The following is a 55,505-nucleotide window of genomic DNA, read 5'->3' as shown; positions in this document are numbered from 1 at the left end:
GCCAGCCAAGAGGGTGTCCTGGGTTGTCCCTGGTGCATCCTCTTGGTGGGACATGCCCGGAACATCCCTAGGGAGGCATCCACGGGGCATCCTGAACAGATGCCCGAGCCACCTCAGCTCAGAGGAGCTCCTCTTGTGTGACTGAGGAAACTCATTTTGGCCACTTGTATCTGCGCTCTTATCCTTTCGGTCATTACCCAGAGCTCATGACCATAGGTGAGAGTAGGAACATAGATTAACTGGTCACTGGCGACCGCGTCACCTCGAGATACTTGAACTCCTCCACTTGAGGCAAGGACTCCCCACCCACCTGCAGAGGGAAAACCACCTTTTTCTGGTCGAGAACCATGGCCTTGGGTTTGGAGGAGCTGATTCTCATCCCAGCTGCTTCACACTCGGCTGCAAACTGCCCCAGTGCCTGCTGCAGGTCCTGATTCATTGAAGCCATCAGGCCTGGCTCTAGGGTGGGGCCCTGGTCCGGGTGACATAGCTTGGTTTTCCTCTCATCATAAAGGGCTTCTGAACCTCTCCTGGTCTGACCCGTACCCCTGGACCTGTTTGCCATGGGTGACCCTACCAGGGACATGAAGTCCCCAACAATATAGCTCACAGGATCATTCGGGTGCTCAACTCCTCCACCACGTTAAGGTGGTGGTTCAGGGAGGGGCATTTTGGTTTAGTCCTTGTTTAGTCCTGGTATAGTTCTGGTTTAGTCCTGTTTTAGTTCTTGTGGTTTAGTCCTGTTTTAGTCCTAGTTTTTACCATAATGTGACAGAGAAATGTAACTATGAGGGTCAGAGGAGCAAAGAAGAGGGGCCGAGGAGCAGAGGAGTAGAGGAGTGGGGCAGAGGAACAGAGGAACGGGGCAGAGGAGCAGAGGAGAGGGTCAGAGGAGCAGAGGAGAGGGTCAGAGGAGCAGAAGAGAGGGTCAGAGGAGCAGAAGAGAGGGTCAGAGGAGCAGAAGAGAGGATCAGAGGAGCAGAAGAGAGGATCAGAGGAGTCCCTGTGGTCTCTTGTTGTTATGGACTGCAGTGTGGAGTTCATTATAAAGAGGCTAAATGAGACAAACACTTGAGAAGAGAAAGGCCCCGGTTTACTCACATGCACGCTCACACACATTCACATGCATGCTCACACACATGCACATGCACATGCACACTTACATGCACAGACACAGAGTGGGGAGGGAGCGGGTCATGTGACATGAGCAAACACCATCACCTAGAGACCACTGTTTGTTTAGAGATGAGAGAGAGGAGACAAAGAGGAGGGAAAGAGGAGGGAGGATAGAGGGAGAAAGAGAGAGACGAAAGGAGAGGGATGAGAGAGTTAGAGGGAGAAAGAGAGAGGAATGAGAGAAGGGTAAAGAGAGAAGAGAAGGAGAAGACAGAGGGGCGAAAGAGAGGATAAGAGAGGAGGAGATGTGAGGGATAGGTTCTAACCAGGACCAAGCTCCACAGATCTACTTCATCTTGAGAAAAAATCTAAACTCCTCTCCTCTCTTCTCCTCATCTACTCTTCCTTCTGCTCTCCTCCTCTTTTCCCTTCATCTCCTTTGCTCCTCTCTGGTCACATCTCCTCCTCTTATGCTCCTCTGCTCCTCCATTTTCCTCCTCCTCACCCCACCTCTCCTCTTTCTCGTCCCCTTCTTTGCTCATCTCTGATCATGTCTCCTCCTCCTTTCTCCTCCTCCTCTTCCTCCTCTCCACCTCACCCTGTCCTCTTTCTCGTCCTCTCCTATGCTCCCCCTTTTTCCTCCTCCTCTCCACCTCACCTCTCCTCTTTCTCCTCCTCTCCCCTACTCTTCTCTCCTCTCCTCCGCAGTCCACATCTTATCACTGAGACGTGTGGCCTTTCCGAGTGTTCACAGGGACAGTGAAAAGCTGCTCGTCTCTTGTTTGAATGTCGTCAGAAATGTCACAGATGGATGTCTTTCAGAACAAAATACAGACAGAAGAAGCATTAAACCCAGAGCCGCATGGTCCTTCTCCACACCTCCGTCTGAGGAGCGCGACATTTCCTGCATAATTATTAGAATTTCAAAACTACCATTTCATTGAAGTCCTTTAATCAGCAACATGTCTGACCCTGACCTCACATGACCTTTTAGAACAGCTCTGCTCTTTGTACAGTCACAAGATGAACACCACATGTGCCACGGCAGGTAGGCACGAAGCCTTCAGTGTTTTATAACTCAACATTACTACTACTGCAGCTACTACTACTACTATTACTACTAACAATACTACCACTAGTACTACTACTAATATTATCACTACTGTTGTTAAAACTACTACTACTACTGCTACCACTGCTGCTGCCATTGTTACTAATGATACTACTACTGCTGTTGCTTGTACTACAAATAGTACTACTGTTAGTGCTGCTATTACTTATACTACTACTATAGCTACAACCACTGCCACTACTACTTCCAAAACATCCAAATACCCCTCGTTTTATTTGAAGAGGTTGAAGATTGAATTCCCAGCTGTAATTCTGTCTTTACATCAGCCCCAAACCCCGATACACAAATATATCAAAGACAAGAGTCCAGCTTTTGCATGTCTTTATTGAATCTGCTCATATTACTACTGCTACGTTGCTGCTGCTGCTGCTACTAATACTGCTAGTGCTGCTATTAGTATTGCTGCTACTACTACTGCATCAAGAACAAGAGGACATGTGATTAGCTTTTACACATCTTTATTGAAGCTCCTGATTTCTTCACAAACACAAAGATTGGACAGTCCTTTTACAGTGCAGTATATGCAGTACATTCAGCCTCTCTCACTGTGACAAATACACCCACTTCAGGCTTAAAATGACACACTCTCTACATATGCAGCTGGACTGTTTACAATGACTTTATTTATTGTTTATGCCACTACCAAGTTTGGACTTGGCCCTGGTTTACTCAAGAAACAAATAGGCCTACGGAAACCAGTCAAAAATGTCCTAAAAATGGTTAAAGAGGGAGTATTTTGCTTCTATGGGGTATTAAAGAGGGGGTATTTTAAGTCACTCCCTCTTCAGAGCACTATCACAACACAATCAGTTGCATCCCACTAATGAAACTACTGCACATCACATCAGGTTTGTCAAGTTGTAGTGCACAGTTTTGTATCATGTTTTTATATATTTATGGAGAATTGTGACGTGGGAGCATGAGTGATGTAGACATGTGGGTGATGAAGTACTGCTAACCGTAAGGAGTTTATGAATGGGGCCTGGGGAAAGATCGCTAAATTAATCAAACCTGCATGGATGACATCTAAAACCTCTTCAGGCATGTTTTTGATGAGGGAACATTACTGTATAACATGGTAGAAAGCTCCATGAAATCGATTTTGCAGAATACCCCCTCTTTAAAAATAATATTGCCGTTATGAATAAACAGTTCTATTAAAAATTTGTTACATTTCAACTAGAATTCAGAGCTGATGTCATTTTAAGTCATGCAGATTTTGCGTTGCTCTGTTATCTCTGCTACTGGTCTGGACTTGTGACTAAACAAAAGAAAATAAAAGGTGATATTTTGAAAAGGGTTTGTGAATCTTTGCGTTGGTAAAATCAGATGTAAACTGTACACTTTCATGGAAAATTGCACACAAGTTCATTCATCACTCATCCCAAAGGCACTGGACCACACTGGACTCTTATAGTGTCAAAACTCCAAACCAAATCTGCCCAAAACATTTGACATTTTGTACACAATTCTTTTTTTTTCCCCCTTAATCATTCCACCCCCAGCATGTCTATGGCACCTGTGTTTAACATTTGTTTCATAAACTCTTAAAGCTTTGACTCAAATCCAAGCTGCACTGCAAAAAAGGAATATTTGAGATTTGAATTTGAAACATTTTAAAGTGCTCATATTAGTCTATTTTCTAATCTGGGTTATAATACTATTACCTCCTCAAAAACAGACCTGGAATTGTGTTTTGTTTCATTCACACATGTTTGAGTAACACTTTATTATTAGTCTGTCTACATCTCCAAAGCTCTGTTCCACCTTGTGATGTCATATGGCCAAACAGGAAGTGGTCCGCTGTGTTTTTAAACTCCATACACCTTCACTAGAATCATTTGGATGATTTCAGCTGTGGAATTGTCAATCTCTACTGAACTAAAGGTAAAAGGAGCTGTTAACTTGAAAACTACCACTTCATGACATCACAAGGTGGAACAGAGCATGTTGAGGTTTGGAGATGTAGACAGACTAATAATAAATGTGTGAATGAAACAAAACACAACTCCAGGTCTGTTTTTGAAGAGGTAACATTATATCATGGCTTAAACGTCGCAAGAGTGAACTTTGTGTAATATAGGTCCTTTAAAAGATGCAGTGAGTAACTTTTCACCTGTCTCCATGGAGAAGTAATTCCTCTGCCTAAAATGTTCCACAGTATGCTTTGAATATATCCACTTACATTTATTCAATTACAGATGATATTGCTTAAAAAAATAACTTGAACGACATACATTCGTTCTGTGTGTGGGCTTGCCTCTCCATAGATCTGACCTGAAACCCGTTGATGTCTTGTGCTCGTCTCCATGGAGATATGCGTTTGAAATTTAATGCTGTACGTGGCACATTCCAGGGTGAAACAATAATAATAACAACATCTCCATCAAGACAAGGTTCATTTGAGGTTTAGTTTTATCTCTCTTGTTTTTTTGTACATCTTTGTTTATTTCTAGCTTCATTCAGGAAATTTCCTTCTCCAATGGTAAATATTATAATTTTTTATCAGTTTTAAATCATATTTCAAAAAACTTCATAAACACAATGACTCAAAAACACCCAAATTTAATTTTTCAATATACCTTTTTTGCAGTCTTTCTACCATTCTACCCCCACCCTCTCTTTCTTTCTATCTTCCTCTCTTCCGTCTGAAACACATCTGTTAATTTTTACATAATTCACTCTTTCCTGGTTCGTCGACCCCATAAAACTGCAGAGACTTGTGCAAAAGATTGTTATTAATTCATATCTACATCTGAAACTCAAACATTGTCAACATTAGAAAAATACATTTACTTTTTATTAATTCATCCAGAGTCGCTGGTCCACACACCTGCAGGAAAGACAGAGAGTTCAAAATGAGACAGAAGCATCATTAGATTTAATATTTGACTCAGGGAATATTGCCTACTCTTTTCTAGTTTTGCAATTTTGTTGAAGTTTAAAATTTCACTTCCTGGTTGGACACATGCAACAGATGAGGTAATTACAAAACTGTTACCTAGCAACTATAATTTAAACAAGAGCCAACACTTTCAGTATTTTCCAACTTTTTGTTTTCTACTTTTCTTCACAAACTGCCACTGATGTGAAACTGATAAATATCGAGCACAGGTACTATCCACCAAACCAAGTCACAATTAGACCAATATATGAATCTGTCTGATCCATTTTCACTGAAGGCATCAGCTGCAGTGGTTCTACTCATAGAGCCGGTTCTGGGCTGGTTTGTTGACTGGTGCTGGCTCTCTGGCCCTGCTGTGACTCCTGCACAGCACAGAACCAGCCCTGGTTTGGTAGATAAGGTAATAGTTGCAGTAGTGGTAGTAGTGCCATTTCTGGTGCTGACAGTGACATAGACTGTATGTCAGCCTCTCTTCTGTCAGTCTGTCCCAGGGCATCTGTAGCTAATGGAGTAGTTCACCACCACCAGTGTGGAGTGAAAGAAGAATCCAGTAGAGGGTCTGTGATTATTACTGCTGCTTTCAGCAAAAACAAAACACTAAAACTCATGCAGGTAGGCCTACTTATGTAACAGAAGAAATACACAGGTGCAGTGACGGGTGCAGTGACGGGTGCAGTGACGGATGCAGTGATGGGTGCAGTACCTAGCTCTTCTTTGTGGATGTGGGCACTATGTCAGAGCTGTGCTGAGAGGAGGGCAGGCCCTCTGCCTGAGGCTTCTGCAACAACAACAAACAAAAGTGTATTTTAATATTTCTGAAAATAATGCACATTGTGCTTTTCACTGTTTGAAAGAACAACTACATCAAAATAAATACATGAATAAATCCCATGCAACAGGTGAGGAGACTCCGCCCAAAACTAGTCCCAGATCATTCCTCTCAAAAACACAACTTAAAACAAATGTAGCATTCAGTGTGTGCTGGATTACTGTGCTGTGCCAACATCTGGTCTGTGACAGCAAATCAAATAATACATCAAAATGAATACAATATTATATAAAAATTAAATTATCAATAAAATAATATACAAAATAATACTAAAAATGCAGGTGATTTAAAACACTTGGCCCAAAAGTAAAAATGACAAGACATGCAGCATCAGTCTCCCTCTGTCCACAGTAGAGGAGTCGCCGTGACGAGATCAAAACATAAAACACATATAAACACATATAAACACATATAAACACATATAAACACATATAAACACATATAAACACATATAAACACATATAAACACATATAAACACATATAAACACATATAAACACATATAAACACATACTTATATTTACACACATATGCCCACATGATATTAAAGACATATTAGAGACATGCAGCATCAGTCTCCCTCTGTCCACAGTAGAGGAGTCGCCGTGACGAGATCAAAACATAAAACACATATAAACACATATAAACACATACTTATATTTACACACATATGCCCACATGATATTAAAGACATATTAGAGACAGAGTCCACTCCATGCAGGCGGGTCTTACTTTAGACCGGGACCTGGACTTGGACTTAGCCTGAAACAGAGTCAGGGTTAGTTCTGGTCTCTACACCAGGGGGCGCTACAACAGGGCCACTCCTTTTATACCGAATATTACACACCATTTTAAGTGGACAGATGAACCCGGATATTTTATTATACTAAAGTCCATACTGAGGAATTATCTGTGTATTATTATTTGAGTAAGCATCAGGTTTAAATGTGTCTGTATTTTTATTTTTTGTATTTATATTTGTATATTTTTGTATTTATATTTTGACATCAGTCATCCTCCATGTTTCTCCATCCCCTGTGAGATTTTTGTCCTTTATTTTTTCCTTGTAATCAGCCATGTTTGTTTTGATACAGATGGACCATGCATGTCCCTGATTGACTAATCCACCTGTCAATCACACTCATTTGAACTCGGTCAGACTCAGCAGTGCCCAGACTCACTCTTCACAAAGTCTTAGAGGAGAGTGGAGTCTGGATCCAGGCAACAACCCTACAGTGATGTCAAGTTTTAATGAGAGCACATTTGTACCTTGGGTTTCTCGTTCTTTGACTCGGGCTTATCGGGCAGCAGTGTGTCAGACAGAGAGTCCAGAACTTTGCTCGCCATTGGCTGAAAACAAAACAATAAACAAATAATTAAATAAACAAACACATAAATTATCAATAATATCCTAATAAAGAATGTCCTCTACATCTGACCCAGCCTCATGTAAACCCAAGGACCAGATCTGAGCCTTACCCCGCACAGCCGGACACTTTTCTACAGAACTTTGGTTTATTGATATTTTGCAGCTAATGTCATACACATTCCCAAGAGGTGTGAAGCTAACTGTAGGCACTGCTCTGTCTGAAGCTCTGTTACTCAAGTTAGACTTTAATCTGAGGTTTATACTGACAGAATCTGACCATAAAGAACTGACTGAGCTGAACTACAACAGGTGATTTGTGCTGTTAAACAAGTCCCTCTCAAATAACATCACAGACACAAGCTAGCTAGCATTAGCCAACAGGTTTTCAGTCACTCTCGCCGTTTTGTGTAAAATTTACAAAATTTTTACCTTCCCATTTTCTTTAAATTTGTTTTGTCTTTTTTCTATAGTTTTCAGTTCTTAAAACTTATCAGCCTGTGTTTGCATTGTGTCACCATGGAAACTGCTGAACATTCCATCATAAACCTACATGTAGAACACCCACAGCGTGATGTCACTGCAAAGTATCAATAGGTCATTAAATGTGACAATTGTAGGGCTGCAACTAACAACTATTTCAATATTTGACTTGTCAAACTTGTTAACACTCTCGCCTCACAGCAAGAAGGTCCCTGGTTTGACTGTGTTTGAGTTTAGTCCAGTATAAGTGATTATTCTGATTCATATTTGCAGCTACTAACAATTCTAAAAAAAATATAGTTTAGTTTCACAATAAAAAAAACTCTGGCATCGGCCCTGCTGTGAGGTGTGAGGGCTAACCACTCTGCCACTGACCTTCTTTGCGTCTGTGGGGGCAGAGCAGACAGGAGCAGAGGCCACGGAGCTGACAGGAGCAGAGGGGGCAGCAGGAGCAGAGGGAGCGACAGGTGTAGAGAAGTCTCCTGCCAAAAGGTCCAGAGCTTTTGCATCGTCCATCGCCTTTTAAAAAAAAATCAAAATTGGGTGAATTTTACAAATTTAAACTGGACTCATTTGCGCCGCGGTGAAGCCTCATCTCTCACCTCTTTGGGAGACTCGGGAACTTTACTTTTCTCCTTCATTTTCTGAAAATCACAAAACAGAAATGTATTCAAAATTAATTTCAGTTCGATTGGTCCAAAATCACAAGTACCTTGAGGTCCTCCTCTGTGGGCCTGTACTCTGGAGGCAGGGTGTCGTCTCTCTCTCCCATTTTTATCAGACGCTCCTCCTCTATCTTTTTCTCCTGAAAATATACACAAATAAACTAGATGTCCTCCCATCCTCCTGTATCCCAGTGTCACATGCTTTCCCCATGTGACAGATGCCCTCCCTGAGAGTCAGATGCCCTCCCTGTTACCTTGACGACTTTCGTGGGCATGGGGGGCTCTGGTTGGGGCGTGGGGTTGATGTCTTTCAAAGAGTCTGACAGGGCATCCAGGGCAAAGTCTGCTTCTGCATCCAACTGAACACACAAATGTTGTACCTTCTCATTATTTGTTTGGGACTGATTTCACAAAATACAAATATGTTCAAAATAAACCCTCAGCCTTTTCAGCTCAAATGTAGTAAAGTAAAAGTTAACGTATCCACTTTAAAATTTACTTTAGTAAAGTACAAATACCTCAAATACATACTTGTACTAAGTACAGTACTTAGTACTTTTTCTTTGTTACATTCCAGCACTGCCAGGTTGCTTTTACCACCACAGTCTCCTGTATTCACGGAAACACTGATCTATTGTTATAACTGTGACAGAAAGTGCACGAAGGAGGCTGAGGTAAGAGACTAGGCTAAGCTAGCGTTAGCAGGGAGCAGCAGTTAGTGAGGACATACTGGTAATCCTGTTAGACTAGATTATTACTACATTATTTACATGTTCAATATGGTTTGTGGTTAAACACATTTGTTTGATGAATAAGGAACAAAAACAAAGCAAAAATCAGCTGTGAAGTTTCTGGTTTGACCCAGGAGTGACATCATCACTCATTTCTTTTATTATGTTTGTGTTGTAGTTCTCACCGCAGCCTGTGGGGGGCAGGCGGAGGACTGCACTGTGGGGGCAGCAGAAGCCGCAAGGAAGTCTCCAGAGAGAGCATCAAGGCCAGTCTGAGGAGGAGAAGAGGAGGGTTAAAGGAGTAACAGAGTGGTGCAGATGAGGAGGAGAGGGGTGCAGAGAGGAGAAGGAGAGAAGGAGGAGACAAGGAGGAGAGAAGGAGGAGAGAAGGAGGAGAGAAGGAGAGAGGAACAGAGGAGGAGCTGAGAGGTGCAGAGAGGAGGAGGAGGACAAGAAAGAGAGGATGAGTGGAAGGTGGTGTGGTTTTATTACTTCACCTGAGTGGAAGGTGCAGAGGAGGAGGACATAAAGTCTCCAGAAAGAGCGTCCAGAGCAGCATCTGCATCAGCCTGAGGAGAAGAGGAAGAGCAGAGTTAGAGAAAAAACAAAGAGGTGTAGAGGAGGACTTGGGGTGCAGAGGAGTTACCTGTACAGGAGCTACAGGAGCAGGAGCAGCACTCTGTGTGGAGGGAGCAGATGACAGGCTAAAGTCTCCTGAGAGGAAATCCAGGGCCTCGGTTGTGTCCAGAGAGGGCTGAGGAGCAGAGGAGGAGAGAGGAGGAGCAGTGGAGAGAGCAGGAACAGAGAAGGAGAGAGCAGGAACAGAGGAGGAGAGGAGGAAGAGAGGAGGAGCAGAGGAGAGAGGAGGAACAGAGGAGGAAGAGGAGGGGAGAAGCAGAGGAAGAAAGGAGGAACATAGGAAAGAGGAGGAGAGGAAGGGCAGAAGAGGAGGAGGAGAGAGGATTTGTATTAATCAATGGTTCTCAAGACTTTTTACACCAACTGCCAAAAAGAATACATTTTTCTTGCCAAAGGCACAACAACAATACAGACTGTAGAGAGGGATTTGAACCTGAAACCTCCTGGTCATGGGGCAGACATGAGCCATACCTCAGGTTTGGGAGGGGGCAGGTTTTTGTCCTCTGCTTTGAATCTGTACTCTGGAGGCAGTGTGTCCTCTCTCTCTCCCACTCTCACCCCCTCCTCCTCCTCCACTGTGGCCTCCTGAAACACACAAGAACAAACCAGGACTGAACCGGGTCTGAACCAGGACTGAACCGAGACTAAAGCCAGGACTGAACCTGCTCCGCCCTCACCCCAGCCCCTCCTCCTTGTTTTCTGTCTAATGGCATTGTTCCTGCTAAAATTAATGAATAAATCCTCACCTTCACTATCTGGTCTGGTCTGAGTGGAGCCTCAGGTTTGGGAGGTTCTGCTGTAGGGAGGAGGTCTTCAAGAGCACTCAGGGCATCAAGGGACATGGATCCTCCCTGAAAGAGAAGAAACATCAGACAGGAGCAAACAGGAGCAGAGCCAGAGGAGCAGAGCCAGAGGAGCAGAGCCAGAGGAGCAGAGCCAGAGGAGCAGAGCCAGAGGAGCAGAGCCAGAGGAGCAGAGCCAGAGGAGCAGAGCCAGAGGAGCAGACAGGAGCATCTCACCTGGTCTAGCGCAGGTCTAGAGTCTGTGACGTCTTTAGGTTTTTCCTTTGATTTTGTTGGTTTTGTTTCAGATTTCTTTGGCGGAAGAACAGCAGCAGACTCCACTTTCTATAAAACAGACAAGAATCAGACTAAACCATGTCTCAACCAGGAATAAAGCAGGAATAAAGCAGGACTAAAGTAGGATTTAAGCAGAACTAAACATGGACTAAACCTTGACTAAACCTGGACTAAACCTGGACTAAACCAGAACTGAACCAGGACTAAACCAGGACTGAACAGGACTGAACCAGGACTAAACCAGCACTAAACCAGGGCTAAAGAAGGACTAAACTATCATTGAACCAGGCCTAAACCAGGACTAAACCAGGACTGAACAGGACTGAACCAGGACCTGTGTGGAGGAGGAAGTGAGTCCAGCTTCCAGAGAGAATCCGTCTGGCTCCATCCGAGGTTTTTTATCCAGAGGAGCAGACACAGGCTTCTACATGAGACAAGACCATGTGATTCAACTGTGCAAAGAAGGAGAGAAGAAAGAAGGAGAGAAGGAGTTACCTGTGCAGGAGCAGGTGCAGCGCTCTGTGTGGTGGGTGCAGTGGAAAGACTGAAGTCTCCTGACAAGAAGTCCAGGGCGTCAGCTGTGTCCAGAGAGGGCTGAGGAACAGAGGAGGAGGAGGGGGAGCAGAGATCATGTTACCTCCAGGTTCTGTACATTATATATTTTGAATGTTTGTCTAAAAGTTTAAACAATAAAAGTTCCATGTAGTCTGCATTTGAGCCTCAGGGTTAAACCAGGTCTGGTTAGGATCCTGGTCTGGACTCTGGAGGACCTCTGGAGGACCTCTGGAGGACCTCTGGAGGACCTCTGGAGGACCTCTGGAGGACCTCTGGAGGACCTCTGGAGGACCTCTGGAGGACCTCTGGACCTTCTTCTCACCTCAGGTTTGGGAGGGGGCAGGTTTTTGTCCTCTGCTTTGAATCTGTACTCTGGAGGCAGTGTGTCCTCTCTCTCTCCCACTCTCACACCCTCCTCCTCCTCCACTGTGGCCTCCTGAAACACATAACGACATATATTGATGCAGCTGACGTCATAAACATTCCCTGAAGGTGTGACGCTAACTGCAGGCACTGTTCTGTCTCAAATTAGACTTTAAACTGAGCTTTGTTTTAACACAGTCTGACCACAATGAACTGATTTAGCTGAACTACAACAAATGAGCTGATTTGTGCTGTTAAACAAGTCCCTCTCAAATAACATTAGAGTGACAAGCTAGCATTAGCATTAGCCAACAGTTTTTCAGTGAGTCACTCTCACCTTTTTGTTGAAAATCAAACTCCTAAACAGGACCATGAACGCTCGGACTGATCACAGGCTCCTAAAAATGTGCCCTTTAAATCCATTTTGTATTTTTCTCGAGTTTTTAGACTACTGAAAAACTGTTTTGTGTTTGCTAATGTGTGCATTGTGTCTCTATGGTAACTGCTGAACATTCCGCAATAGAGATACATGTAAACCCCCCCCCCCCATATGATGTCACTGCAAAGTATCAATAAGGTCTGAATGTCTCCCTCGAATCCTGATGAATTTCAAACCCATCACTGTACATCTGAAGAGAACAAAACTAAATGTTTTTAAGATAAAGAGAATCCTTTCACTGTCCACCAAATGTATCCTGGGACGGAGGGTCACATGACATCACAGCAACATGAGTCAAAACAAACATCCACCACTGAACATAAATAAACAAGAGCCCAAGAATAACCATGACAACGCACCATCAGGGGACATTATTTATAAGGGACTACTTGATAGACTGTCTGAATATCTCACTTGTTTGTTGAACTTTGATACGGGAATTTTTAATACAAAATCTCATGATTGTCTACATCAAAAAACTGGCAGCACTAGAACTGAAATGAGAAAAAAGCTCTTTTTTGCTTCCCAAAAATGGGAAGAACATGTGAAACTGGATAGAGTGGTGCCACTAATGCACTTTAATAATCTGGTGATAAACATTTATAATCACATCTGCTCCTACAGACTCTGTCCCATGGCCTACAGACTCTGTCCCATGGCCTACAGACTCTGTCCCATGGCCTACAGACTCTGTCCCATGGCCTACAGACTCTGTCCCATGGCCTACAGACTCTGTCCCATGGCCTACAGACTCTATCCCATGGCCTAAAGACACTGACCCATGTCCTAAAGACTGTCCCATGACCTAAAGAGGACACTGTGGTCCAATTTCTGCGTATATGGATCCTAGCTGAGGCGTGAGACCAAAGTTTTCACAGGTCCTCGTTAGAACGCTCCTCCATCCAAACTAACTTCTGCACTCATTGAATGCTCTCATTCACTGATCAGTTTTGGGCAGAAATAATGCTCACACTTTCCAATGATAAGTAAAGGAGAACTGAGGACCTTCCTGTTTCACATGGACCTATGCAGTTCTGTTTTGTCTGAACAGGGCACTCATGAAAAAGAGTCTCTTTGGGCTCTCACTGTATAAATAAATAGAAATGAGAAGAATGAAATGTCATGAGAACATAACAGGAACGTCGCAATAAATCATTCGGCTGCATCTGAATGTTCACGCCGCCCCTACCCCCTCACCACACACCCCCTCCCTCACCACACACCCCCTAGCCCCTCCCTCACCACACAGCCATTAGCAAAGTCTAAAAACTCTGATAAAACTACATTTCCATCATGAATGACCAAATCTAACACAGGTATTTATGGTTTGATTTAACCTGGATCTCACATTCAAAAGATCTGAAACACTCCTCACCTTCACTATCTGGTCTGGTCTGAGTGGAGCTTCAGGTTTGGGAGGTTCTGCTGTAGGGAGGAGGTCTTCAAGAGCACCGAGGGCATCTGCATCCATCTGAGGAGCACATTAGACTTTCAGGATTCAAGGGTTTATCAACAACAACATGACAAATGACATTCTGAGCATTAAAAAGTGGACAGATGTACTTATAGCAGTAACAACATGACACGAGGCAGAGGCAGATCCAGCAGTAGATGAGCTTGGTGTAGATGAGTTTGGTGTTTATGAGGTGTAGATGAGTTTGTTGCATAAAAGTGTAGATGAGTCCATGATTGTGTTTAAATGTGTGTACTCTATGGGTTCTCTCTAAACTCGAACCGAATTGAATCCAGTTCACATGGACAGAGGGAGGAGGAGAGGGTGTTGTGAGTCCTTTTCTCCACAAAACTCAAAAAGTTAGATAGACAGACAGATGGATAGATAGAAAAATAGATAGATGAGATTTAAACGGGACATACTGAGGGAGCTTTCACTGGAGGGGCCTGAGCTTTAGACGAGGGCGCCATCTTGGGAGGAGCTGCAGCGGAGGGTTTGCCCTGAGACAGAAAATGTATTTATTTGACTCAGTTGCTCTAAACAAATATCCAGTCATTGCAAAATCTCCATCTGAACAGTGGACCTCAAACACATGTTGTATCACACACATAGAACTTGTGGATATGGTCAGGTCTTTGGCCACAGTGAGGAGAGGCTGTCAGTACTACACCTAAAGTGAGTCATCTGTTCTTCTCATATAAAAATAAAGCCTTAAAGTCAAACTCACCGCTGGGACGGCGGCGCTGAGAGAGAAACTGTCTGAGGCCACGTCCAGTTTGGCCTTTTTATCAGCAGGGGGCGCTGAAGACTCAGACTTCTAAAGCACACACACACACAAGAGGGTTTATTTACTCAGTTGTTTTGTTACATTATTGTAGTTGGTCAGACTTTTGTGAGCTTCACCTGTTTTAAAGCCCCAATATGTAACTTTTTGGCCAAAAAATAGACTAAGACACAAATGATGTTTTTGTTTTGTTTTTTTTCATTACGGATGTTTTTATTGTTACTATTGTCCTCACTGTGAATGGGCTCGCATCTCCATAAACCCGACTCTTATTTGTTCTGGAGTAGGGCTTTCTACTTTTTTCTATGGAAATGTTGTTCCTTTGGCTAGAAAATTCCACAGTATGACATTAAACTTATCTATCTCCAGAGGGAATATTCCAAACTATAATTTTAATTTTCTATTTCTATGAACACATGCAGATGACTTTCCACCTCCAGAAAGTTTCATACTGTAGCTTTAAATAAAAAGTGATATATTTAAATAACTGAGATAAGGAGGTGTTCTGGACTGTGGTGAGCTCTGCCACTTTTAAATAAAGTTATAATTTTCAAACTCTGACCTTAGGTGGGGGAGCGGCAGCAAAGTTGGTCTGAGCTGTGGACGCGGCGCCGATCGTCTCCACTTTCTTCTGAGAATAAAAAACTCACATGAGACAAACAGAGACAGGACGCAACAAGACAAATCTCACCAGACCAGATTATGACATCATTATAATCTATAATCTGAGGAGTTAAATCACAGTTTTGGTCTATGTCTGTTTTATTTCATGTTTTTGCTGCTCAGCCAATCATGAATCAGTGCTAGTGCAGCCTCTGGAGCTCAGTGAGTGAAATCTGGAGGTTTTTTTCACATGACGCCTGTGCATAAAATGAGAATGAGACAAACGTGTGTCTGTATCTGCACACTCAGGCTCTGGACACACAGGCTCAGATGGGATAGTAGAACCTTTTTAAGACCGTAAAAGTAACACATGCAGTTTCTTTAACACTTTTTAGTCCAATATAAAAGTAAAAATGGAAAATAAAAAGTCACAAAATAATTTTCCTCCTGTGAGTTTTATCTTATGAGCTCTTGTTCCATCTCTGATAATAAAACATCTGCTCGTGTCGTTTGAAGCTCTCACCTCTGGAGTGCTCTGTGAGAGGAATCCAGAAGACAGAACATCCAGAGCATCGTCTGTGCTCATCGGCTTCTGTCAAACACAGTATGGATTTACAATGAGCATTTTAGACTTTGATTATATATTTCAACAGACTAAAAGATGAACGCTTTAGAATCTTTTACCAAGAGATGACTTACAACGATTTGATTTAAGAACATGAAACTATTCTTTATTATTCAGTTTAGCTCAAATGTGGGTGCAGCTCTAGCCCAGCAGAGGGCACACTTCCCCAAGTAAAATCCAAACAGTGAGTCAACACAGAGACACCCTGCACATTCCAACTACTAAAAAAGTACTGCAAAGAATACTTCACACTGAAGAGCTAAACCTGATACAGGTAGTACAAATACTGTAGTACTTTGCCCCACTCACACAGGAGTTAAATCTGATCAAAACAAACATATTTAAGGAAATGCAGAGAGAGAGAGAGAGGGGAGAGGCGTGGCAGAGGCTGGGACAACAAATAGCCAGGAGCAGTACTTCAAATATATCTGCACTTGCAGTATAAATAGCAGAGTCTATAGCAGTAGTAATAATATTTGTAGAATTATTACTGTGAAAAGTAGCACTTACCGGGACTTCTGCAGGTTTGGTGTCTGCAGGGACTGGACCCTGAAATGTAAAATACATTTATATATTATATTTTAGTTTTAAATCATGTTCTGTTCAAAGAGTAATTATGCAGTATTAGTAGAGGTAGTAGTACAAACAAAAGTAATGTCAGTAGTAGTGGAAGGAGTTTGTTGTGATTTTTAAAACAACCAATTTGTCACAGGAAAACCAGTTCATCAAGAGCATTCTTTTGTGTACGTTAAGAGATTCTGCATTTTTGAAAATATTTTGAGAATCAAACAGGAGCGGACAGGAGTAGAGCCAGAGGAGCAGACAGGAGCAGACAGGAGTAGAGCAAGAGGAGCAGAGAGGAGCAAAGCCAGAGGAGCAGACAGGAGCAGACAGGAGCAGAGCAAGAGGAGCAGAGAGGAGCAGAGCCAGAGGAGCAGACAGGAGCAGACAGGAGTAGAGCCAGAGGAGCAGACAGGAGTAGAGCAAGAGGAGCAGAGAGGAGCAAAGCCAGAGGAGCAGACAGGAGCAGACAGGAGCAGAGCAAGAGGAGCAGAGAGGAGCAGAGCCAGAGGAGCAGACAGGAGCAGACAGGAGTAGAGCCAGAGGAGCAGACAGGAGTAGAGCAAGAGGAGCAGAGAGGAGCAAAGCCAGAGGAGCAGACAGGAGCAGACAGGAGCAGAGCAAGAGGAGCAGAGAGGAGCAGAGCCAGAGGAGCAGACAGGAGCAGACAGGAGCAGAGCCAGAGGAGCAGAGCCAGAGGAGCAGACAGGAGCAGAGCCAGAGGAGCAGACAGGAGCAGAGCCAGAGGAGCAGACAGGAGGATTCCTTGTGGTGTCCTCAGAAGGTGCAGAAGAGGACTGTCCCTTTAGATGCTGCAGTGAACTGCATATCGTACAGAGGAGGACAGGTTCTTCAGAATGTGCAGAGGAGGATAGACTCCATAGGAGGAGGATATAGAGGAGGACAGTCTCAGACGGTGCAGAGGAGGAGGGTGTAGAGGAGGTTACACTGACCATGTCCTCGAGTCTGTATCCTGGAGGCAATGTGTCCTCTCTCTCTCCCACTCGAACGCCCTTCTCTGACGTCACGCCCTGCTCAACGGCACAAAGTCAGGACATGCACATGCATGGTCTCACATGCACACTCACATGCACTCACGAGCACACTCTCATGTGAACACTATCACGTGCACACACACACACACACACACACGCAAAAACTGTACTCAAGTAAGAGTAATGTTACTTCAAAATAATATGACTTGAGTAAGAATAAAAAGTCCTCCATTCCCTCTGTGTAGTAGTAGTAGCAGTAGCAGTGGTAGTAGCAGTAGTAGTAGCAGTAGTAGTAGTAGTAGTAGTAGTAGCAGTAGTAGTAGCAGTAGTAGTAGCAGTAGTAGTAGCAGTAGTAGTAGTGTTACCTCTTTGACCTCAGGACCTGTGTATTTGGGCTCAGGGCGTTTTGGAGCTTCAGATGGAAGAGAAGAGGCCAAGGCATCCAGAGGGTCCAGAGGAGGACAGACCTAGAGGAGGACAGAAACAACAACATTATCAAGAAGAGAAAAGAGAAGGAGAGGAAAGAGGAGGAGAGAAACAACAACATTATTGAGAGGAGGAGAGAGGAGAAGAGGGGAGAGGAGAAGAGAGGAGAGAGGAGAAAAAGAGAGAGGAGGAGAGAAACAAGATTATCGAGAGGAGGAGAGACGAGGAGAGGAGGAGAGTGGAGGGGAGAAACAACATTATCGGGGAGCGGAGAGGAGCAGACAGGAAAGATGAGTAGAGGAGAGAGGAGGAGAGAAACAACAACATTATTGAGAGGAAGAGAGACATGGAGAGGAGAAGAGGAGAAGAGAGGAGGAGAAGATGGTGCAGAGGAGTCTGTACCTGTTTTGTCGCTGGAACTTTGGAAGGAACCTCCACCTGAACCTGGAGAACAGAAGACAAGAACATGAGGACTAAACCAGGACTGAAGCAGGACTAAACCAGGACTGAAGCAGGACTAAACCAGGACTGAAGTAGGACTAAACCAGGACTGAACTAGGACTTAAGCAGGACTAAACCAGGACTGAACCAGGACTAAACCAGGACTGAACTAGGACTGAAGCAGGACTGAACCAGGACTGAACCAGGACTGAACCAGGACTGAACCAGGACTGAACTAGGACTGAACTAGGACTGAAGCAGGACTAAACCAGGACTGAACCAGGACTGAAGCAGGACTAAACCAGGACTGAACCAGGACTAAACCAGGAGTAAAGCAGGACTAAACCAGGACTGAACCAGGACTGAAGCAGGACTAAACCAGGACTGAAGCAGCACTGAAGCAGCACTGAAGCAGGACTAAACCAGGACTGAACCAGGACTGAACTAGGATTGAAGCAGGACTAAACCAGGACTGAACCAGGACTGAACCAGGACTGAACCAGGACTGAAGCAGGACTGAAGCAGGACTAAACCAGGACTGAACCAGGACTGAACCAGGACTGAACCAGGACTGAACCAGGACTGAATCAGGACTGAATCAGGACTGAATCAGGACTAAACCAGGATTAAACCCAGGTCTAAACCAAAACATCTTCCATCTGTGGACATGAACTTCTACCTTGGTCGTCTGAGCTTTGGTCGCTGGGGTTTTTGACGCAGTAGTAGTGGTAGTGGTAGTAGTTGTAGTACTAGTTGGTCTAGCAGTAGTAGTAGTAGTTGTAGTACTTGGTTTAGTTGTTTCTGCCTCTCCAGCTTTTACAGTTGTGGCCAGAGTGGTCGTCTAAAAACGCAAATACTTCAAATGAAAAATTAACATTTTTCATATCAACAAATCCACCAGACCCAGAAAGTTTATGAGTCAAGCACAGCAACGAGAAGAAGATGGTGAAGCAGATCAGTCAGAGAATGGAGTTACGTAAGCTCAAAAGAAGTCAACCAAAACTGAAACATGCAAGTTCAAAATGTCCAAACTCAAAGCAAGAAAAATACCAGAAGAATGTGTTCAAGTTGTGCAAAAAGAAACTAAATGAATCCTGACTTGGGCTGTCAAAATAATCAAAAATCAAACTAAAACTAGTATCGAAACTAGATACACATTGTTCATAAGTATTGGTACTAAAAAATTCCCATTGACAGGACAGAAATGAACCTTTCCTGAATTGCAAAAGGTAAAATTGAAATCTGTCAACTGGTCAGATAAGGCACTGTCCTCTAACAATTTGACAGAACTGAAGAAGCGGCTTGAATGAGCAGTAAAACATCTTCCCTCCTACAACAATTTATCCAGTTGACAGATTTAAATTTCATCTTTTTCTATGGATCAGACCTGGACAACTGAGGGATTACACAGACATCTTTCTTGAATACCTTTAGAATGATCTTGAGCTGTGTTAGAACTAGTATAAGACACATAGACTAGTATACACCCACGGACCACTATGGAGAGTGTTTTTTATCATCATCGTGGCATCAGATTTGGTATCGTGTATCGAGTCTATCCTTTTGTATCGAGATGGAGTTTGAAAACACCAGCGCTGATGAGCAATGCAGAGAAGCAGATATGAAATCCACATGCAGAAAACCGAACAAAGACTATGTCAGGTTTTTATCCCAAACAAGATGGAGGACAGTGTTTAAAGTTACGGCTGTGAGCAGATTAACACGGCTAAAGTGTGAAGTAGCTCAACAGCGCCACCACCAGGCTGTGACAAAGCGCAGTGCACAGAGGTTCCACATGTACAAACAACTATGGTTCCTCTTCGGTTCTTTGGTACCTTTGGGGCGACTTTAGTTTCTGAAGCTGAGGAGGAGGAGGACTTGGCTTGAGCAGATGCACCGCTCTAAAAACATACAAACATCATGGAAACAGCCAAACACAAGTATTTTACAGAGTCTGGTGTGAGCAGACACGATAATAAGACCATTAGAAGTCTGCCGTTTCAAAACCAACACAGAAACACAAACCATGTTATAAAGTTGTTACCTCCTCAAAAACAGACCTGAAGTTGTGTTTTGTTTCATTCACACATGTTTGAGTAACACTATTATTAGTCTGTCTATATCTACAAAGCTCAAGATGCTCTGTTCCACCTTGTGATGTCATGAAGTGGTAGTTTAAGTGAACAGCTCCTTTTACCTTTAGTTTAGTAGTAGATTGACAGTTCCAGGGCTGAAATGATCCAAATGATTATAGTGAAGGTGTATTACCATATGATGACATCACAAGGTGGAACAGAGTGTTTTCTGTTTGAGAAAAGAACTCAGGTTTTGTGTGTTAAACATGTGTGAATGCAACAAAACACAACTCCAGGTCCGTTTGTGACGAGGAAACAACATTAAAGGAACAGTTATCAGAGAATGCATTTTTCTCCCAATTCTCTCTAGAAAATGTGTAGTGCCAATAATAATACGTAAAAAATATTAATACTACAAAAAAAAATACTTATACTACTACATATTTCCTCAAAAACACTGACAAAAGACAAAGATGTGAAGGAGGTTAGAAATTTTTAAAACACAGACAGAGCCAAATGTCAGAATGTTTAGAGGCTAATGTTTCCGCAATGTTCAAAAATGCAGATTAAAAGATCAAATATATTGGTACTTTGCAGTGACGTCACACTGGGGGTGTTCTAGATGTATGTCTATGGTGGAATGATTAACAGTTTCTATGGAGACAAATGCTGCCAAACATTTTTAAGATTATCTGAAAACTCAAGGGAAAATAAAACATGGATTTAGGACTAAACCAGGACTAAACCAGGACTAAACCAGGGCTAAACCAGGACTAAACCAGGACTAAACCAGGACTAAACCAGGTCTAAACCAGGACTAAACCAGGACTAAACCAGGACTAAACCAGGACTGAACCAGGACTAAACCAGGACTAAACCAGGACTAAGCCAGGACTGAACCAGGACTGTCGTTCAAAAATCGATTCAATCAGCACATTTTCAGGAGCCTGTGATCAATCCAAGCGTCCTGTTAAGGAGTTTAACTTTAAAAGATGAGAGTGACTAACTGAAAAACTGTTGGCTAATGCTAATGCTAGCTCATGACTGTAATGTTATTTGAGAGGGACTTGTTTAACAGCACAAACCAGCTCGCCTGATCTTTATGGTCAGATTGTGTTTAAACAAAGCTCAGACTAAATCTAAATTGAGTAACGGAACTTCAGACAGAGCTGTGCCTCCAGTTAGCTTCACACCAGAGAATGTTGATGACATCAGCTACAGAGTATCAGTAGATTAATAGTAGATGTAGTCTCCTTGCAGAGTTACCTTGGACCAGCCTTTAGGAGAGAACAGTGTCACGTCTGGACCAGGGTTAGTCTGAGGATTAGTCACAAACAAAAAGTCAAGAAATGTGGACTCACAAATGTTTATGTCACACGTTTGTCCAAATGTGTCTACAGGCCTGTCCTCCACTACACAAACTCTTATAGGACTAAAGACACATGCTGCCGATCAATTGGTCGACTCAACAGAGGGCGTGGCAAAAGCTCTTGACACTATTCTGTATTAGTGTGTATTTGACCCAAACTGCCCTCACTAGACTACACCTGCAGGGGGAGCTCATGCAAAAACGATTATTTATACAGAAAAAAGTACAAGGAAACATGAGTTTAATCTGACTTTTTACAGAGAAACACCACAAAATACTAAATCTTCAGCTCACTCCTCTCCTTCAACTCTAAAATGATTATCTGAGTGACGCACATTTTGGTCGGCTCCATTGACCCATTCATCGATTAATCGGCTAAGGGCCTACAGCACTCACATCTACTTTACTTTAAAGATGAACTATGTAACTTTTCTGGTTGGCCACCTCGTCTCCATGGAAATTTTATTGGTTTGCCTGGAATGTTCTGCAGTATCACCGTGAACTTAAGGTACAATGAGGCCAAGTTACAGGTCAGATCTGTGGAGACACAGATTTTAAAAAAGGCGAGCCCATTAAGAAAGAAAATAATTAATTTTTTTTTTTTTTTGTGATTGTGAAAATAATCCATGTTTGATTTGAACCTTCACTGCCCAGGTTTATGAAATATTTAAAGCTGCACTGTGCACTGTGTATCTGAATTGGTTTCCAGTATCGATTTCATTAGTATGGAGTTCCTTATTATCGAAATCCAGTTTGAATTTTAGTATCATGATAACACTTATTCAGCCCCGCCCACTTTTGTCTCTAAATTCTCTAAACTGCACTTTCTTTGTAGTAGCACTTCTGGTTAAAGTGTAATGCCATACTATGGAACATTCTAAAGTCTCTACGGCGATAAGGACGCAGAGACAGCCCATCTGAAAAGTTACATCGTGCAACTTTATGAAAAATCATGAACTGCCTTTAACACAAAATATTTAGACCAAAAATTATGACATAATACATTTGTTTAAAGTCAACATTTGTTGCAAAAGCTTGAATTTAATGCGACCAAAAAGAAGACAGGAGCAGGCTTTAGAAAAAAAGAGGATGGAGGAGAGACAGAGGAGGAGACAGGAGAAGAGAGAGGAGGAGAAGAAAGGGGAGAAAGAGGACGTAGAGAAAGGGAAGAGGAAGAGAAGAGAGGGAGGAGGAGAAGCCATAGTCCACAAAAGACATGTCCGCCAACAGTGATAGACGGATGAGGAGGACAAGAAGGATGGGAAGAGTCACCAAACAGATCCACTAATGCCCTGTCAGCCCAGAAACACCGGCCACGCCCACTCTGACCCTCTGACCTTAGAGACACTTCCTGTGGCTGTGACATCACTTCTTGCTGCTGTGGGCTTGGACGCCATGTTGGATCCAGCCGAAGGTTTCTGCTGCACATGACACAAAACATTTACAGCTCAAGAAGTTTAGGTTTAGCTCAAGAGAAGGACTGAACAGAGAAGGAGGGAGGAGGAGGAGAGGAAAAGCGGAGGAGAGCAGGAGAGACAAGGAGAAAGGAGGAGGACTGAGGAAGAGGAAGGGTTTAATAACAGCATCCAACAAGGGCATGACAAGACCGGGATTGTATTTAGGACCAGTATTTTTTAAACTTCTCACATCTAAGATACTTTTGGGCTCATTGACCCATTCTTCTGGTCTCTGGGTTAAACCTGCATTTGACCCATCCTTCAGTGTCTCTGGGTTAAACCTGCATTTGACCCATCCTTCAGTGTCTCTGGGTTCATCTGGATAGGCCCAGTCACAGAGATATTTAGCACAAACAAGATCAACAAATCTGTAATTTGATCTTTAGCAGCAGATTCTGTCCTCCTCATGAAAACTGGTGATGTGACAAAAACTTGTCTTTTTATTACATTTTTTTTCTAATTAAATTCAAATAAAAATTTGTTCCAATATTGATTTCCTAAACATAAACAACAGAGTTTTCATCAGAGCTGCCCTGACACCGGGTCACAGCTGCTGCAGCGATAACATTAACCTGGCTATTTATAACACAACAGAAACAAGAGAGATCAGGAGTCTAACCCACAACCTGCAGGATAACCACTCTGCCACAGCACACACTCCACTCAGAGAGACCACAAGTCTAACCCACAACCTCCTGGTGAGAGGGAGGAGACAGGATAACCACTCTGCCACACATTATAGTACACATACTACTGCTACTGAAGCACAGGGAGAACAGGTTAACTTCACACTCCCTGACTCGAACCAGGGACCACCTGGTGAGAGGGTCATGACTAACCACTCTGCCGCTCTTTTTTGATCTTGTTAGAGTCAATATGATTTTTCCCCACAGAATATATTGTAAAAGTAACACTTTGTGACAGAATCAGGGCTGAGTACCTTCAAAATACTTCTAGTTCTTGACCAATACCTGGTTAGTCCTGTGAAAACTACTCGTGCAAACTTGAAGAGCCGAGTGAGTCACTGTTACAGGCCACAGCCTATGTCGCTCTATTATTCCACCCAGGTCCACCCATCAGCTGAAGAGCCGCACCCAAACACTATATACACTGTATACATAGATGGACAGAGCTGCCACGTTACACACAGAGTGAGGATGGGTGTGATTCGGCTCCATTGACTCTGGCTCCAATTCACTTTCTATTGAAAAAGCATGTCCCCTCTCTTTGTAACCGCTGCTGTCAGACTCATCATTCTGACCTTGAGATGTTGTTTTTAACCCGCTCTACATGATCCTGGGTTTTTTTCTTTGACTATTTTGTCCATAAAGGTATGAACATTAATAACAGGCCAATCAGGTGCTCTCTTTCCCTGAGGTCCCTCTCGCTCACATTAGCAACAGGTTGGAGCCGCCACCAGACCAGTGACCACCGGGCCCTTCACTGAGGTATTTTTGTATTCATCAATAAATGAAAGTTTCTTGAACATATTCACATTAATTATTTTTGTAACATCACCTTAGACCTCCTGTCACGGACTCTTTAGGATGAGAGCTGATTGACTGAGAGGCTTTTGTGCTCAGAGCTGATTAGTTATGAGGGGTTTATGCTGAGACTGGCTCTGATGGGTTTGTGCTGGGAGCTGTTTGGCTGTCAAAGTCATACTAGAGAAATAACAAAGGCTTTGGGAGAGACGGGGATGGATCAGACCGATTTATACTTCCTCCTTTTACTGTGTGACAATTTGGTATGGCACATTTAACAAAATATCACACTACATTTGAAAAAAAACACATTAAAACAAACCTAAAATTAAACAAATTCTTTGTGTCTCAGTAAGAAATTCTTCTCTGAAGCCAAGTCTAGACTGAAGCCTCTACACAACGTCACACTGTTTTTTAGTATGTGCAGGTTAGAACTGGCTTGGTCTAATTCCTCGAAGCCAATCTGTAATTATGAGTTAAGTAAATACATGAAAACTCCAGGAACTGTTTTACAAAGTACAAATACCACAAAGTTCTTCACAGCAGCACCACAAGCTGCTCAGGAGACTAACACAAACCCCAGAGGACTCTCTCTGATCTGAATGATCGCTACCTAAACCGCAGCACCTGCAGCCATGAGCGCTAGTGCAGCCTCTGCAGCTCAGGGAGTGAACTTTGGATGTTCTGAGCCTTCACATGAGGCCTGTGCATACACTGAGAATGACAAAAACTTGTATATGTCGTCTATCTGCAGGTTATAGGTCCTACTAGTGCTTTCCTTGTTGATTATGTTGTACTTTACAATGAAATATCCAAAACATAAATTTACAAATGTTGAAACTGATAATTTCTACTTTCACTAAACCCAATAACTCACTGAATACATCCAGAATCTGCATTTTTGGAATATTAATTTTATCTGCCCCCGTCTGTATTAAATATGACTGGCCTGTAGAACGTTGTGTCTGAAACACAGAGATAATGCATTATCCCAAGCTGAGCAAAATGTGTCTCCCTCAGTACAGATATATCATATAAGCAGCTCTTGAGGTCAAAACAAGTCCACTGTGTACTGTCTGTATCTAATTATAAAGCTCCTTATTGTCTGGTGATCAGGAAGTGAGCTGTTAGCATGCCAGTCATTGTTAGCAACACCATCACAGCAAAACTCTGCTCTGGTCTCTGAAAGTGCTTATAAACTCATTTTAGTGAATAATTAAGATGCTCTGTTCTAAACCAGGACTAAACCAGAACTAAACCAGGACTAAATCAAGACTAAACCAGGGTTAAGCCAAGGACTGAACCAGGTCTACATCAGGTCTAAACCAGGATTAAACCAAAGACTAAACCAGGTCTAAAACAAGTAAAAACAGGACTAAACCAGGACTAAACCAGGTCTAAACCAGGTCTAAACCAGGTCTAAACCAGGTCTAAACCAGGTCTAAACCAGGTCTAAACACAGATGGAGCAGCTCAAATGAATCTTGTTCAAACACAGGTTTATGTTGTAACACACTGAGTTTTTGGGTCTAGTCTCAAATAGAAATGATCTGGTTCAACATTTGTGAATTTACCTTTTCGGTATTTCATGGTAAAGTACAGTATAATCTATAGAACTGTGTCTGACCCTTGACCCCTGACCCCATCTGGAATATGACATCATCACTAAAGCTCAGATAAACCCCATAAATGAACCCAAATATTTAACCCAATGAAGCGCGAGGCTCAGCCCGGTTCTGTTTCAGGAAAAAGGAGAGTTATAAAATAACATAATAATCATTAAGTCGTTAAGACTCAGAGACAAAGAAAGGAAGAGAAAGTTCACCAAAGTACACAAACTACTGCACATACTGTGGGGTCAGAGGTTCAGTACACTCAGGAGTACTGCATATAGGAGACGCGTGCAGTACAAGAAAACAGAACAGTAGTGCATAAGATAAGAAGAAGTACAAGCATATAGAAGAGTACTGCGAAAGGACAGGAGTGTAGTACGTGTGAGAACAAGTACACAGAAGAGTGCTGTGTCAGAGAGGAGTGTAGTACATGTGAGTACAAGTACACAGAAGAGTGCTGTGTCAGAGAGGAGTGCAGTACGCATCAGAACAAGTACACAGAAGAGTACTGCAAAGTACAGTAGTGCTCTAGTACATGCGAGTACAAGTACAGACTAGAGTACTGCAAGAGAGGAGTGGAGTACATGTCAGTACAAGTACACAGAAGAGTACTGCACAGGACAGCAGGAGTATTCTTTTATTTACTGCATATCTGTCAATAAAATATGTAATATATTTGTTATATTTTATTTAAGATGAGAGAACCTGAGTTTGTCCAACAATGGGGAACATTTCAGTGTTGCAATGACAAAGACAGCAGCAAAATAAAAAGTATAAAAATGTCCAAGATAAATAAAGAGTATTTGGACAAAAGGAAGTAGTGGTTACAGTATTAGTTGCAGTAGTAGTAGTACTAGTGGTAGTCGTACCTGCAGTAGGTGTAGTAATGGTCGCAGTATTAGTTGTTGTAGTAGTAGTTGGGGTAGTAGAACTTGCAAGAGTTGTAGTAATAACAATTATTCTAGTAGTAGTGGTAGTAGCTGCATTATTAGTTGCTGTAATAGTAGTAGTGGTAGCATTACTTGCACAGATTATAGTAATAACAATTAATGTAGTAGTAGTTGTAGTAGTAGTAGCAGTAGTTGGGATAGGAGTGGTAGCAGTAGCAGTAGTATTAGTTTCTGTAGTAGTATTGGTAGTGTAGTTGTTGCAGTAGTTGTAGCAATGGTTACAGTATTAGTTGCTGTAACTGTAGTTGAGGTAGTACTATTTGCAGTAGTTATAGTAATAACAATTGCTGTAGTACTAGTAGTGGGAGTATTAGTTGCAGTGTTAATTGTTGGAGTAGGACTACATAAGTAGTTCTAGTAATAACAATTGCTGTAGTAGTACTTGAAGTACTTGGAGTAATGGTCCCAGTATTAGTTGCTGTAGTAGTAGTAGTAGTGGTAGTAGTACTTGTAGTAGTAATAGCAGTTGCTTTAGTAGTAATGGTAGTAGTAGTATAGTTGCTGTAGTAGTTGGGGTAGTAGTAGTTGCATTACTAATACACAGTATTGTTACCTCAAAGTGAGAGACTGGAGCTGTAGGTTTAGGTGTGGTCCCCGACTCAGACTGAAACACACACAAAAACAACACATGGACATGAGCAAAGTACATGGTAAAAGTACACAAATAAAGTACATGGTAAAGGTACACGATAAAAGTACCAGGAATAAACCAGGTCTAAATCAGGTCTCAACCAGGATTAAACAAGGACCAAAACCAGGACTAAAACAAAGATTAAACCAGGTTTAAACCAGGACTAAACCAGGACTAAACCAGGACTAAACCAGGACTAAACCAGGACTAAACCAGGACTAAACCAGGACTAAACCAGGACTAAACCGATTATTATAACAAACAGCAAGTAAAAGTTCTGCAGTTATTCAGTCTTTCACACACTGGGACAGACTATAGAGGAACATTCAGTGTCTTGCCCAAGGACACATCAGAACATGAGAACAGGGGTTGAAACTGGTGATCTTCTGGTGAGAGGGCGCTGCTCTACCTCCTGGGCCACAGCCCTGAGACATTCCTGATGTAGGTGTGATTGTGCACAGGGAGGGGCCAGTCTCACTACACAAACACACTTCCATTACATACTGCATACTGTACATCATATACTTTATACAATACTTCATGTGCATCTGACACACAGGGAGGGCTTCTGAAAATACTTTGAAAATGCATGTAGTTACAGAATACAGTACTGAACACATGCATTATGTATTTTGTGATATATTATCGGAGTGCTGTCTTCTGAATACTTAAAACACCTTTACACAGAGTTGCATTATATTTTAGTGTACAAACATGACAAAGGATTTAAAAAACAAGTTAGTCAGTCTTTGCTCTGTATTTATTTATCCTCATTTGTGTAATCAAGTACCAGCATGTACAAAGTACCAAAGTAACTATTCTGAATGCCTCCAAATAAAAAGAGTAACTGCACCAGAATAAAGTACAGGGAGGGCATCTGACACACAGGGAGGGCATCTGACACACAGGGAGAGTCTGAGGTGAGGCAGATCATTAGAATCACACAATACAATACAGCTCCACCCACTCTTCTGTCCAACGCCCTTCTACTGCAGGGCTCAACCAGGTACTTCACTCACACGTTTAAGTAATCCTGGTCTGATGTTAAAGTTCATATCTTGATTTACAGACACAATAGTGAAATAAAAACACCAGGATCATGTAGAGCGGGTTAACACGAACATTTAAGACCAAAATGACAAGTCTGACAGCAGCAATTACAGAGAGAGGACACAGATTTTCAATGTAAAGTGAATTAGAGCCAGAGTCAATGGAACCAGAAGCACCCTTGATCAATTCTTGTTTGGATTGCAGGGGCTAGCAGGTTAGCTATGTCCATTTATATATACAGTATATGCTAAGACTCTGTTACAACTGGTGACATCACAAAGTGGTAGTCCAAAAGCGCTCTTGTATGTTTTAATATGATCAGCTGTTATGGGTTACCTGGGATACTTTTCCGATATGACACATACACCAATTGTGCAAGTTCTCCCACTTAAAAAGACGAGAGAAGTCTGTAATTTTCATCATAAATACTTTGCTCCACTGTAATACACCGGGACATGTTAGACCTTATAAGCATAGACTCTCTAGCATCATAGTCTTTATAAAGAAGTGGACTAAAAGAGTGTGGCTCCAAATGAAGCTTGTCGAAGCTAGCAGTTACAGCAGCTAATCCTGAGCCAAAATCTACATTTGTAAATCTGAGTATCATAGCAATGAAAGAGCCAATCAGGAGCGAGGCTATAGATTCTATAGCCTCACTCCTGATTGGCTCTTTCGTGGGAAGGGGCGTTACCTTCTATAATATAGAAGGTAACGCCCCTTCCTGCCCGCACCGCTGTTCCTAACACTAGCAGGAGCGACCTCGGGTAAAGAAGGTGCCAGATTAGTCTGCTATTAATGTTCATGCCTTGATTTAGGGACAAAATGGTGAAGTAAAAACACCAGGATCATGTAGAGCGGGTTAATATGAACATTTTAAGGTCAGAATGATGAGACTGACAGTAGTAGTTACAGAGAGAGGGGCCACGCTTTTTCAATAGAAAGTGAACTGGAGTCAGATTTGATGGAGCTGGAAGCACGCCTAAGCTCATTTCTTGTTTGGAACATGGCAGTAAGCAGATTAGCTATGTTCATTTATATATACAGCCTATGGTTAGTATACTATTTAACTATTTATTCCAGTTTACAGATAATAAATGCCCTCGTACAGACACATACTGCAGGGCTGATCTACGTGTGACTTCGTAGTGCTATTGAACAAAGAAACGAGGTGTCAGAAACCATCTGTAGATCAACATTAACATGGTAATGGAAACTAATAAAGCTGATCAGGGAAACATTAGTGGCTGCTGTGATTGGAGCAAAGCATCATGGTCCTTGTAGTCCTGTGGTGTAGTCACAGATAGAACAGGTTAAACCGCCTCAGTCTGATCCTCCTTCAGGGCCAACTATGTCACAGGAGAATGGCCCCACCCACACTCACACGTGCACACACACACACACACACCCACAGCTGACCACGTGCACACCGTCACATGCACACTCACATGCACACCCGCAACCCACAGCTGACCACGTCCACGCTGCCACATGCACACTCACATGCACTGTCACAAACAGCTGACTGCAGGATGTTTCAGATCACATCCAAAACACTTCCATCACACCATCATCATCATCACAGCTCAAAATTCTGAAATGATCAAGTTCAACATTTGTGGGTTTTCCTTTTGGAGATTTTTTATGGGCAAAGAGAGTGGATCATGAACACTACTGTACTGTACTGACGACAGGACACAAACATAAGTCTACTCCAAACCACATGTTTGATTGATCAGTGGCAAAGCACGGAGTTTCCTGCACATGTCCATGATGTTCACTTTAAAAACTTATTATTAAAATCCCACATGTTTACTAACCTGTGAGCTGGTTTGAACTAGAACTGCACCAGAACAAACCAGAACTAAACGAGGAAAACTGGGACTGACCTTCATCCAGCCTAAATCAGGACTAAACGAGACTAAACAGGACTCTAGCAGCCTTCTCTTAGGCTCATACTGAGCAGAAAGAAGCAGCAGACACAGGGAAAAACAGGTTTCAAAAGGTTAAATCACATTTTAGTCCTATATTTGACTGTAGACATTGGAAAAATAATTAAATTTGACATTATTTTGACTTATACTAAATCTACTGTAGTATTCATCCAGTGTGGAGCTGCTTTGGTCTGGATATTTAAAAGGTTAAATAAACAGCCATTTGGGAGTCAAAAAAACCTTATTATATTTTTGAGTCATTAAAGGCAGTGAAATGTACATCCCTCTCTCTCTGTAAAGGTAAAGATGGAGAGAAGGAGGAGGGGTGTGTGACATAAGATAAACCCTGACTGTGCACATGCCCATCATGCACCTATCACACACCTATCACACACCTATCACACACCTATCACACACCTAGCACACACATATCACACACCTATCACACACCTAGCACACACATATCACACACATATCACACACCTATCACACACCTAGCACACACCTAGCACACACCTATCATACACCTATCACACATATCACACATATCACACACCTATCACACACATATCACACATCAAAAAAGTGTGTGCATCAGCTGCTCTGAGAAGCCGGCATGTTTGTTTACACTCCAACAGACCACAGGCTTTTCCGATTCGTTTATCTACAATCACACCCATTAAAACTTCAACAAGAACAGGCATCTGCATAACTTTAACATGACTTTGTGCTAAAATTCGTTCTGCACCTGCTCAGAATCAGCAAATATGGCTCTGACTCAAACTGGTGAATCATACAGCTGTTAGCCTGTGCTAGCCTGTGTTAGCCTGTGCTAGCCTGTGTTAGCCTGTGTTGGCCTGTGTTACCCTGTGTTACCCTGTGTTGGCCTGTGTTACCCTGTGTTGGCCTGTGTTGGCCTGTGTTGGCCTGTGTTGGCCTGTGTTGGCCTGTGTTGGCCTGTGTTGGCCTGTGTTGGCCTGTGTTGGCCTGTGTTAGCTTGTTTCGATCAGAACATAATGCGCACAGATTCAGGCGTTGTGTGATCTGAACCGATTATGAAACTGATGAGTAATCCACTTCACCCAAAGCCACAATTACCCGGAGCTATTCTCTCTACAACAAAACAGAGATAAAGGTGCATTCTGTCACTTTTGTGCTGGTCTCCATGGAGATGTCATGCTTTGTCCTGGAATGTTCCACAATATGGTATGGCACTAAACATATCTATCTCCATGGAGACAAACAGGAGGGACCGGTCAGCCATATTACAGGTCAGATCTGTAGAGAGGCAAGTTTGCTCACAGTCTAAAACAGTTTAATACCATATTGTGGAACATTATAGGCAGATTACAGGATACAGGCAGATGCCCTCCCTTCCTCCTGTATCCCTGTAGCATTAGACTGACATGGGGGCAGGTCAAATGTCTCTTGTTAATCTGCAGATGTTTGGGTGAGATTGGAGAAATACAGAGGGAGAGTGGAGCTCGTCACGGATAGAAATGATCAGGAACATTTTGGATTTTTGGAGATTTTTTTGTAGATTTTTGATTAGTGAGATTACTGACTTGGGCCAATTGTTTAAAATCACTCAAACTCTGAGTCCTCTTCCCTCCACCCTCAATCACACGGATGACAACATACAAGTGGGGAAAGGGTCTTGCTGAAGGACACAACAGTAGTACACAATGTGCAGTGCAGGTGGTGAGAATCCAGCTGCAGAAAATGAACAGGGATTGATTGCAAAGGATACTACTACTACTACTACTACTACTACTACTACTACTACTACTACTACTACTACTACTACTACTACTACTACTACTACTACTACTACTACTACTACTACTACTACTACTACTACTACTAATAATAATAATAATAATAATAATAATAATAATAATAATAATAATAATAATGTCTTGACTCCTCCCCCTCCTGGATACAAAATGGCAGAATACATGCAACAAAATACACATAAGAACTACAGAAAGTGAATCCCCTCCTGACTGGATGACCCAATAGCAGGCTAACCTCGGTCTAAGGACAGGGGGCGCTCTGGGACAGTTATACATTTGCTTGTTTTCTGTTGATTAATTTGCTCATCTGTTTCTCTTTCATTTCAGTTCTCATGTTCAGCCCTAAAAGGCGACTGCTGTTGTGATTTGGGACTTTACAAAAATAAAATAAATTGAATAAAACTGAATCATTCATTATTGGGTATTGATACGTTGCAGTGACTTCACGCTGGTGGTGTTCTGCCTGTATGTCTATGGTGGAATGGTGACACAAAGCACACATTAACAAACACAGCCAAAAAAGTTTTTAAAAAGTCTGACAACTCCGGAAAAAATATGAAATGTATTAAAATAGCACATTTTCAGGAGCCTGTGATCAATCTGAACATTCATGGTCCTGTTTACGAGTTTGATTTTCAACAAAAAGTTAAGAGTGACTCACTGAAAAACTGTTGGCTAATGCTAGCTAGTGTGTGACTACAATGTTATTTGAGTCTGATCATCTGTTGTAGTTCCAGCTAAATCAGTTTTTTATGGTCAGATGTTGTTAAAATAACTCTCAGACTAAAGTCTAACAAAGCCTCAGACAGAGCAGTGCCTACAGTTAGCATCACACCCCCAGGGAATGTGGATGACATCAGCTGTAACAGATGAACTGACTGAGCTGTGAGGATCTGGTCAAACCTCATATTAAGATTCAAAATTCACTCTTGTCCATGATCACACACCCCTCACTGTTTGTTTACTCATATTTACCTCTGACCTGTTTCCACAGCAACAGATCAGGTCATGAGAGCCTTATGGAAACAACCTAAACCTACCCTCCATATCTGAAGATACACACTCGCTCATCAAGTATTTACTAATGACACTTCACAAACTAGCAAAACTAGGACCCCACCAAACACATGAGTTACTGCTGCTATTACAAGTACTAATACTTTATACATAAAAAGACCTACAAATACTTCTACTAGGGCTGCACAATATATCAGTATTGAATCAAACTGGGACTTGTTAGACCTGTAGCTCTTAACTTTACACAAAACATACAATACATAAGCTACTTCTGCAACTACTACAACTAGTAGTACTAAGCTTTACTACTTCAGCTGGATAGCAAAGCCAAAATTTCACAGCAAACTGCAAACTATTACTACTTCTACTACAGTTGCACAATAAATGACAATTGCAACTACCTCTACTGCTAGTACTTCAGCTACTGCTGCTGTTACTGATACTTTTACTAGTGTTTGCAGTCATCAACCTTTAGTTTTGTTACAAAGTACTACTTCTACTGCTAATACTGCAGCAACAACAACGACAACAACAACTACTCCTAATACTACTACGCAACTACTCAACTACTTCACTTGCCTGTGGAAAATGTAGATAAGACACTACTGCTACTGCTACTACTACTTACATAGCAAAGTAATGCAAACCCTGACTATTTGCGTTACTACTACTGCTACTACCACCAGTACACTCTAAGAAGTACTTGTTTGTTGCAGTGCATACTTTCGTGCTTGCTAGCACATGTTAGCTTCACCACTAAAAGCAGAACAACTCTGACCCAAATGTCACAGGAGTTATTAAAGCTAACGTTGTGAAGTGACCTAATTTAACCCAGCGACGTGTTCAAACAGGAAGAGAGGAGAGAGGAAGACTGACAGAAATGAGAGAAAGAGAGAGAGGAGAGGAAGAGAGGAGGGAGCACGTACCATCGGCTTCAGCAAACGTTTTTCGAGTGTTGAGAGAAGATTAGTCCAAAAATCTGTGACGGAGTTTGAGCTTGAGACGAGAGAGAGAGGAGCAGTCAGACACGCCAGACACGCACGACAACATTCAAACGCATGTAAACAGAAGACACGCCCAAATAAAGGAGGGGATGAGAGAAAGAAGGGAAAGAACAGAGTGGAGGAGAGAGAGGGAGGTGATGAGAGACAGGGACGACAGGGAGAAGGAAAAAAGAGGGAGAGAGGGGGGAAGGCAGAGGAGAAATAGAGCAAGAGAGAAAGGGAGTAAAAGGAGAAGGAAAGAGAGGGGAGAAAGAAGGAGAGAACGATGCAGGGAGGGGCTCAGAGATAGAGGAAATAAAGAGAGAGAGTGGGAGGGAAGGAAGGAGGGAGGGAGACAGGGAGGGGAGAGAGAAAATAGAGAGGGAGGAAAGGGGCAAGGGAAAAGAGGTGAGGGAGAGGAGACGTCCATATAAAGACACGGCCCACAGAGAAGAGACACGCCCACAGAGAAGAGACACGCCCACAGAGAAGAGACACGCCCACAGGAAGAAGCTGAAGTTATGCAAATGAAACAGACCTATACTGCAAAAACCCCTGACACAACTCTCAGAATAGATTTAATTAAAGAAACCATAACGTGCACATAAACTAAACTCTTACTTCCTGGTTGGACACGGGCTGCACATGTGACATACGTAGAGGTAATACCATAACTGTTACCTAGCAACCGTAATGTATACAAGGGCTAGAACTTGTCTAAATGGCACAATAGTTTTGAAATACAAATGACATGGCCTTTATTTAGTTAAATTAAGGTTTAAAGTGTCAGAAAAATGTCTTAAACTACTCACCCATTCACACACACATCCATCACTGTGAAAATGCTCTCCACATACACAATGATGTTTATATCGAGAGCGGGATTTGAACCGCCAACCTTCAGATCAGTGAACAAACGCTCTACGAACTCTAAAATCCTCTACCCATAAAGCACTTGGACCAAGATTATAATTCCGAGGTTTAGATGTGTATTTTTGCAGTGCATGCTGTACCAAACCAGCCGGACATGCCCCACACTGCTTCTGATTGGTTTGACAGACTCTAAGCCCCGCCCCTTCACCACGACAGGAAAGATATACAGACTTAAATGCACACACACTAACACACACACAGAGCTGGACAAATACTCAAACAAGATAATATTTGGACAAAAAGGTTTGAGTAAAGCCAAAGTGAATTGGAGGGAGGTGATGGGAGGATGGTTTTATGATTTTTTGGAGAGAGGTGTGAAAAAGGAGGAGGAAAAAAGAGGAGAAAAAAGAGAGGAAATGGTTAATGTGAAGAAGTTTTGGGCGTGACACGAAACAGTCACTGCTCTGGAATCTACAGACAACCGGAGAGGGGAGGAAAGGAGAGGGAGGGAAAGAAGAGAGGGAGGGAAAGAGGGGAGGGAGGGGAAGAGGAGAGGGAGGGAAAGAGAATAGAGAGGGAAAGAGGAGAGAGAGGGGAAGAGCAGAGGGAGGGAAAGAGGATAGGCAGGGATTGAGGAGAGAGGAAGAGTGAGAGAAGAGAGGGAGGGAGGAGAGAGAGGGAAAGAGAAAAGAGGGAGGGAGGGGAGACAGAGGGAAGGAGGAGAGGATGAGAGAATGGGGGGCAAAACAGGAGAGAAGGAGGGAGGGAGGAAGAGACAAGAAAGGACAGAAGTTCAGCAAAAAGTGTAAGAATTAATATCTGTGTGTGAGTTGTTTGAGGTAGTTTAGACCTCTACAAACATCTATGAAATGTCTCTGTGTGTCAGATGCCCTCCCTGTGTGTCAGATGCCCTCCCTGTGTCTCCATGGGGTCTTATTCTGTGTAAAACCTGCTAACCCTGTAGATCTGTACACACAGCAGACGAGGAGAGGACACACAAGGAGCTGTGTACAGACACTTGTAGAAGTGATTCTAATGTGAGGTTTTGACATGTCCTCGTGTGTCAGATGCCCTCCCTGTGTGACTCTAATGAGAAGTTCGACACTGGAGCTGAACATGTTTCACTGAGCCGAGACATATGACAAGTCTCCAACAAAAAAACAACAACACCACATTGTTTTGCAGAACTGTGACTGACAAACAGCACACAGTCTGTATCAGTGCTGTCCTCAGGCTAACTCCAACGCAGCTCCACTGTGTGTGAGAGAGGAGCGCCCCCAAGTGGACACTCACACACACTGTATTCAACTCAAACAGAGAAAGAAGGGTGCAAGAGCATAGGATGCAAACTGCTAACACTGGCTGCAGTTCCATGCTCACTCAAAATCAGATTCATATCACTTTTTTATCAGGTTATTAAAATTATGTCAAAAGCAAAATCTCTCAGATTTTTTTTCTACCATATTTATTACTCAAGAGTTTTTAGATGTCACCCATGCCACATTTGAGCAATGTAGTGATCTCTTCTGGGCCCTATTCAAACCCTCCTTACAGTCAGCAGTACAATCCTGTACAAGACGCTGCCACTACAATTCTCCATAAATCTACAAGAACATGATACAAAACTGTACACAGCAACTTGACAAACCTGATGTGATGAGCAGTAGTTTGATCAGTGGGATGCAGCTGATTGTGTTGTGTGACTTAGTGCAAAGAGCAAAGGGAGGGGAGACTCAGATTTGGTGTGCATGTACTTTAGCCAAAACAAAACTATCACATGACCTCACACACAGGTTTGAAAAAAAAAATCTATATATAAAAAAAATATATCTACATAATTTAACAATATATATGAAAAAAGCAGAAACAAGAGCGATTATGAAGGAGGCAGAATCTCACAGCTTACAAATCAGAGTCAAGGTTGTGAGTATGTAACAGCTTTACTACTGAAAAAGGGAGGGCAAAGAGAGAGAGAGATGGGGCAGGTCAAATGTCTCCTCTCATCCTCCTGTGTCCCTGTGTGTCAGATACCCTCCCATCCTCCTGTATCCCTGTAGTGTTAGACTGACATGAAGGCAGATCAAATGTCTCTAGTGAATCTGCAGATGTAGTGATGTGTCAGATGCCCTCCCGTGTCTCTAGTGAATGTGTTTCTTCTAGTTGTGACTTGTCTGTTTTCAAATCCTAGAAATCTCAGGGTATATTTATTTGACTTCCCCGAACAGCTTTGTACAGAAGTCCTGCCCACAGTCCTGAGATCTGTCTGAACCTGCGGATTTAATGTTGAGGGAAAAATTTATTCTCAGGGTTAAATTCATCACGCTAACTGCAAAACACTCACTAAAAGTGGAGCCAATCAGATTAGCATTTCTTATAGAAGCTAAAAAGACGATGATGCAAATTCTGCATTATGTAACATGAACAGTGTTGGGAAGTAACTGAATACTTGTACTGAGAATAGGTATTCTGAACACTCATTTTAAGTACCTGTATTCTGGTACAGTTACTCTTTCATTTGGTGATATTCACAATACACAGCCTCCACAGTCTGCATTTAACCTGCTCTGGGTGTTAGCGTTAGCATTAGCCACAGGCGTCAACAGGCAGAGCTCATTATCTATGGGTCCTCATCCTGGAAAAGACAGTGATTGGTCTCGTCAATATAGATATCTAAAAAATGTGCTGTATCGGGGCTTTTGCCGTTACCAGCATCGATATCAGAACAACCCTAATAAAAAGTCAGATTAAACTCATGATTTTATTTAAATACAGTTTCCTAGTAGTTTTTGCATGAATTCTGCAGGTGCAGTCAGGTGAGTGCAGTTTGGGTCAGATACAGAGATACAGAACAGCTTTGAGAGTTTTTGCCACGGCCCCTTTTTTAGTCAACGATCGATCGGCAGCACACGTCCTCCTCCCGTCAAACCCGTGGTGTGGGTAGGAAGGGGCATTACCTTCAGCAGCCTCTCTCCTGATTGGCTCTTTGGTTGCTATGATAGATACACACAGTCAGAGTTCCAAATATGGAATTGGGATCGATTTCCTGCTATAAATGCTAGCCTTAAAGAGCTTCAACCGAACATTGTGGATGATGTCACACTCCCTCAGCCTCAGTCCACAAAAAATATGCAGATTATGATCCAGAGGAGCAAAGAGAGAGGTGCAAAAGATAGAGAAAGGTGGAGGAGGAGCTGAGGTGATATTACAGTCCTATATATGTGTGTCACATGTCGGACATTTCAGTCTATTTCTGTCCCTCTGAGTCTTTAGGAGTGAGTTTGTGATCACACAACTGTTTAAATGAGCTGTGCTAGATTTTTGAAGCATTTGGGTCTGACCAAATGAGTCAAAATGTGTCTCGCCCCAGTACAGATATAATGCACAAGCAGCTCTTGAGGTCAAAATAAGTCCGCTGTGTGTTATTTGTATCTAAAGTGGTTTATTGTCCAATAATAAGCAAGTGCACTGTTGGCATGCGAGTTGTTGTTAACATTATCGTAACTCCAAAATTTCCCTCTGGCCTCTGAGAGATGTGAAAAGCTCTTAAACTCATCATGGTGAATATCAGGATGCTCTGAATGCATAAGGTAAGTGAGGAATAACTTTGGACCAACACACATAGATGTGCACGTCACCTGCCCCCATCTATAACTCCATCCTCAGACCCAAAGCAAACAAAGGAGAACAAAGAGAACAACAGAGCTAGCCAGAATACCAATAGGTGTGAAAGCATCCACTAAGAGCTGAATGAATATGCTAATTATGACTCAGGCACAGTTCACACTACAGCCTACATACAGAAACTGTAAACAATAACTGTTGCCAGTTTCAGTGTATTTAGTGCCTCCCTGCAGACAGATATAAGGCAGTGTCCACCAGCAATCTGACCAGAACTGAAGAAGCAGCTTGGATGAGCAGCAAAACGTCTTCACTCCTACAACGTTTTGTCCAGTTGACAGATTTTACTTTTGGATTTTACTATGTTTGTACAGATCTAAACTACAGGGTTTGTAGTTTTGATGCACAATAACACAGGAGATTTAGTTTGTGGAGCAAATTATTGAACTTCAAAATTGCGTCTGTTCAAATAGTGATTTAATTTTGATTTTGCTAGACCTTGCAGCCCTGGAAATGTATGTGTCCTTATATTCTGTACACGAGGCTTTACAGCAGCTGATATTTGAGTGTGTCACATGGCCCACTCTCAGGTCTATTCCTGTCACAAATTTCACCCTCAGACCTCCAGGTACTGACCAGGATCCTAACCAGACCATTTATTTATCCTAATGGAGATAAAAAGGTAGTGCCAAGTTACAGGTTTGATTTATGGAGAGTTTTTTTTGAGCATTAAAACACCTAAAGGAGAAAATGCAAGAAAAGTTCACCGCCGTACAGTGAAGATGATCAGGTGACGCCAGGAAAGTTCCACAGTGTAGCTTTAGATTCCACATGTGGTCATGTTGTGTCCAGAACTTTAACTCAGGCCTCAAACCCACAGAGGCCAGTTTCCTGAAGCCATTTCCTGTGATTATCCTCCAGTACAAATACTACACAGGGGGTGTGTAACAGTAAGAGTACTGTGAATACTGCCATTACACAGAGTACTACAGTAATCCTTGCTATCCTATCCTATTCTATTGATATTAGCACCTTAATATTTCCAGCTACTTAATCTTGTGTGTTTATTTCAGTGTCAGCGTGTGATCTGTAGTGATGTAATGTCTATAGTTTGTTTATGGGGTGTTTTTTCTTCCCATGATGCACTGAGAGCTTCCAGCATGTTTTCCAAAGTGGGACTAACATGGAATGGCAAATATAGTAAACTAAACATATACACTGAGCACTGTAAAAGTAAGAGTACCTCAGACTATACAGACTAATGTAACCCCTCTAAAACTGACATTATTCTGAGTATGGGTGTACTACACCAATACTTCCCAGAGTGCACCAGTACTGTATAACTGCTGCTCTCAGAGACAGTCCAAAGTTCAACCTCTGTGACTTGTGATACGCTCAGTAACTCACAGCAAACACACTGATAACACACAACTACACAAATACACAACTGCACAACTGCATACACCAGAGCAGATTACTAAAACATGAAATACAATATACAGGAATAAGTACACACACTGACCAGAGCAGGGAAACATATGAAGTATGAAGTATTGTATGCAGAACCTATACACAGTACACACACACAACTGATAACACAAGACTCACACAACACATAAATACACAGCTACAGACACCAGAGAAACATGAAGTAAATACATGCAGTGTGAAGTACTGCATGAAGTACACACAGAGCTGAAAACATCCAACACAACTATAGACACCAGAGCAAGGGAATATGAAGTATGAAGTACAATATGCAGTGAAGAACTGTACTGTTGATGTGCACACCAAAATCTGATTATAATCTGATTTCTGGATGTGATTTAATTGACCTGTAAAGCACAGTCTAATGTGAGTGTCAGAGGGATTCTGTGATCACAGAGACATTAGATGATTTGGCTCTTTACATGTTGTTTTAATAATAATGAGATTTTGAGTGAGCGCGTAACCACAGACACTGTCACAAATACAAATAACACACTGCAGTATTTTTTATTTTTATTTTAAGATACCTGTCTGAAGGCTCCAGAGAAAGTGATCAATCATCACTTAAAGTACGAGGTCAAGTGTGGCTTAATATGAGTATTACTGCATTAACACAGCAGAAAGAGTAGTAGTAGTTGTAGCAGTAGTAGTAGTAGTAGCAGTAGTAGTAGTAGTAGTAGTAGTAATAGCAGTAGTAGTAGTTGTAGCAGCAGTAGTAATAGCAGTAGTAGTAATAGCAGTAGTAACAGAATATGTAGCAGTAGTAGCTGTAGCAGTAATAGCACTTGCAGTAGTAGTTGTAGCAGTAGCAATAATAGTAGTAGTAGTATCAGTAGTAGTAGTAGTAGTAGTAGTAGTAGTAGTAGTAGTAGTAGTAGTAGTAGTAGTAGTAGTAGTAGTAGTAGTAGTAGTAGTAGTAGTAGTAGTAGTAGTAGTAGTAGTAGTAGTAGTAGTAGTAGTAGTAGTAGTAGTAGTAGTAGTAGTAGTAGTAGTAGTAGTAGTAGTAGTAATATACAGCAAACATAGTAAATATAGTACAGGACTAGTAAAAATGTTCAAAACAGACATATTCATGTGGCTCAGCTTCCTGTCATATGCAACATTTGAGGACCATTTCCTCATTCAAAACATGCAGTATTTTGTTGATAATTGCTATGGCAACAGTCTGAAATTGTCATCATTCTGAATCCTACATAATGAAGTCAGTCAGACTGTATCCATATCCCCACAGATACAGCACAGCATAAGGGAAGTAGTACTTGTACTTCTCCTGTACTTATTGTGCTTTTACTTTATGTACTTTAATACTACTTCATGGACTTTAATACTACTTCATGGACTTAGATACTAGTTTGTGTACTTGAATACTGCTTCAAGTACTTGTATCGTGCACATTCTTGCAGGGCAGAGCTATAACCTCTGGCTGCCCCACGCCCTGCTGTATTGCCTCATAATGACAACGGAACAAAGACTCTTTAAACTCTTGTAACTCAAACACAGTACAAGCATTACTTGAAAGTACTCTGATTGTAGTACTACTGTAGTATTACTGTAGAACTACTGCAGGACTCTATGTACAACCAGAGCAGAGAGAGAAAATGGGAGGACGGGACACAACATTCCAGCAGCAGAGAGCTGGAGACAAGCCAAGAATCAAGTCAACGAAAAACATCCAAAACTGGGCAAGCCAAGACTGGGTTTAGTCATGCTAAAGTAATGGTTTAGTCCTGGTTTAGTCCTGGTTCAGTCCTGGTTTAGTCCTGGTTTAGTCCTGGTTTAGTCCTGGTTTAGTCCTGGTTTAGTCCTGGTTTAGTCCTGGTTTAGTCCTGGTTCAGTCCTGGTTTAGTCCTGGTTTAGTCCTGGTTTAGTCCTGGTTTAGTCCTGGTTCAGTCCTGGTTCAGTCCTGGTTTAGTCCTGGTTTAGTCCTGGTTCAGTCCTGGTTCAGTCCTGGTTCAGTCCTGGTTTAGTCCTGGTCAAATTGCTAGATTAGGCTAAATCCTGTTGAATCAAAACATCTGTCGACAGATGTTCCAGTGAAGTCCCAGTTTGGATTTAAACCTGACGTAGTACTTGTTGAGCTCAGGAGGAGTTCCAAGTTTAGATTAAGTCCTGCTTAAGTCCTGGTTTAGTCCCTAGTTTTATTCATCATCTGAAAAGCAAAGCATGTGCAACTTAAGTCCAGATTTACTTCAAGTTAAGACCCGGTTTAGACTTGATATGGACCTGGTATAGTTCATGGTTTAGACTCTACTTTAGTCCTGGTTTCATCATTGCTTAGTCCTGGTTCAGTCCTGGTTCAGTCCTGGTTCAGTCCTGGTTCAGTCCTGGTTCAGTCCTGGTTCAGTCCTGGTTCAGTCGTAAAAGTTGGACTCACTTCTACTACAGAGACGTCTCGTAGACCTGGCTCATCCCGTGGATTGGAGCCTCGAAACCAGCTGATAATCTGCCCCATGTCTGCAGAAAGATCCCCCCCAAGATCCAAGAACCGAGAACTAAACCAGGACCAGACCAGAGATCCAAAACCAGACAGAAAACCAGACCAGAGACCAGACTGGAGCTCAGGATTCAGAGCAGAGGGAGTGAGCGTGCCTTATCACACAGTACACAGACACATGAACAGGAGGAGGGGCGGGGCTAAGAAGAAAGAGGGTGGGGTTTGTGTGTGTGTGGGCGGGTTTATATGGAGAAATGGGCATGGTTATGTGGAAAGTGGGAGGGGTCGATATTAAAGGGACAGAAGACGAAATCATCAAAGAAGGGTCTGTCTCCTCTCCAGGTCTACAATGTGAATAGGATTATATTTGTGATTTATGTTTTTTTTAATCTAGACTTGAGTTCACAGGTCACATTTGAAACATCTGAGAGACTGAAATCTGAACTTTAAACTCATCCAAGAATCCCCCACGTTTCAGAACATGTTTGTAGAGGTCTAAACTACAGGATTAGCCTGTAGTTTAGACCTCTACAGTAAACCTGTAGTTTACACAGAATAAGACTTCATGGAGACAAAGGGAAGGGCATCTGACAAACAGGGAGGGTATCTGAACCATAGGGAGGGCATCTGACACAGGGGAAGGGCATCTGACACACAGGGAGGGTATCTGAACCATAGGGAGGGCATCCGACACAGGGGAAGGGCATCTGACACACAGAGAGGCATAATCCCTTTCTAAAAACTCCTCCATGCTACGTCCATGTGTAGAGCTCTTTTCTGACCTGTACAGCAGATTTATGACCACAGACCTACACCACACCTCCAGATCTCCCCTTTCCCCCTCTCTTGCCTCCTCCCTCTCTTTCTCTCCCTCCCTCTCCCTCTTCTTCGCTCTTATTTTCTCCCTGACTCTGTACACTCATGTTCTGGCCCTGCACAGTGGGGCTGCAGGTTAATGTCCTCCTCATTATTACAAAACAAACACTGGTGCATTTCTTCATATTAAAAGTTTTAGCCTCCAGGACCAAGGTCAGGTCTGAGCCAGAACCGTGCTTTAGTCCTGCTTTAGACCTGCTTCAGAATCCTGCTTTATTCCAGCTTTAGACCTGGTTCAGAATCCTGCTTTACTCCAGCTTTAGACCTGCTTCAGAATCCTACTTTACTCCGGCTTTAGAATCCTGCTTTAGACCTGCTTTAGTCCCTTTTTAGTCTTGGTTTAGTAACTCTTTAGTCCCGTTTTTGTCCTGTTTTGGTCCCGGTTTAGTCTCAATTTAGTCCCTCTTTAGTCCCGTTTTGGTCCCCTTTTGGTCCCTCTTTGGCCCTGCTTTAGTCCCACTTTGGTCCCGCTTTGGTCCCGCTTTGGTCCCGCTTTGGTCCCGCTTTGGTCCCGCTTTGGTCCCGCTTTGGTCCCGCATTTGGCCCCGCTTTGCCCCCGCTTTAGCCCCAGTTTAAACCCATGTTCATTGGGGTCAGTATAAGGACAGTGTTGCATGTTTCTGTTGCACAGACTCAGACTCGGGGAGTGTCTTTGACAAACACTAAACTGAACTTTCCTCCACTTCTCCTGAGCCTCCTCTTTGTCAGATGCCCTGCCCTGTGTTTTAAATAATGCATTTTAATTCTAAGCACAATCTCTATAAAGAGGGGTATTTTACTTCTTTTACTTTATCTCCTGTGTAACTTCTGTGAGGTATTAAAGAGTCTAAACATATTTACATCACCATCACAAAATGGTACCTTTGATTGTTTTGAAAATGGTGAAACAACATTTTTATAAGTTTCACTTTTGTTTTTGATGTTCAGAGTCCTCCCTCCTTCTGCTCTCCATAGTAGTAGCAGTAGTAGTAGTGATATTAGTAGCAGGAATAATAGTAGTAGTAGTAGTAGTAGTAGTAGTAGTAGTAGTATTAGCAGTTGTAGTATTGGCAGTAGTAGCAATAGCAGCAGTTCTAGTACCAGTTGCAGAAACATGCAACTAGTGACCTGGGTTAGTCCAAGACCAGACCAGAGTCTTTATGTAAGACTCACCTCACCTACTACAAGAATTTCAACAATGTCCTCTTCTAATAATACTCAAGTCAGGAGCAGACAGGAGCAGAGCCAGAGGAGCAGACAGGAGAAGGTAAGAACAGAACCAGAGCAAATCAACTGGAACAGAGCCAGAGGAGCAGAGCCAGAGGAGCAGAGCCAGAGGAGCAGAGCCAGAGGAGCAGAGCCAGAGGAGCAGAGCCAGAGGAGCAGAGCCAGAGGAGCAGATAGCAGCAGGGTGGAGCAGAGGATGCAGAAGAGAAGAGGATAATTCATAGGAGAGGGTCAGGTGGAGCAGAGGATTCCCTGTGAGGTTAGCCATGTTCAGGGTGTAGCAGTAAAACCCTTTAATTGTTTTGCTCATTAGTCAGAGCAGAGGAATCGTGTCACACCTGGAGATCAGAATTGCAAACAAACATGAGCCCTGAGAAAAACCTGGGTCCCAGGTGAGCCTGGGTCTGTCTGTGCAGGTGAGCCTGGGTCTGTCTGCGCTGCTCAAAACAGCAGGTGTTCATTGTTCACACTGCACAGATTTTCTGGAGGCTTTTAAACGGCTTTGTATTGGGATAGAGTGTATTTGCCCCAAGTAAAATAATCAAACCTCAATGGTGACGTCCAGAATAAGGTGAATAGATACACTGCAGCTGATTCTCTCTGGGAATGTGAGGCCAACTGTAGGCACTGCTCTGTCTGAAGCTGTTACTCAAGTCAGACTTTAATGTGAGCCTTGTTTTAACACAATGGAACTACACCTGTTGAGCTGATTTGTGCTGTTAAACAAGTACCTCAAGCATAAAATTAGTCACAAGCTAGCTGGCATTAGCCAATAGTTTTTCAGTTAGTCACTGTCATCTTTTTGTTGAAAATCAAATTCCTAAACAGGACCATATTTATCACAGGCTCCTGAAAATGTGCCGTTTTAATCCATTTTGTATTTTTTCTTTTTTTTCCTTTTTTCTTTTTTTTTTGGACAGCATTTGTAAATGTGTGCATTATGTCTCCATGGTAACTGCAGTGAACAAGAGCGACCCAATAGTGAAGTAAACAGAACTAAATCCATGTGTGAAAAGATTTAACAACAAAACACAAATTAAACAGAAAAACTACAGAACTACAAATACAAATACAGAGATATTGCAGAGAGATTCTGCCATGTTTACAGAAATGTTCATTAATATGCACTGAAATAAACATTTGAGTACAAAACAGGAGCACGCTGTTCAAATGAGTCACATGACACACCTGGAGGGCGTGTCATGGAGGGGAATAAACCTGCAGAACCAGCCCCAGATTCAAGAGGAATGTGTTAAAAGAATTTAGCAAAGATAAGGGAAAAGCAACCTTTGATGCGACAGATAAAACACATACAACAGGTACTACAAATACCACAGATACTACAGATACTATAGGTGAGTGGCGTGTGGTCAGGGGAGTCAAGGCCAGCAGTGCTTGTGCAGTAAAATCAAAAATCACTTTTAAAAATAAAATGTAATAATTACAAAATATGTTCAAATAATCCTGTTTTCCCTAAACTCCTGCCTGTCTGAAGCATAGTTGAAATCATGGTGTCCTTTAGTACACCCTACTGGTCACTGAGCACACTGCAGCACCTGCAGTTGTCAGTGTGTCCTTAGCTTGTGTTGCGGTGGGCCATGCTGGGCCACACTCTCTATAAACACTTATAGCCGGAGAGGCCAGCAGCTTGTTTCAGGTCACACTCACATTAGGCATTTTGAAGGCGCCGTGCTCAAGCAGGATTGCATAGGATTCTATGCCCCACACTCACACCTGCACAACCAAACCGAGTCACGGCCCGGTGACGTCCTCACACGGTGTGGTTTGTTTACAGGTTGCGCAGCGATGTTAGTGGACGCTAGTGAACGCTTTAGTGGAGGAAAATAAAGCCACCCGCGGAAATATCTCTTAAACAGTGAGGTAGATGTGAGTCCTACTGTGATACACTGAGTTTGTGGATAAGAGCAGGAGGAGTGAGGACAGCCAGAGGCGAGAGGCTGCAAAACTTGTGTTTGTCCACGGTCCTTACTGAAGGTGAGCACGGATTTGCCATGTGATTTTGAGTGGATTTTATTCACCATTTTCCTCGTATGAGTGACATAAACACTCCTGACAGGGCTTGTATACGAAAGTCATGTGTGTGCGTGTACAAGAGAAACTGGGCCGTGCTTTGGCCCACTTCCTTCAATTGGGCCAAAGTCCGAAGAGTGTCGTGCCTGGGCTTGGTTCGTTTGTACTCAAACTGGACAAACGTGTCACACTTTAGGAGCTATCCGTGCTTGGGCACAGTTTGATTGGGCTAGTGTGAGGACACCCTTAGAGACTTGTGACTGTTTACTGAGGACCACGGCAGGCTCAAACAGTGCTAAATAAACCCCATGCAGGAATCTGGAGGAATCAGACATGTGAAGAGATTTCTAGTAAGTGCACGTGTGCAGCAGGAGATGACAACAGCAGCACCAACTTTTTGTCAAAAAAATTACTCTTTTACCTTCACGTTTCTAGTGATTAGGTGTTAGTTAGAAATACAGACAGTCATTTAATCAAACATGAACTACTTTCAGGGCCAGTTTGTGTGAAATGGAGGATCCAGATGCAGCAGTAGAGAGACAGCGGCTCGAGAGGAGCAAGTCAAGATGCCTGGCAAGTCCAGACGTGCATGTCTGTTTTTTTTACAGGGGGATATCAGTTTGGTCCTCACTCCCTTTGTCGTGTCAGAATCAAACGTGATCGTGCATTCACGGAGATTCACCGGTGACCAGACTCACATCTTCACGAAGTACTGAAAAAGTGTGTATTCTGGATCCTGGCAACAAGTCCTGACTGTTTTCACAATATTTATGTTTTAAGGCAAAGATGACATCATTATATCAATGTGCAATGCTATTGTTAGCTCCTTAGTCATAGTACTGTGGCTAATCAGACACCTCTTGAAACTATGACTTGAACTAAATCTGGGTCAAATGCAGAGGACACATGACCTTTCACGGCCAAAAACTTAAAACATGACCTATTCACTTCCTTCTCCAGTTTTATTTTCGTAATCAGTGATACTCGTAGGATTCGGCAGTGTTGCGTAGTCATTTTGGTACTAGTGTGATGTGCAGCTATCCACAGGGGGCGTCGTCATGCCTATTAGTCACCACAGTTTTCTAACGCAGAAGTCAGCGGACTTGTTTCTTTTATTTAGTCGTTTTAGAAGAATATTGTGATTTTAAATTGTATCAATGATCCACAGGTGTCAGAGATGAGAACTGTAGAGACACAAGCACAATAGGGCTGATTTAAGGACCCACAGAGTTGTTGTACTTGTGTGGTCTTGCTCTGAGCGACGAGACATTCAGAATCAGACGATTACTCAGATTAAGATTAACGTGATTAAACTGTCATTTGTCACAGTGTTTTTCTTAAACAGGTGAGATAAACATGGAACTAACACTGGCACAAAGCCCAGCCTCTGACTGCTCTGACGCCTTAAACAGGTGCAGGCAGAATCAGGCGCTGGGCCTTTAGTCAATGAACCATGAATGAGTCGATGTACGCACAGTCGACCAAAATGTGTATTAGTCAATTAAATATTTTATTGAGATGATAAGGATTTATATGAGACACCAGCAGAAAGAAGGTGAGAGGGAGTGACTGAGCTGAAGAGTTGGTAGTTTTGGTATTTATCAGTAAAAAGCATAGACTTTATAAAGAAGTGGACTAAGTGAGTGTGACATCACCCACAGCGTTCAGCTCCAGTCAAATTAAGCTCATCGAGGCTAGTAGTTATGAGAGTTTTTCAATAGAAAGTGAATTGGTGTCAATGGAGCCACAAGCGCACCCATGCTCACTTCCTGTTTGAAAAGCGATGGCTAGCAAGTTAGATGCTAGATATAAATATATAAATGTCCATACAAGGTAAAAAGGTCTGATTAAACTCAAACACTTGATCTTACTTTATATAAACACACTGATTACTAGTATTTTTTTCTGCATAAACAGTTTTTGCATAAATGCCCCCTGAAGGTGTGGTCTTGTGAGTGCAGGTTGTGTCAGACAGAACGTTACAGAACAGTTTTGAGAGCTTTTGCCACGCCCCCTTTTTAGTCGACCAATCGGTCGGCAGCACACATCTTTAGTCCAACAAGACCACATGAGAGCCCTTTACATAAGGAAATGTCCAGTGTAATCTCCCAAACAAGAGGATAAAGTGATGTTTCTGTGTTTTTCAGGTTTTCATGTTTTGTGTGATGCTTGAACTTTCCTGGGGGTGGAGGTGGGGGAGGGGCTCTGTTGTAACAGCTGCTATTTATACTTAAACTCATTACATCACTGATTTACACCTCCACTCTGTCAGACCAACTGCATTACAACTACTACAACTATAATGCAACTACTGCTGCAACTACTACTACTGCAAGTACTACAACTAATACTGCAACTACTGCTGCTACTACTACTGCTACTACTCCAACAACTACACAACTACTACTGCTTTAACTACTATGACTACTTCAGCTACTAGTACAGGGACTACTACTTCTGCAAGTACTGCAAATACTACTACTACAGCAACTATACTGTAACAACTACTGCTACTAATGCTGCTGCAACTAGAACTAAGTACAGTACTTTTCTGTGTAATGCAAATACTACTACTACTGCAACTATACTGTAACAACTACTGCTACTAATGCTGCTGCAACTAGAACTAAGTACAGTACTTTTCTGTGTAATTATTTTTTGATTAGTTTAAACTTTGCAGTTTAGACTAACTGCAACTAACTACTACTAACTACTTAAAGAGTGTGTAGTGTTGTCAGAAGTATTGAAAATCTGATACTAAACAATAGAAAAACTAGTATTAAAATTTCCAGAATATCTTTAGAATGATGATGAGCTGCATCAGAACAAGTATAAGACACATAGACAAGTATACACCCATGGACCACTGAGGGATTACACAGGCCACATGGAATAGGAAAGAAAATACTACCATTTAATGTGTAAAATGACATTCTATTGTCTAATCATCGTGATATCAAGTCTATTCCTTAGTATCAAAATCCAGTTTGGAATTTTAGTATCATGACCACACTAAGAGTGAGTACATTGCCGTGTCCATAGGTAAACTCCAGGTGGCGCTGTCACACTCAGAGCTGGTGTAAATGTGTCATGCTGTAGTTTTAAATATGATTTTATAGCAGCTCACTGCTGTGTTTTATTTGGAGCTCTCATGATTTCATCCTCATAGATCTGTGAAGGTAAATCTGAACCATGCGTCACCTTTAGAGGAAGTGACACTCACGACCTTTGACCTGTGACCTCAGCGGGACATGAGGTCGTTCTGATATGAATAAAGAGCAGGATAATTCACCATGATGCTCCATTTTTGTTTGTCTAATTACAAGAAATAAATATGACGTTCAGACTTTTGGGTGTATTCATCAAAATTGGGACTCAACTGGGACTAGACCAGGACTAGACCAGGACTAGACCAGGACTAGACCAGGACTAGACCAGGACTAGACCCTGTTGTAATGTCAGGTTTTGTTGATGGAAAGATAAACACAGACCACACAGGAGCATATATGTAAACAATAAAACATCCATAATTAAATAATTGCATATTCCTTTAGGTGTATTTATGAGCTGAAATGTTCCACAGTGAGGCTTTACCTTAAAGCAGCGTGTAAGATTTCACCTTTACTACTTAATCTTGTAACAATGCTCATCTTGTTTCTTCTTGCTCTCAGTCACTCCTGTGCGCTCTCCCGTGACCTCCACCCCCGCCCTCTCTGCACACTCCTCCTCCTCTCTCCCCTTCTTTGACCTCTCCTTGCACACCCTTCCACCTCCTCTCTCTCTCCTCCCTCCCTCCTTCCTTCCTTCTTTCACTCCTCCTGCCTCTTTCACTCCTCCTCTCTCTCCCCCTCTCAACTTTCCTTGCACACCCCTCCTCCTCTCTCTCTCTCTCACCATTTCTCACACCTCCCTGCGCACTCCTTCTCTTCTCTGTCCCTCTCTCCCCCTCTCTCCTCCCCTTCTCTCTCTGACCTCTCCCTGTCTTCCCCCTCTCTGTCTGACCTCTCTCCTGCCTCCCCATCTGACCTCTCCCCCTGTCCTCCCCTGTCCTCCCCCTCTCACTCTCTCCCCTCTCTCCTTCACTACATTAAATCCTTGTGTTTAATCCTTGTGTACATTTAATCCTTAGTTCACTATAGAGTTACATCTGGTTGCTTCACTCCTCCAGAGGATTCAGTGTAACGTCAGGCCAAACGTTTAATAGTTTTCCAATAATACAAGAGAATATACATAAATCTTAAAACTGTATTACGGCACTTTACTGGTCCACCACCTTCTTGTCTCCATGGAGATGTGGAATGCTAGTGGACCCACAACCAGAAAAGCTACAGTGTGCACTTTTAAATAAACAGCACAGCTCATTTTGATTTTTGGGAGAGAAAAGTTGGACTAATCTTTCAACATTAACTCTACACTCCTCTCCAGTGCCCCACCCCCTCCACCTCCCTCGCTCTCCTCCTCCTCATTCTCCCTCTCTTCCCTCCTGCATCCTCTCTATCTCTCCACCCTCCTCTCTCCCCCATCTCCCCTCCTGTCCCCCCTCGCTCCCTCTGCTCTCTCCCCACTTGTCCTCCCTTTCCCCCTGCTCTCTCCCCCTCTCATCCTCCCTTCCTCAGCCCCTACTCTCTCCTCTCTCCCTCCTCCATCCTCTCCATCCTCTCCATCTCTCCGCCCTCCTCTCCTCTTTAACCTTTATGTGCACTGAATCTCTTTATGTTTGTCTTCAGTTATTACAATTATCTTTCCCACAGAGATAACGCACATACCAGCGCTCTCTTATCACGTTTACGCCGCAGTTACGTCACACTTTACGTCCTCTTTGAACAAGGCACAAACACACAGCGTCACAAATGTGTTTACAACATCTGGATTATGGCAGCGTCATCTGTGTGTGGAGAGTCTGTACCTGCATATACTTGGACACCGCGATGGGGCAGCACGTGGAGAAGCGACTGGGCAGATGCGCGTCCAACAGGTCCCCTCCGTGCTGCACGCGGACACACGCACACACATAGACGTAAAGGTGAAAACATTACAAGATTCTGTGTTCTGGTGAAACAGGACGTGCCTCTATTGTTTTGAGTTTGTTTTGGCTGAAGTTAAAAGCTACATCTTTGGACTCTGGACTAAACACGTTTAAAAAGGTCTGGACTTTGCTAGACTAAAACAATCATTTGGTTTATCGCACAAAGCGGGAGGAGACATTGGCGCACCCTCCTTTAGCGATAAAACCAATGCAAATCTATGACACAGTTACGCGATAACTAACAACTCTGGCCAAATTTAGCCCATTCAAAAAGATACGAGGCTGCACCGCTGCGCTCTAGGCACTTTATCTACACGAGGAGTGCCAGTGTGTGCCAGAACGTGCGCTAAGGTGCCAAAGCGTGCGTAAAAGTGTCAACAAAGTGCCATAGAACGAAATGTACTCACGAGGGTCGTCCAGTACGCTGCGTACGCCATGAGGAAGCCGGGAATAATGCGCTGCGCTCGGCTCTGCCTCTAGCTCAGCTGTCGGTCCGCCCCGGAGTCTGCATCATGCCCAAAGCTCGTGCCACTCCCCGCGCGCAAGCACTACACACCTTTTATCCGGCACGAGCGCACACACACATACATACACGCACACGCACACAGACACACGGACGGGTCTCGTACAGTGACAGTAGAACAGGACATCAGAACAAGTCTGAGGAGACAGGCGGATTACGTGAAGACTCTCCCAAAAGAAGAGCGCCGACCCAACAACCTCACACGCACAGCCTCACGCACGCTCACGCACAGACGCTACACAATAACCCCTCTGTGGCACACCTGCCTCTTGTTTAAAAAACATGTTGACACAATTATCACGTAAAATGAAGCAATTTTCTTGTGAAATACACTGATATATTTGGGGGGGGGGGGGGGGGCATCTGAAACACCACTACATCTGCAGATTCACTAGAGACATTTGACCTGCCCCATCTCAGTCTAACACTACAGGGACACAGCAGGATGGAAGGGCATCTGACACACAGGGATATATAAGTGGATGGGAGGGCATCTGACAGTGAGAAATATAGGAGGGTGGGAGGGCATTTGACACACAGGAAAAGTTACATTGCTCTATGTGCTGTTGCTATGGAGACACAACACACAACGTTTAGCAACTTAAAAAGAGGCACTGTTGTTTTTACATATTGGTCAGAAAGGGAAGTACTGAATATGTACTGGTGTAAAAGTATTTAAAATATTTCTAATAGTGCATTCCTAAAGTTGAAGTAAAAGAGACACAATAGTTTAGCTCCACTGGGTGTGTGGAGGAAAGCATTAGACTAAAGTTGTGTAATCATGTTTCAACATTTCAGTACTGCAAAAACCAACCAAATATGAGGCCTACTATGAGTAGAAGCAGCCGAAGCTACGACTATTACTACTACTACTACTACTACTACTACTGCTACTGCTACTGCTACTACTACACTACTGTGGAATATTACAAAGGAACAACATTTCCATGTAAACAAGAAGTACGTGGACATCCTCCCCCAGGCCAAAGGTCAGGTTTGTGGAGATGCTCTCACAGTTATTCTCACTGTTACTCAAGGTAGTTACTCTCACAGTTATTCTCACTGTTACTCAAGGTAGTTACTCTCACAGTTACTCTCACAGTTACTCTCAGTTATTCTATCTGTTACTCAGATGGTTACTCTTATAGTTACTCTCACACTCGCACAGTTACACTCAGTTACTCTCACAATTACTCAGAGTGTTACTCTCACAGTTACTCAGAGTTACTCTCACAGTTACTCAGTTACTCTCACAGTTACTCAGTTACTCTCACAGTTACTCAGTTACTCTCACAGTTACTCAGAGAGTTACTCTCACAGTTACTCAGAGAGTTACTCTCACAGTTACTCAGAGAGTTACTCTCACAGTTACTCAGAGAGTTACTCTCACAGTTACTCAGAGAGTTACTCTCACAGTTACTCTGACTGCACTTTCCAAATTAAAATTCCCTTGAATCTTAGTTGAGTCATTTCTTACATAATCAGGTCTACACAGAGTACTGCAAAAAAACACACGCTTAGAAAAGAGTAGAAGAGAGAAGAGGAGAGAGGAGAGAGAGGAGAGAGGAGGAGAGAGAGAGAAGCGGAGAGGAGGAGAGAGGAGGAGAGAGGGGGAGAGAAGAGGAGGGAGGAGGAGGGAGGAGGAGAGAGGAGGAGAGAGGAGGAGAGAGGAGGAGAGAGGAGGAGAGAGGAGGCCTACACAGAGTAGTGCAGAAACATACACACTGATGCCACGTCCAATCACAACACATCAGCTCATGTCTCCCATAAGGTCTGCAACACAACACTGAGAGAAGAGAGGAGAGAGAGGACAGAGAGAGGACAGAGAGAGGAGAGAGAGGACAGAGAGGAGTAGAGGGAGTGGAGTAGAGGGTGAAACCAGGTCAGTCGATGTCTGTCCTGTTTCTGCAGCAGCGCCACTTTTCCAAAACAAACTCACTCTCTTTTATCTGGAGTAAGCCTCATTAGCATCAACATAAACTTTTAACACATTCCACGCGCTTGGAGACCGCAGCGCTGCGTAAAAGTCTCGTGGCAACAGCTCAATCTGCAAAGGTATGTGAAGTACAAGTACTAGCCAGCCTCGAGTAACGCAGAAGTAGTAGTACTCACCTCTTCTTTGTGTTTCTTGTGGTGACCGTGCGTCCTCTTCTTGTGCGGCATCTTCGCAGTAGTGGTCGGTTCAGGCTTTGGGGGGTGTGGGACTAAAAAACTGTCCCAAACGCGAGCGGTAATCTCTGATGCAAAATATCCGTCAGACTCCGGTGTGAGGAGGAGCAGCGGGCGCTCCTCCCCCAGGAAACCGCGGGCAGGCTGCACTGGCACGGGCGCGGGCAGAGTCACGTCTGTGCGCCAGCGGAGCTTTGGAGAAATGAAGCGAAAATAGAGTCATTATAAAGTGCATCAGTGCTGCTTTGTGCTTTTATATGTCCGGACAGAAAATGATCAGTTTATTATGGCGCATCAGAGTCCCAACCAGTAGACCCCATGATCACGCGGGCACAAGCCGAGGAGGAGGCCTAAAGTTTGGGCTTGACCCGACACGCCCCTCAGCCTCAGGAACGGTTGACTCACTGCTCTGACGCTCACCCTCCTCCTCCACCCTCCTCCTCCACCCTTCCTCACACAAACACCCTCCTCCCCCATACCTCCTCCCCTCGTCACCCAAACAAAGCATTTTTCCTTCTCCTCTCCTCCCCACCATCTTCAATCACTCCTCCTCCTCTCCTCCTCCCCGTCCTGACCCAAACCCTCCCGTATTCCTCCCCCTCTCCTTTCACTCTCAATGCTCTCTCATGTTCCCTTCCTCCCTCCTCGTCTCGCTCTGTCCTCACCCGAACACTCCCCCACTCCTAAACCAAACTCTCTCTTTGTCCTCCTTCTCTT

The 55,505-nt window shown here is 42.9% G+C and overlaps 1 protein-coding gene across 27 annotated transcripts; it reads right to left on the bottom strand.

Moving 5' to 3' along the window:
- Positions 1-2,689: 2,689 nt before the first annotated feature.
- Positions 2,690-54,888, bottom strand: cast (calpastatin). 27 transcript variants are annotated; one of them, XM_055222047.1, is made up of 33 exons: positions 52,504-52,623; positions 51,977-52,057; positions 27,690-27,740; positions 22,971-23,054; positions 21,531-21,581; positions 20,025-20,090; positions 18,869-19,030; positions 18,151-18,192; positions 17,688-17,789; positions 17,281-17,358; positions 16,277-16,315; positions 15,665-15,733; positions 15,101-15,169; positions 14,482-14,571; positions 14,177-14,254; positions 13,677-13,772; positions 11,822-11,935; positions 11,440-11,538; positions 11,279-11,368; positions 10,885-10,992; positions 10,612-10,716; positions 10,337-10,450; positions 9,873-9,980; positions 9,724-9,795; positions 9,412-9,498; positions 8,750-8,854; positions 8,543-8,635; positions 8,433-8,474; positions 8,206-8,349; positions 7,251-7,331; positions 6,714-6,743; positions 5,857-5,931; positions 2,690-5,081 (listed from the first exon to the last, which is right to left on the bottom strand). In XM_055222047.1, the coding sequence occupies exons 1-32, from the start codon at positions 52,531-52,533 to the stop codon at positions 5,857-5,859; spliced, it is 2,655 nt and encodes an 884-aa protein (XP_055078022.1). In that variant the 5' UTR covers positions 52,534-52,623; the 3' UTR covers positions 2,690-5,081. The 27 variants fall into 27 exon arrangements, with proteins under 27 accessions (XP_055078022.1, XP_055078023.1, XP_055078024.1 ...); XM_055222048.1 differs by having other exon boundaries at positions 15,101-15,166; XM_055222049.1 differs by having other exon boundaries at positions 22,971-23,051.
- Positions 54,889-55,505: the final 617 nt, after the last annotated feature.

This window comes from Periophthalmus magnuspinnatus, chromosome 5 (assembly GCF_009829125.3).
Source record: "Periophthalmus magnuspinnatus isolate fPerMag1 chromosome 5, fPerMag1.2.pri, whole genome shotgun sequence".
Classification (NCBI taxonomy): domain Eukaryota; kingdom Metazoa; phylum Chordata; class Actinopteri; order Gobiiformes; family Gobiidae; genus Periophthalmus; species Periophthalmus magnuspinnatus.
The sequence above is the reverse complement of the archived record's forward strand: the minus strand, read 5'-3'. Positions and strand labels throughout refer to the sequence as shown.

What these genes read in the sequence shown, in the direction of transcription:
- cast (XM_055222047.1), bottom strand. Translation starts at nt 52,533, where the DNA reads ATGGCGTACGCAGCGTACTGGACGACCCTC. An exon ending in CCTCTGCACCTTCCACTCAG is followed by an intron (nt 9,499 to 9,723) that starts GTGAAGTAATAA and finishes TCTCCTCCTCAG; the next exon opens with ACTGGCCTTGATGCTCTCTC. An exon ending in CAAAGAACGAGAAACCCAAG is followed by an intron (nt 6,744 to 7,250) that starts GTACAAATGTGC and finishes ACTCTGTTTCAG; the next exon opens with GCTAAGTCCAAGTCCAGGTC.